Source organism: Girardinichthys multiradiatus, chromosome 5 (assembly GCF_021462225.1).
Source record: "Girardinichthys multiradiatus isolate DD_20200921_A chromosome 5, DD_fGirMul_XY1, whole genome shotgun sequence".
In the NCBI taxonomy this organism is placed as follows: domain Eukaryota; kingdom Metazoa; phylum Chordata; class Actinopteri; order Cyprinodontiformes; family Goodeidae; genus Girardinichthys; species Girardinichthys multiradiatus.
In genome coordinates, this window is record NC_061798.1 from 2817389 (window position 1) to 2884378 (window position 66990).

The 66990-nt window shown below is 40.0% G+C and overlaps 1 long non-coding RNA gene across 1 annotated transcript; it reads right to left on the reverse strand.

Moving 5' to 3' along the window:
- Positions 1 to 5527: 5527 nt before the first annotated feature.
- LOC124869149 lies at positions 5528 to 50004 on the reverse strand. The gene is made up of 5 exons (XR_007038503.1): positions 49921 to 50004; positions 41998 to 42119; positions 33925 to 34061; positions 33791 to 33836; positions 5528 to 6181 (listed from the first exon to the last, which is right to left on the reverse strand). It is a non-coding gene; the product is annotated as an uncharacterized LOC124869149 (long non-coding RNA).
- Between the last annotated feature and the right edge of the window lie 16986 nt (positions 50005 to 66990).

Sequence of the window (66990 nt, forward strand, 5' to 3'; positions counted from 1 at the left end):
TTTTCTCTTCTTTCTGTCTCCTTCTCTTTCATGAGTTCGTCAGCTTATTGTTGCAAATTTTTACTTTCCTAATTTCTTGAGCATCTTTTGTTTTGTTCATTCAGCATATGCATTATCATGTGCTGTTTCGCAGGAAGAACAATTTTTCTAGTTTTTATTAACATTCCTTGCATAGAATTTGTTGATATTTTCCAAACAAAATGATGTTCCTCAATAAATTGAAAAATGTCGGATAGCTTCCCATCACCAATACAGAAAGACTGCACATTTAATCCATATTCACTATCACCACAACCTTTCCCTGAACACACAGAACTTCTGAAGCCCATATTGCATACAGGTCCTTCTCAAAATATTAGCATATTGTGATAAAGTTCATTATTTTCCATAATGTCATGATGAAAATTTAACATTCATATATTTTAGATTCATTGCACACTAACTGAAATATTTCAGGTCTTTTATTGTTTTAATACGGATGATTTTGGCATACAGCTCATGAAAACCCAAAATTCCTATCTCACAAAATTAGCATATTTCATCTGACCAATAAAAGAAAAGTGTTTTTAATACAAAAAACGTCAACCTTCAAATAATCATGTACAGTAATGCACTCAATACGTGGTTGGGAATCCTTTGGCAGAAATGACTGCTTCAATGCGGCGTGGCATGGAGGCAATCAGCCTGTGGCACTGCTGAGGTCTTATGGAGGCCCAGGATGCTTCGATAGCGGCCTTTAGCTCATCCAGAGTGTTGGGTCTTGAGTCTCTCAACGTTCTCTTCACAATATCCCACAGATTCTCTATGGGGTTCAGGTCAGGAGAGTTGGCAGGCCAATTGAGCACAGTGATACCATGGTCAGTAAACCATTTACCAGTGGTTTTGGCACTGTGAGCAGGTGCCAGGTCGTGCTGAAAAATGAAATCTTCATCTCCATAAAGCTTTTCAGCAGATGGAAGCATGAAGTGCTCCAAAATCTCCTGATAGCTAGCTGCATTGACCCTGCCCTTGATAAAACACAGTGGACCAACACCAGCAGCTGACACGGCACCCCAGACCATCACTGACTGTGGGTACTTGACACTGGACTTCTGGCATTTTGGCATTTCCTTCTCCCCAGTCTTCCTCCAGAGTCTGGCACCTTGATTTCCGAATGACATGCAGAATTTGTTTTTATCCGAAAAAAGTACTTTGGACCACTGAGCAACAGTCCAGTGCTGCTTCTCTGTAGCCCAGGTCAGGCGCTTCTGCTGCTGTTTCTGGTTCAAAAGTGGCTTGACCTGGGGAATGCGGAACCTGCAGCCCATTTCCTGCACACGCCTGTGCACGGTGGCTCTGGATGTTTCTACTCCAGACTCAGTCCACTGCTTCCGCAAGTCCCCCAAGGTCTGGAATCGGCCCTTCTCCACAATCTTCCTCAGGGTCCGGTCACCTCTTCTCGTTGTGCAGCGTTTTCTGCCACACTTTTTCCTTTCCACAGACTTCCCACTGAGGTGCCTTGATACAGCACTCTGGGAACAGCCTATTCGTTCAGAAATTTCTTTCTATGTCTTACCCTCTTGCTTGAGGGTGTAAATAGTGGCCTTCTGGACAGCAGTTAGGTCGGCAGTCTTACCCATGATTGGGGTTTTGAGTGATGAACCAGGCTGGGAGTTTTAAAGGCCTCAGGAATCTTTTGCAGGTGTTTAGAGTTAACTCGTTGATTCAGATGATTAGGTTCATAGCTCGTTTAGAGACCCTTTTAATGATATGCTAATTTTGTGAGATAGGAATTTTGGGTTTTCATGAACTGTATGCCAAAATCATCCGTATTAAGACAATGAAAAACCTGAAATATTTCAGTTAGTGTGCAATGAATCTAAAATATATGAATGTTAAATTTTCATCATGACATTATGGAAAATAATGAACTTTATCACAATATGTTAATATTTTGTGAAGGACCTGTAGTGTTTATCAGTCATGCTGGACAGATGGTTCTCACTCAGTCATTCGCCCCATTTACAGTTTCCATGTGCAATGCTGTGTGTATTTTCATTTCATAGTGCATGGGCATTTGTTCTCTTATGCTGCTTCACATTACATTAACACTCTTGCTGGTCTTTGTAGGGAAATTATTCCAAGGTCTTTTTAGTACTTTGACCAAAAAAGACTAACCCACATTCAGTTAATTTCTTCCATTTATGGCATGAAAAGAAAAAAAAAACTGATTGGGATGCAAATTGTAAAGAATTAATGATGTGATTATACTAAGTCTTGGGAAGTATTTTCCAACACCATGGGCACATTAGGGGCTCCCTCCCTTGGTATGATGTTGTTTTTTGGTGTGGCTCAGGCCACTCTCATGTGGTTCCCAGGTGGCTGTCTATGTCTTTTTGGATGTGTCAGCCGGACTAGGGGGCATCTGAACTAAGTTGGACCAACTCACAGAATCAGAATCAGAATTCTTTATTTGTCATTGCTCCACATGGGTGCAATGAAATTTACAAGTTATAGGCTGACTTCAAAATCTGTTTTATCCCTAAAATCCAGGAAAAAGCTGGACTTAAACCATCATTTACACAAATGCAAAATTTGTATAAGTTGGTTTCAGTAAGGATTAAAAGCAAACAAAAATACTGACTTTACATTTGTTAAAGTTTTACAAAAATATTTATTTTTTATTGCATTTAAGAAAGATTGTGTCTCTGGGGATATTCTGTTAGATCTTACTTAGCAACCCATTACATAAACTTAAAATAATGCAAATTCTGTCTGGTACTAACTGAACTGTTTTAGCAGACAAGAATTAGAAAACAACTTTAAACACTAATTCCATAATTCAAACTACTTTTCCAAAACCTTTGCTTAAAGCTTTAAAAGGAAGCTATTGACTCAAAATTAGGGCTGCAAACTGTTGATTATCTATTTATTTATTTCTTTAATTTTGTTTTTAATTTTTCTTGATTTTTATTGTTTCAATAATCCATAATCGGACAAAACAAACATTTTTAATTTTCACCTCTGTCTTGAAAAATAGAATATTTGGACTCGCAGAGTAAATATGCACACAAAAACAGGTTATTATAAATAAAAATAATAAAAAATAAATGAATTAATGTTTGTTAGATAGCTACAGTAAACAAAAAGTGTGTGCATGATGTCTTTTCTACTATGAAACTTGTCATTCTTAATTGGATAAATCTGAGTATATCTAGGAAGTTACGTTAATCCCTGTCTGAATGCAATCCATCCTGCCTCACTGCTCCCTCCTATACAGTGCAGTGTCTTCACACAGACTCTATCAGCAAATTAAAACTTGAAGCTTAATCATTATAAAGCACATTTAGAGAATGATTAAGGTAATTGAACTGAAAGGAAAGTAACACACTTACTCTATTGCCGTCATTAACCAGCTAAAAAGCTAAACAGTGTCATCAGACGAGCTACCAGAGAGACTAATGCTACGTTTGCTCACTTCGAAAAGGAACAAACGCAGGGTATTGTAGTGGCTTACACTGCCATTGTGCTCCCTTCACCCTCAACAACAAGACAATGTGTTTTCATAAAAAATATATACATTCTGTATATAGTCTAGCTTATAAATACAGAACCTTTGCTTTTGACAACAGTTCTGTGCTTACAGCAACACTTACAGCATACTGCTTACAGCAGTCTTTTTTACTCCAAACATTTTTACAGTTTACAGTCATACAATGGGGGGATAACAATTATCTGTTTTTCTTCTCTGAATAGCCAGATGATGGTTGAAAAAGAGAACCTACTGATGTTGGGTTGCACCCTGAGTCCGGCTTCTCATAGTCAACCCATGGACAGTAACATGGTCGATCCAAGCTGCACAGATTTCGTCTGAAATGATTTCGGACCGGATTTTGCCCCCTTCCAGGACCACCTCTTACTCTTTGTATCTCTCTCTGATTTCCTCTATCTTTGCAAAACCTTGACCTTCCACACCTTCCTCAACTGGTTTATATTGGTTCCCTCATCATTAGCCAAAGGTGGAATCAATTTTGAGTCATTGTGTTTAGGTGCTGACACGTGTGCCTTAATTGTGATTAAAGTGTGCTGCATGTGTTTACCATTTTGCACAGCAAGTGCATCACAATGCAAATGTCTTTGCAAGCAGTGTCTAGTGATGTGAGATGTGCTTTGAGGTTTGATTACAAGGGGACTGATTTGATACCTTGGTTTACGCTACTAAAACATTGGCTTTGAGAATGGTATGTAGTGTTTTAGCAATTGCGAATTACTGTATTGATAGACTTAGAAATCAAATGTCAACAACAAATAGAGTCCTGTCCTGTTTGGCTTGTTATGCAGGCTACAGGAGGTATCCAATGCACATGTCTGTTGCCCCCATTGGTTTGGTCTTCTGACCTACCTCTCCATGGGCGGTTACTTCTCCCAATGGCTTGTGGTGGTACATCTTCTGAACAAGCTGCTATGAATCAGAAAAATGCGGACCCAAGATTCAGCCAGACACAATACTGAAAGTTTAAAAGGTTTATTCAGCCACAGGAAAACGTCACACAGGTAACACTCCTCACAGCTTCCAGGAATCACTGAGGCAGAATGAGGGATTAGTGACTTGTAGTCTCTCCAGATTTTGCAGGGATCAGAAAAGCCACTAACCTGCTTTACTCTTGAGTGGAACTTGAAACCCAGAAGGGAAACCTCAGTGGGCGGCAGGCGGTGATCTCCACAGCACAGGTAAGAAGTGACTCCAGGCTGAATAATCCGAGGGCTAAGCTGCCTCAATAATCCAAGGACAGAAACAGGGTCAACGATCGGAACAAGAGGCGTCAGGCAAGGGGCAGGCAGAGGCATAAACCAGATGCAGGAAACAAGGTCGACAACCAAAATCCAAATAGTCCGACAGGGAGCAGGCAGAGGCATAAATCCAAAAGGCAAGGCAAGGTCAAGAACAATGATCAGACAGGAAGGAACGCTGGATATCTACTCACACAATGGCTTTCAAAAATCTGGCACCTTCTGCTTGTCATAGTCAGTATATATCAGGGAAGACACAGGTGCTTGGCATTCCACAGATTGCACTACACCACAGCAGCCACCAGGTGCATATAATTTACTGATTGCAGCCAGGGAGACAGGGTAGAGCAGACGTGCCAGAATCATAACACAAGCATCTTTGACAATAATCCTCCTGTTGTGTTCACAAGCTTACTGGTATCTTTGATGTTCCCAGAATGTATAAATTGCAGTGTTGCATTTGGATCTTCTAGCACACTTTTAGGAGGTTTCCAAAGCTTCTGGAGGATTGCAGGTGGGGCTTGGTACCCTTTCTCAAATGTAGGGGATGGTTTATCCCCACCGGACAGTTACATGACTTCACCATGGATTGACATTTATGTTAATGTCTGTTGTTCTCTGGACTTTATAGTAATTCTGTTGTGATTTGTGGTGGTAAAGGACCAAAGTGGTAGCAGGACATCGGCATCCGCATTGTAGATAGATACATTTAATTAAACAAAGATTAGACATACTGGATAACCAGGAAATGGAAAACACAACAGAGGATTAACAGAACAACATGGAAAACAGGCCCTTAGGGGCGGATACCAGATGCCTGACTAGAGTCCAAAACGAAAAAAAACAAGGAAAACAAAACAACCTAAAATAGAGTTCAGGCAGACGGCCAGGAGGACGTCCTGAGCAAGCACAGAGTTTAGGCGGATGACCCTGAGATCATCCTGAGCAGGCGCAGAGTTCAGGCGGGCAACCCGGAGGTCATTCCAAAGAGGCACAAAGACCAGGCGGGCAGCCGTGATGTTGAGACCTCGGTGGCCAGCAACGACTGAGAAGGAGACAGCAGCAATGATGAAGGTGACAGGTGTCCATTTGACCCTCAGTGGATGCATGAGCTGAGGCGTCCGGCTCACCCTCAGCGAAAACAGGTGCTGAAGTATCCAGCCAACCCTCAGTGGAGGCAGAGGCTGAAGCTTCCAGCCGACTTGTTGCTTTTCCTCTTTAGCCTGATGCGAGTTCATCTCCGCCTGCCGACTAAGGTACTCAAACAGTCATCCTTTCCTCGCTCACTGCCTGGTCTTTCTCAACATTGGGTTCAACTGTCATGACTTGCGGTGGGGAAGGACCAAAGCAGTAGCAGGACATTGGCAGGCGGATTGTGGATGGATACATTTAATTACACAGAGTAAACGTACTGAACACGAAGGGAAATAGAGATAAACAGAAGCATCACCAGGAGGATAAAAAAATTACATGAAAACGAGGAAACAAAAAAACACAAACTTAAATACAACAGGGGATTAACAGAACAACATGGAAATCAACAGAAACACAACACAGGTGTGGATTATGACAAATGCCTTTCTGTAAATGATATAACAAATATAATGTAATCAGGAATTGCTTATTCTGTGGTTCATATTTAGGTTTTGGCATACCTGTACAACCCTGATCTAATTTTAAACGTACCAGTATTATTCAAAATACAAGCTCATTTTAGTAAGTTTTATTCAAAATTAACAGACAATACAAGTAGCACAGATTATATGCTTTCTTCTGTTCCAATAATATGTCTGCATTTACAAACTCCCATCATTGCTGTGGTGCATCTAGACAGATTTACACAGACACATAGACAGAGACCAGTGATACATGATCTGCCTATAATGTTCTTAATGTGAGTTTTGGAGACGTTGATGGAAAATGGCAGAAACACACACACACACACACACACACTCTCTCTCTCTCTCTCTCCCACCCTCTCTCTCACTCACTCTATCTCTCTCACACACACACACACAGACACCCCTCAAACCCCTTAAAGCAACATGTGTGTGTACGGTGTTTGTGCACGTAAGAAACACACAGAGAGAGAGCTCTTGACATTGATGGTTTACAAATGCAGACAAATGATGGGCGAATGACAATTCCCGTAATCGTTTGCCCTCATCCCACCCTCCCCACCCTCTGGCAATACATCAGTGAGAGTGTGTCCATGTGTGTGTATGCGCCTGCTATCCATCAAAGAAGAGTGGAAAGAGGGGGAGTCCCAAGTGTCACATCTGTCTGGGAGGGGGGGAGATAGGGAGAGAGTTTTAGCCAGCAGCAAAATAGAGAGGAAGATGTAGAGATTTAGCTTGCTCATTTTAGTCTGAATTTGTTTCCTCATTCAGAAAACGTCAGCTTTTTGTGGTTTCTGGATTTCTGTTGGCATAATAGCACGTGCTCCATTCCCATTTATTGTGTAGATGAACTGAACACAAAAACGAACCCGAAAACAAGGGGACAGATTTTATTGAAGTAAAAAACAAGATGTATTAAATTGGCTCCAATTAAAAATATCAGTTTTATTTTAAATTTTTTATCACTTGTTTACTTTTCTCCTCCTGGTATGTATATCTTTTTAACCTCTTTTTATCAGAACTTGTCAGAACTAAGTAGTGTTGTGTGGTACTAGTTAAGTATTCAAACCCAGTAGCAGTCTGGCAGAAAGAAATAGTTATGCAAAAAATATTAATAAAATAAAATAAATTATTTTAACTTTCATAAAAATTACATTTGGAGGTGCTCCCTGCCACCACAAAAATAACAATTTGCATTTAAATCTGTCCCTGTCACTTTTCCCTCTCATCAAGATAACTAATTTTTGTAAATTACTACGTACCATCATATGAATTTCTGATACTTTATTAGGATGACAGACATACATCTATTGTTAAAATATGCTGTTGAGTTGTTAAAGTTTTGTGTCAAACTAAATAAATTTCCACCAGTGATGCCCTCTTTGTTATCCCTCTTCATCTATGATTATTGTCTTAAGCTTGCTATTATGGCATCACACATTATGTGTAGTAATATACTGCACTAACACTAATTGTCATTAAATCGTCATTATTAGGACCTCGGTTTTTGAGGTACCAAAGTAGCTTAAGTCAGCTCAGGTATTTTTCTAAGTGAAAACTAAAATCATTTAATTTTTTCCTGCAGTATAAATGTAAATGTATAAATGTAACCTAACACTCACCCTCCAATATTTCCATTTAAAGGAAGAATCCTCTCTTTCACACACAGACTCGTTTGCTTGTCATTTACTTGAATTAATTATGCTGCTAAGCTCAAGCATTTAAAAGTTAATCAGAATGAACTATTCAATTAATTTGCCTTTCCTGATTTAAAAAAAATATATTTTTAAATGTTCCATCACTTTTGTCGATAGTTCGTTTTTCATCATCTCTCTCTGTCTCTCTCACACGCAAACACACACACACACACACACACACACACACATTTGCACCGATCCAAAGGAAGCAATAGCATTCAAATTCCTCCCCGTTGTCCCTGGCCCCTCCCCGTCTCTCTCTGTACCGTCCCCCCACCTCCCCCTTTAACCCATTTCTCCTCCTCTTATCTTTGTCCATCTAATTTTATGAGTGTCTGGGGAGTTTGTGTTTGTGTGTGGGTTGTTGTGCGTATCATGGGATGTGGTGTGTATGTCTCTGTGAGAGTCCAATGTCTGTGTGTGTTGGTGTGTGTAACTATAGTGGAAAATGGCTGCCTGTCACATTAGTGGTTGGATGGGCTAAAAAATCACTTGTGTAATCACATTTGGACGCCAGGCCTGGTCATGTTAACCGCTTTATTCAGAGGTATGGATGGATTTTAGGATGGCTACAGAAATGGAATGATAGAAGGAGGCGGAGAAGGAAAGACTAGCTTATGTTGTTATTAGTCGTGTGATTCTTTTTTTTTTTGTTCCAGCTGTTCTGAAATGTCAACATATGATTTCAAATTTGACTGTTCTCTCTTGCTGTGAAAATAGACAATGTAAAACATCTAAAACTATCAGTAGTTGCGTCATTTCTTTCATGAGATAGTGCAGCTGTTAGGGAAACATGCTTCCAAACCAAACATTTCACACAAACATCCAGCTGAAATAAAATGTTTATGCTTTTAAACAATTTGAAGAATTTCTAGAAGAAAGCAAGATATCCAGTTTAACTTGAGCTTTTACAGTTGTTAAAACTTTAGAGTAACATTGGTAAATGCCCTTATTATTTCAAAATTCTTCAGAATTTTAGTTTTTCAATCCAATGGTCTATTTGATCAACCTTTTAAGTTAAATCAATTTTTTTTAAATAAAATCCCACATAAAAATCTTATATTATTTTGGTATTTTCTAATGTTTCTTCTATTACATGTAGGCTGTAAACCAGCTATTACCCACACACTGAAAACAAGTATTTTGTTTTCTTAACATAACTGTTTATATTACCAATTTTAAGTCTTTAGTTGCCTCAATTTTAAAGCCTTTGAGAAGCAAACGCCTGATTAAGTCACCAGAGCTAACCAAACAGTTAAGTTAATTTTGTGTGCAAACTGAGCTTGATTTTATACTCTGCAAGAAACAACTAAATTTACGTGAGCAACTGATATTTTTACAAGATTTTTAAAGTCAAATAAGATCATAAATCCTTTTTAATATATCGATCCTTGATAACAGTGTACAAAGAGATGTGGGGTGGGGGGGGGGGACCAGCTGGTGTAGCTATTTTTGTCTGTTAATGTCTGTGGCAATATTTCTTTTGCAGATGTCCTGGAGGAATTCATAAAATCGGCAACATTCAGTAACGTCATGAAATTAGGCGAATAAATGCATTCTTAATTAAAAAAAACAAAAACAAAGCCTGACAAAAGAACAGATGAACATTGATGAGTCCATTCAAGCAGTGTAAAGCCAATACAATTTTGCCAATTTGCCACAGGGATGTAAACATAAGAACAAACACATTTAGATTAATAGACAATATTGAGGTTTAATTGATTTCAAATTCTTTTTTTTTTTTTTGGTCAGTTGAATGGAAACAACACAGACTTTTCTTATGAAAATACATATAAGAAAGAAGGTCAGGGGGAAAAAAAGGCTTTTGAAAAATATGGTTTTAAACTTCTTTTACTCATCGATCTAGTAACAAACATAGATGTTTCAGATTAAACGAAGTTTCAAATAGATGCAGTTTTATTCTTAGCTTCTGATTATTCTATATTCTTGCTCGTCTAGAGTCTGCATCTTAAGAATGGCATAATGTGGCATGCAAGGTTTTCATAGTTCCATAGAATGTTTTATTTTTGGTTTAAAATGGTCTGGATGAGCCATTAATAATCGGTGACCACATCATACTGACCTCATTGCAATTGCAGAACAGTACCAATGCAATGCAAACAAATTGATCCAAATGTATTTAGATTTGCTTACCACTGCTTTTCATGTCCAAGTTTTCATGAAGTTGAAAGAACTGCCTTTGATCACCTGTGTGCACCTTCTAAATACTTGTGGGCTACAGTAGAAACAAAACAGTTCCTCCTACATTCAGTAACAATGCAGAAGGTCAATTCAACTGCAATAACTTTACAAATATTAGTAATATTGTTATTGGTTCTATTTGTTTTATGTCACTAGATTATTTTCTAATATTAAATATAATTTAAATATAATTCCCATCACGGATTAAAAAGAGAAATCTTTTAAAATATATTCTTGTTTAACGTAACACTACTAACCATTTAGCTCCTATTTCTATTATATTATTAGAACAGTAGATTGATAAAAAAAATACAGATAAGATCAAAATACTCACATAGTGTTAAGTAAGATACTGAAGGGAGGCAAGTATATCATATGGCCTATACATTTAATAGAAATTTGATAATTTTTAAATATTGGCCACTGGCCACACCTGAGCATACTCAGCCAAGGTGTGTCTGTGACCCTCTGTGTTATTTGGCTGTGTAGCCAGTATGTGTGAAACCTGTCACACTGCAGCATGCTTTCAATCAAGCTGCACACAGATTCCAGAGAACAGTTGGCATGGCGTCAGTCTGAAAGCTTGTTTAATAGAAAGTAGTAATGATTACGTGACTTTTCTTTTTGAGTTCCCAATAATGATTATATTTCAATAATTGCAGTGTTAAGCTTTATGTTCTACCATTTGCTCTGGTAATTATTTTCTCGATAGATCATTTTTTAAGAATCTGCACACAAAAATACTTGTCATTTTTACGTAAATACATTTTTAATCACTGAAATACTCTAATAATGAGAATATATATATATATATATATATATATATATATATACTGTATATCAGTCGGCGATTGCTCTAAGACTTAGAGTGAAGCTCAGCTTCCCCTAAAGTTTAAAAAAATAAGTGATTAAATATATACTGTTGTGTGTACATGTCATTGACTAAATATGCACTACAACGCGCTCAACTTTTGTTCAGAATCAGCTTCTTATCACTGGTAACGACGCGGCTTTCCTCTCACTCATTCCCTCAGCTTCACAATGCTTTAAACAGTGAGTTCAATAGCGAAGCAAAAATGCTGGGCTTTGTCACGCCCATCGGACACTCAGCATCTCTGGGGGTCTATGGGGCAGTGGGCTGGCCTCGGCTGGCCCGGACGCTCAGCTTCTGCATGATGATTGAATGATCTGTCTGAGGCTGAATCGCTTTTTGATTGACACCGAAATGAGCGAATCAGTGATCTTGAAATTGAGCTTCCCCTCCTTGAAAGACCAGCATCTGCCACTGATATATATATAAATATATATATATATATATATATATATATATATATATATATATATATATATATATATATATATATATATATATATAAATATATGATTATTTATTTTAATTTGTGAACATCAATTATTCAGCAATGACAATGTGAAACCTGGGACATGAACAAGATAGCAACTAACATCAAACAAAATGATACCATGACATACATGACTATGTATGTAAAATTTAAAAAAGCTGCAGAGTGTAAAGTAGCCTCTCCATAATGTGCCACAGTTATTAGGTATATACGCGTCACCCTTGAACACAAAAGAAGCTTGTGATACTTTTCCATGTATTATCATAAACATTCAACAAATGTTCTTTAAATATTACCTACCATTCCTAGTGGTTTGAATAAATATCAGTTAATTCACTTGCAATAGTCACTTTATTCAGTCAAAAGGTCATTTGTTAGTGTAGACTATATATTTTACTATTAAAAATAGCAAAAGAGAACATTAAACAAAAAGACATTCTTCCTACAGTTTTTTTTTCAAAGTAAAGATAACAGTAAAAATATGAAATTAAGCAGAAAATAACTTCTACTTTTTGTTGGAAACTAGACGCTGGGGTGAATGAATCACATGCTCAAGTTAATCCGTTCATTTTAAGTCTACTGAAAAATATCAATGAACAGACTATTTTATTTGGTTCAGTTGAAAATAATTCCCCTCATCTTCAGGTAAATCAAAAAAACGGCCAGACTAAAACGTCAACAATAAAACCAGCCATCTTGTTTGTAAAAATGAAAAAAACAGATGATGAAAGATATGCATGCATTCTAGGAAAGTATGATATCAGTGATATTCTGGGTATGTTTACTTTGGATTTTAAATGGGAATTCTCGAAACCTTAAACTGCAAAATAAAATAATGCTGTTTTTGTGAAGGTGGTGCAGCCAGTAAGAGTAAGTACCAATCAAGTGAGCAAAAACTGTAAAATATTTAGTGGTCAAATCACAGTCTGCTGACCACATTGATGCCACTGTCTGTTGTCTTGGTAACTATGCAGTCTTCTTCTTGAGACCCCCATGTCAGTGTTTCTTTCAGGCCTAATAATAATAACATCATCCGTGTCCTTAAAGTAAGATGTCTACTAAAAGGAACTCTGTTGTTGGTTAGTCCGTTAGTTCAGAGAAGTTGAAACTGGTGCATTCTGGCAAAGTCTTTCATGGCAAAACCAATTTCCACAAAGTTGGTAGATTGGGCTGGTTTGTCTGTCATCCTCCTGCTTGAAGCCAAACCAGCTCTGCATGAAAGCTATTATTGTGGCTCCAGATGTAAATAAATTAGCTACATTTTTTGAAAGGATAAATCCTGTCACGTCACAAGGCCAAAATTATTTATACCACTGGCAGGTTTAAGTTGCCTGTTTCTTCTGACAGGAAGTAATATTAATATTTTGGAGTGACCCAGCAAGAGTCCCACATTGAATCTGGGGTGGGAGCTGAAGATTAGAGATGGGAAGGAGACTTTCCAAACATAGAGACTCGGAGCGCATAACCAACAAAAAAAAAAAAACACATGCCAAAATGTGGTTAGCAATTATAAGAAGGGTTTGATTGCTGTAATGCTAATAAAGATTTTATTTTCAACTGATCATTGAAAAGGGTATTAATACTTTTCAACATGTTATTTCAGAACAAAAGATTAAATAATAGATACATAATTTTTATTTTATTTTATAATCTTTTTAGATGTCTGTCTCATTTTATATCAGAAACTTGAATGACAATAATTTTAAATCTAAATCTGCCAGGATTTTACTTTATGGTGTAATGCTCACGATGCCTCTCCCCACAGTGTCTTAAAGAAAGTAACTGCACCCCTGACTTTACCACATTTTGTTACAGTACAACAACAAACATTCTTGATTTTTGTCAGGATTTTATGACAGACCAAGACAAAGGCTTTGTTTACACTGTAAACAATTCAGATTTTTTGCTCTTTTGGTCATTCAAACTACTAATTAAACGCCACCGCCATTTGCACCAGATGAGATCAAATCTGAACCTCTTGGGCTACACCTAAATCACTGTGTGGCAGAAAACTAACACCTTATGCCCGGTGGTGGTGGTGATGGAGGCGCTTTTTTTCAACAGGAACAATGAAGCTGGTCAGAAATGATGGAAAGCTTAATGTGTTTTCTTCACCAATGGTCTCCTTCTAATCTTACTGAGCTTGAGCTGTTTTGCAAAAGTCTCGAGATGTGTAAAGCTGACATACTCAAGCTGTGAAAGGTGGTTTTGATTTAGAGGAGCGGAATACAAACACACCACACTTCTGATTTTTATTTCTGAAAATAAATCATGGTCCATTTTCCTCCTTTCCACATAGTTACAGTAAATGCTACTTTGTCTTATATATTCATGTTTGGGGTTGTAAACTGACAAAATGTGAGAAGGTTCAAACAGGGGCAGATACTTTTGAAATGCATTGTATGTATTCTTGGTGTGTCTAAGTTACTGTTCTCATGCTGGTGGGTCCAAACAATTTGTAGCAGAGTGGTGTTAATGGAGATTACATTACTTGTTCTAGAGTATCAGATACAGTATGTAAAGAATGCAGAAAGATTATTTTAACACAGCAACTTATCTTCAGTCAGCTGATTTTGACTTACTGTCTCATAGATGTTTAATGCTCAAAAAAATGAGCAAATTTCTGATCCTAAGTAACACAAGGAGAAAACTGCCACTGTCACAGAGGCAAAAAGCAGTGTCATTATTAATTGTAATGACACAGGTGACACACATCCACACACACACACACACACACCTATAAAGCTATAAAGTTATCTAAACCTACACGTATGTCACATCCATGAGGACCGTGAGAGTGTAGAAATTATAGAAATCAGATGAAATACTCGAAGCTTCACTTCCAACAAAAGCCAGCAAACGTCCTTATCTATTCGAGGGATCAACATAATACATATCCTCTGCTCTCTATGTGTGCTATATAGTACAGCAAGCTTTCAGTGTAGCTGTGCTTTGAGCAGCAAAAAGATTTATGTATTCTTAGATATAGGCTGGGTGTTTCTGTAGAGCAAACAGTAAGCTGTCCCAGTCATAAATAATCAGAATCAGAATCAGAATCAGAAAAGCTTTATTGCCAAGTACGTTTTTGGACATACAAGGAATTTGTTTTGGCGTAGTCGGTGCAATACAATACAAATTAAACAGTATAAACATGTCTACAATATAATATAAATATATGTGCACAGTTTTAAGTGAGTGAGAGTAAATATAGAGCAGTATAAGATGCAAGAAAACAGTACAACAGTGCAGGTGATCATTGTGCAAGTAAAGCAGGAGTCCATGCTGAGCGTTAATGTAACGCATAGAGTTACAGGTTACAGGGGTCCAGTCAGCAAAAAAGGGGGGGGTGTGGAGGAAAGGGAGAATGTCAGGGTGGTTTCCGGGCTTTGTTAACCAGGCTGGTGGCAGATGGGAAAAAACTGTTCTTGTGGCGTGAGGTTTTGGTCCGGATGGACCGCAGCCTCCTGCCAGAGGGGAGAGTCTCAAAGAGTCTGTGACCGGGGTGGGAGGGATCAGCCAGAATCTTCCCTGCCCGCTTCAGGGTCCTGGAGGTGTACAGTTCCTGGAGCGACAGTAGACTACAGCCAATCACCTTCTCAGCAGACCGAATGACACGCTGCAGCCTGCCCTTATTCTTGGCTGTAGCAGCGGCGTACCAGATGGTGATGGAGGAGGTGAGGATGGACTCAATGATGGCTGTGTAGACGTGCACCATCATAGTCTTTGGCAGGTTGAATTTCTTCAGCTGCCACAGGCAGAACATCCTCTGCTGGGCTTTCTTGATGAGGGAGCTGATGTTTGGCTCCCACTTGAGATCCTGGGAGATGATGGTTCCCAGGAAGCGGAAAGATTCCAAAGTGTCAATTGTGGAGTCACAGAGGGTGATGGGGGCAGGTGGGGCTGGGTTCTGCCTGAAGTCCACAACCATCTCCACTGTCTTTAGAGCGTTGAGATCAAGGTTGTTCTGGCTGCACCAGTCCAACAGATGGTCCACCTCCCATCTGTACGCGGACTCGTCACCATCAGAGATGAGTCCGATCAAGGTGGTGTCGTCCGCAAACTTCAGAAGCTTGACAGACTGGTGACTGGAGGTGCAGCTGTTGGTGTACAGGGAGAAGAGCAGAGGAGAGAGAACACAGCCTTGGGGGGAACCGGTGCTGATGGTCAGGGAGTCAGAGACGTGCTTCCCCAGCCTCACGCGCTGCTTCCTGTCAGACAGGAAGTCAGTGATCCACCTGCAGGTGGAGTGGGGCACACTCAGCTGGGAGAGCTTCTCCTGTAGCAGAACTGGGACGATAGTGTTGAAGGCAGAGCTGAAATCCACAAACAGGATCCTGGCATAGGTTCCTGTGGAGTCCAGGTGCCGGAGGATGAAGTGAAGGGCTAGGTTGACTGCATCATCTACAAACCTGTTGGCTCTGTAGGCAAACTGCAGGGGGTCCAGGAGGGGGTCGGTGATGTCTTTTAGGTGTGAGAGCACAAGGCGCTCAAAGGACTTCATCACCACAGAGGTCAGGGCGAAGGGTCTGAAGTCATTAAGCCCTGTGGTCCTTGGCTTCTTGGGAACAGGGACGATGGTGGAGGACTTGAAGCAGACTGGTACATGACATGTCTCCAGTGAGGTGTTAAAAATGTCTGTGAAGACTGGAGACAGCTGATCAGCGCAGTGCTTCAGGCTGGCTGGTGAGACAGAATCCAGACCAGCATCTTTCCGGGGGTTCTGTCTCCTGAAGAGTTTGTTGACGTCCCTCTCCTGGATGGAAAGAGCCGTCCTTGGCGTGGGTAGGGGGCTGGTGTGGGGGAACTTCAGGGTGGGGGTTGGAGGTGCCACGGCCCCTCTTGAGGTTGGGGAGGTGGGGGTGGTGGATTGTGGCTGCAGCTGTTGGGGGGTGTCGTGGGGGATGGTTGCAGGACTGTCCCTTTGTCTTTCAAAGCGGCAGTAGAACTCGTTCAGGTCGTTGGCAAGGCGTCAGTCGTTGATGGAGTGGGGAGCTTTCGGCTTGTAGTTGGTGATTTGCTTGAGCCCTTTCCAGACAGATGCGGAGTCGTTAGCTGAGAACTGGTTTTGGAGCTTCTCAGAGTACAGTCGTTTGGCCTCTTTCACTGCCTTGCCAAACTTGTACTTTGCCTCTCTGTATATGTCTTTGTCCCCACTCCTGAAGGCCTCTTCCTTATCCAGTCTTAACCTTCTGAGTTTAGCTGTGAACCAGGGTTTGTCGTTGTTGTAACTCACCCTGGTGCATGATGGTACACAGCTGTCCTCACAGAAGCTGATGTAGGAAGTCACAGCCTCTGTGTACTCGTCCAGACAGTTGGTAGTAGTCCTGAACACATCCCAGTCTGTACAGCCTAAACACGCCTGGAGATTCTCCACAGCCTCACTGCTCCACTTCCTTGTCGTCCTCACAACAGGTTTGCAGAGCTTTAGTTTCTGCCTGTATGCAGGAATCAGGTGGACCATGATGTGGTCGGATTGGCCCAGTGCAGCACGTGGGACGGCGTGATAAGCGTCTCTGATGGTGGTGTAACAGTGACGTGGTCGGACATTTTATAAACTGTCTATATTTGGGGAGTTTGTGGGTGAGATTACCTTTGTTAAAGTCACCAACGACGATTACTAAGGAGTCCGGGTTGGTCCGCTCCACACTCAGTATCTGGTCGGCGAGCATGCGCTGTGCGAACTGCACGTTAGCTTGCTGCGGGATGTAAACACCGACCAGGATGAACGAAGCGAACTCACGAGGGGAATAGAAAGGCTTACAGTTTATGATGAAGGATTCCAGGTCTGGAGAACAGTGCTGCTGAATCACTGTCACGTCGTTGCACCAACCACTGTTGAGGTAAAAACAGATTCCTCCACCTTTTGCTTTGCCGGAGAGTTCCGTGTCTCTGTCCGCTCTGTAGAGCTGGAATCCTGCCAGCTGCAGCGCAGAGTCCGGTATTAATCCACACAGCCATGTCTCCGTGAAGCACAAAACTGCCGATGAATAAAAGTCCCTGTTTTTCCCCAACAGCAGTTGTAGTTCCTCAATTTTGTTGGGAAGTGAGCGCACGTTAGAGAGAAATATTCCAAGCAATGGTGTTCGTAGTCCACGCTGGCGAAGACGTACCAGCACCCCAGCCCGTTTCCCTCTCTTCCGGCGTTTCAGCGCGTGAACAAAGGTGAGCGCACCTTTGACCAGAATGTCCAAAAATTCCAGAGCAGTAGGCAGAAAAGTTGGAAATAACTCCTCTGGTGTAGTAGCCCTGATGTTCATGAGTTCTTCTCTGGTGAGAGAGCTCCAGGTACCATCACAGAAGACCGTTTTAAAGCAAAAAACAAAACAAAACAATGCGCACCAACACGCCGAGGCGACCATCTGCGGCGCCATCTTGGATTGCACTTGAGCTCATTAAGGCCGAAAATGACCTGCCTGCAAAATCTCAAATTTCACAGTCAGAAAACCTTTGGGTGTGTCTATTTTATTGAACAGTACTAAAATTAATCTTCTAGTGGAGAATGTTGTGTTGCAGAATTGCAGTTATAGCAAATATGACATGGTAGATGCAGGAGATGCTTGATTAGCATATATTTCTTGTGGGCTCAACAGTGTAGATTACCTCTCTTAATGGATTAAACAAGGTGCAAATATTAAAATCCCATGACCATATATCACCAATACATGTAATGTGTGCACATTATGCAATACTCCTTGGGCAAGGTCTTAAAACTGCCTGTGGCTTGAATCTAAGACAGGTATCCTTGAAATAGCAAACCTACAAAATGCCTGAATATTAAATCATAGCTATAGCAAGTAGACTCATACATCATTATTTTCAAGATGCAGATTGTCGCCTTCAGGCAAAAACCTTGTATGTCCATTAATACATTTTTGTTTACTTGTGAAAACAACGTTAATTGATCACATTTAATTTCTTTCTGAAGTGTCATTGTTACATTTCCTGTAAAAAACTATAAAAAATAGCATGTAGCTTTAATCAAACAATAAAAATCTACATTTAGAAGCAAAATGTTTGTTTTTTCATTTCCTGAAAAGTTACAGTTTTGGAGATACAAGTTTTTTGTCCAACACTAGTGATATGTACACACACTGTCACACCAGCCATGTTCAGACTTAGAATAAACAATTGATTTCAAAGGTGTAGCTTGCTGTGTAACTGTTCCAACTAGCAGATCCTCATTCAGCCTTCAGAGTCTGTCAGGACTGAATATTTAAGCAGACAAGTACGCACAATCACTGGGGACACTGCTGCTTCCCTGTCCCTGTCACTCTGTCACACACAAACTCCCACATGACTCTGTCTCACTCTCTGGTACACACAGACTTGCTGACAGTCTCTTACAGGTCAGGTCAGGGACACTTTCTGCTTGTCTACGGTATTCAGTCTGGCAGAGGTTGACCGGGTGCTTTCTTGTTTTTTAAATCATTGATTCTTTTACATCATAGTTTTTCAATATCCATTATCTGTATTTTTCATAGTGTCAAAAATTATATTAAAACTATTCTTGTTTAGGTCCACAAATTTTCTTTTTGCTAAATGCTTGAACATTGACAAAGATTTTTTTGACTCAAAATTCAAATGTTTACATAAACTAAGATTACTTTCCCTTTGGGAAGGCCCCGATGATAAGATAATAGTTTTAGTTGCATCTTATGGAGTAATTCACAACAACTGAGTTTACTTAACCTGTGGAAGTAATTAAGACAACACATTGCTTCTTTGTGTGACCTCTTGAGAAAATCTATTTAAATCAACCAATAGGAACAGAACAGTTGACCTCTACGACTCTTGATCATTCTCTAACGTGCGCTCACCTCCCAACAAAATTGAGGAACTACAACTGCTGTTGGGGAAAAACAGGGACTTTTATTCATCGGCAGTTTTGTGCTTCACGGAGACGTGGCTGTGTGGATTAATACCGGACTCTGCGCTGCAGCTGGCAGGATTCCAGCTCTACAGAGCGGACAGAGACACGGAACTCTCCGGCAAAGCGAAAGGTGGAGGAATCTGTTTTTACCTCAACAGTGGTTGGTGCAACGACGTGACAGTGATTCAGCAGCACTGTTCTCCAGACCTGGAAGCCTTCATCATAAACTGTAAGCCTTTCTATTCCCCCCGTGAGTTCGCTTCGTTCATCCTGGTCGGTGTTTACATCCCGCCACAAGCTAACGTGCAGGTCGCACAGCGCATGCTCGCCGACCAGATACTGAGTGTGGAGCGGACCAACCCGGACTCCTTAGTTATCGTCGTTGGCGACTTTAACAAAGGTAATCTCACCCACGAACTCCCCAAATATAGACAGTTTATTAAATGTCCGACCAGAGAGGACAACATTCTGGATCACTGTTACACCACCATCAGAGACGCTTATCACGCCGTCCCACGTGCTGCACTGGGCCAATCCGACCACATCATGGTCCACCTGATTCCTGCATACAGGCAGAAACTAAAGCTCTGCAAACCTGTTGTGAGGACGACAAGGAAGTGGAGCAGTGAGGCTGTGGAGAATCTCCAGGCGTGTTTAGGCTGTACAGACTGGGATGTGTTCAGGACTACTACCAACAGTATGGACAAGTACACAGAGGCTGTGACTTCCTACATCAGCTTCTGTGAGGACAGCTGTGTACCATCATGCACCAGGGTGAGTTACAACAACGACAAACCCTGGTTCACAGCTAAACTCAGAAGGTTAAGACTGGATAAGGAAGAGGCCTTCAGGAGTGGGGACAAAGACATATACAGAGAGGCAAAGTACAAGTTTGGCAAGGCAGTGAAAGAGGCCAAACGACTGTACTCTGAGAAGCTCCAAAACCAGTTCTCAGCCAACGACTCTGCGTCTGTCTGGAAAGGGCTCAAGCAAATCACCAACTACAAGCCGAAAGCCCCCCAATCCATCAACGACCGACGCCTCGCCAACAACCTGAACGAGTTCTACTGCCGCTTTGAAAGACAAAGGGACAGTCCTGCAACCATCCCCCACGACACCCCCCAACAGCTGCAGCCACAATCCACCACCCCCACCTCCCCAACCCCAAGAGGGGCCGTGGCACCTCCAACCCCCACCCTGAAGTTCCCCCACACCAGCCCCCTACCCACGCCAAGGACGGCTCTTTCCATCCAGGAGAGGGACGTCAACAAACTCTTCAGGAGACAGAACCCCCGGAAAGCTGCTGGTCCGGATTCTGTCTCACCAGCCAGCCTGAAGCACTGCGCTGATCAGCTGTCTCCAGTCTTCACAGACATTTTTAACACCTCACTGGAGACATGTCATGTGCCTGCCTGCTTCAAGTCCTCCACCATCGTCCCTGTTCCCAAGAAGCCAAGGACCACAGGGCTTAATGACTTCAGACCCTTCGCCCTGACCTCTGTGGTGATGAAGTCCTTTGAGCGCCTTGTGCTCTCACACCTAAAAGACATCACCGACCCCCTCCTGGACCCCCTGCAGTTTGCCTACAGAGCCAACAGGTCTGTTGACGATGCAGTCAACCTAGCCCTTCACTTCATCCTCCGGCACCTGGACTCCACAGGAACCTACGCCAGGATCCTGTTTGTGGATTTCAGCTCTGCCTTCAACACCATCGTCCCAGCTCTGCTCCACGAGAAACTCTCCCAGCTGAGTGTGCCCGACTCTACCTGTAGGTGGATAACTGACTTCCTGTCTGACATGAAGCAGCGCGTGAGGCTGGGGAAGCACGTCTCTGACTCCCTGACAATCAGCACCGGTTCCCCCCAAGGCTGTGTTCTCTCTCCTCTGCTCTTCTCCCTGTACACCAACAGCTGCACCTCCAGTCACCAGTCTGTCAAAGATTGCCAAAGACTATGATGGTGCACTTCTACACAGCCATCATTGAGTCCATCCTCACCTCCTACATCACCATCTGGTACGCCGCTGCTACAGCCAAGGATAAGGGCAGGCTGCAGCGTGTCATTCGGTCTGCTGAGAAGGTGATTGGCTGCAGTCTACTGTCGCTCCAGGAACTGTACACCTCCAGGACCCTGAAGCTGGCAGGGAAGATTCTGGCTGATCCCTCCCACCCCGGTCACAGACTCTTTGAGACTCTCCCCTCTGGCAGGAGGCTGCGGTCCATCCGGACCAAAACCTCACGCCACAAGAACAGTTTTTTCCCATCTGCCACCAGCCTGGTTAACAAAGCCCGGAAACCACACTGACACCCCCCCCCCCCCTCCCTTTTGCTGACAGGACACTTGTAAACTGTAACTCTATGCGTTACATTAACGCTTGGACTCCTGCTTTACTTGCACTGCCATACTTGCACACTGATCATCTGCACTGTTGTATTGCTCTTGCATCTTATACTGCTCTATATTTACTCTCACTCACTTAAAACTGTGCATATATATTTATATTATATTGTAGATATGTTTATACTGTTTAATTTGTATTGTATTGCACTGACTACGCCAAAACAAATTCCTTTTATGTCCAAAAACGTACTTGGCAATAAAGCTTTTCTGATTCTGATTCTGATTAAATACAACTAATTTAATCAAAGAATTATATGCAAGTATAAACACAATGGGAATGTCTAGATATCATACCTTTAAGAATGGAGGTTCCAGATATGAATTTGTGATGTGAAATGTATCAAACCCACATCAAAAGCAAAGGACATTGTGAAAATATTATCTTAAGCTGCTAAGACAGTGTCATTGCCCATAGTTAAACAAGTCTTGTGCAGCACTCAAATAAGAAGAAGCCATTAATGAAAAGCAACATAAAAAGGCAGATCAAAGTTTGTTAGGGGTTATTGATAAAATCCTAACCCTAACCCTTATTTGGTGCATTGAGATGTGGACATGGACATTCTAAATTGATTAACAAATGTCAAAACTCAAATATCTAATTGTTAATTGCCTGGGTGTGGCAGCCTAGATGATAGAGGATCCTACCTATATTGCACATACACTTAGGAACAATAACAATAACATTTGGAGACATGTCCCGAGGTCTGAGAAAGTGTTTGGCCATAATGATCCTTGTTATATTTTGAGAAAAAATGTAAAAGCTGGGAAGGGTGTGACGTACAGGGGTGGTAGCATCATGTTGTGTGGGTGTTTTGCTGCAGGAGAGATGCATGCACTTTACAAAATTGATGGCATCATGAGGAAAAAATGTCCTGATCTTAGTCCCATGAAAGGGCAGAAATGAAAGGTGTGTTTGAGCAAGGCAGCCGACAAACATGACATAGATCAGTTCTGTTGAGAGGAGTGAGCCAAGCCATACAGTTTAAAGGCAATGCTCCTAAATACTAAGGGAAAATCTGTCAACTACATGAAGGGTGTAGTCTTGTTTAAAGTTGGGGAAAAAAGGTTTTACACTTCATAGGCTATATGTAGAAATATGGTTTAAACAATAAACATCTTGTTGACCTACTTCCTTCTTAGCATACTGGGTTCACACAAATGAACCATAATCCAAAGTAAAATTGACCTAATTTCCCACGCTGCCATCTTAAGCCAGAAAAAAGAAAGACTAAAATAATTAACAGTCTTCTACTTAGTCTACTCATTCAACAAGAAACAAAATATTATTTATTAAAATACCATACAGTGTTGCTTTATTTGGTTTTATTTTGGCCATATTGATCTATTCTTGGAGCACATGGTGAGAAATTCTCCAGCTCCTGAGTAGCCATTCGATAACTGATGTTTATACAGACTCTAATGCAATTTTAACCTTTTTGCTCCTGTTTTTGGCCAAGGGCTGAAAGCAGTCCAAGACTCTTGCCGTAGCTTACACTAAGGTTTCAAATCATCTGAAAGGATTTGTCATTGATCTTAGCCTAGGGCCAAACAAGGTCTTCTCTGAGTATGAGATATACTGCTGAAAGTATCCTTTCAGGGATACACTCTTGAAAGGCAAACATTAAAGATTTGTCCAAGTAGCTGCAGCTTGCAAAGACATCTAAAATGTTCCCTAAGAAAACACTTGGTCTCCTTTTACCCTGTGGTTTAAAAAAAGAAACAAATAGGCAGTTGCCATCATGGGATTTCAGTCAAGCACAGTGGCAGGCTGCCTTGTTGCTAGGAGAGTTTTGATTAATGCTGCAATCTGTAATTTGTGCCTGATTTTTGCTTGTGTGCACCATCTCACAGCTGTCCTGAAATAAAAAGAATGTATGCACTGTTTTTGGCAAAAGTCAGCCTTGTTCGATCATCAAAAATGCAGATGCTAATGTAGGTCTCAATCTTTAGCACAGATAAAAGTTGTTTCCAAATTGCAAGTCTTGATATTTATTTCTTATTTCATATTTTACATTTTACAAGATTTAAGATATATTTGCCTTTAACCCTTACAAAGATAGGTAACACTAACTCTATTATTTAGCGTAGCCTTAAAAGAAAAACTGTTACGTTTTGTACTATAAGGCAGAGTTAGGGTGTTAAGATATTTATTGTGTTTAGAGAAAATGTTCAGTTCTTGTGTGTTATGAGTTGACTGTTAACTTAAAAAAGCAAATTAAGGTAGCATTACTTAGGACTTTTTTGATCAAAACATGTAATTATTGATGTTTCTTTCTTTTTCCACATTTAACAGCTTAACAACAGTAGCTGATGGCTCCAGGCTAGATTGCCTCTTCACCAAATATTACCTTGTTTTCCCACTAACCATTTCCTACCTCTAAACAGTCAGTTTGGTGCCCAAGTTATTAATCAATGCGTATCTGTTAATATTTCTCATTAGTTGAGTATTTTGATGGTAAACTGTGACAACAAAATGAAACAACTGTCAAATGTTACATTGGTAGACAAATGCTGGTAGACAAAATCAGTTGCTGACATATCCACCATATTCCTAAAACCCTTAATAGTTAGTGCGAATGAGTTTACTTAATCATAGCTGCACCTTCATCAAAGATTGAGGTGATGGCCTTGCGAAATGGAATCTGATTATGTGTACTGGCATAATTATCTGCTTCATCTAACTCCACCGCTTGAGATAAAGAATGGAAGAAAACATGTTTACTTCAATATTGATCTGTTTTTTTAAGCTTTTAACCTCTTCTATCTTTTCATCCTCCTGGCCAAACTGAGCCCCATCCTTCTGAAATTGAGTATTTCTTGACAACTACAATAGTGGCATATCAGCTTGGTCTCAAATATGACAGTACTACAAATCGGTGTTAAAGTGTCAGCATAAATTACATTGGAACACGGATGAAATGTTATTTTTTATTTCAGCCCGAAAAAAAAACAAAAACACATTGCCTAAAGTGAAAACCTCCTTTGAATCCTATGGTACTTGCCCAATTCACAGAGGAACCAGTAGAGTAATGTCATCTGAGTTACTGCAAACGTAGATGGTAAAAAGATGAACCTGAGCAGTTTTAAAGATGTTTTAACACAATGTCATCCCAGTGAAACATGTGGGGACATTTTGGCCCTGTATCTGCCATTTGACCTCTCTCACAAACCAGACTAGAGAATTAAATTATTGCCACTTAACAATGATTAAACACTTTCCCATTGAAATAAGGCCATGCGATGGAAATGAAATTTCCATGTGCCAGGGAGAGGCACAGAGTCTGCCAGGTTCAGTCCTAGTCCAGGAAGGAGTCCGCACAACAAACTGAGGTCTGGATCAGATCAGCCAGAGATCACACCACGGAGGGCAAACCACTCAGGCAATGAAGTGCTGGCAATCCATCCTCTATATGCTTCCCAGCTGATGAACCAATGAGCCACACTTGTAGTCTCCGGCAATTTCCTGCTGGCGGCACCTAGTGTTGGAACAGTGTTAATAGCAGGCAGCAGATGACTCCAGATCCTGACACCACCTCCCCCTCAACGGCCTCTACCTGGCTGCCCAGAAGAAGCAGTCTGGGAGGCCAAAAATCCCGGACCAGGGAGGGATCGACAATGAAGGACCCAGGAACCCAGGAGCGGTTCTCCGGGCTGTACCCCTCCCACTCGACGAGGCACTGACATCCACGTCCCCGCCACCGGGAGGCCACAATGCGGCGAACGGAGTAAACGGGGTGACCCCGGAAGTCCAGGGCGGGCGGAGGGTGCACGGCCGGAGGACAGAGTGTGCTGGTCTGGACAGGCTTCAACTGAGAAACCCTGTGAAAGACAGGGTGTACGCGGAGACTGGGAGGCAGACGAAGACGAACAGAGGCAAGGCCAACAAGTGAGTCAATTACGTACGGTCCAATGAACCTGGGAGAGAGCTTTCTGGACAGGGACTTAAGTGGGATGTCCCGTGCGGCGAGCCAAACCTTCTGACCAGGGCGGTAACTGGGAGCGGGCAGACGTTGACGGTCTGCATAGCGCTTGTTTTGGGCTGCTGTTCGGTGAAGTGCCCGGATGGTGGCGTCCCAAACCTGCTTACATCTCCGGATGTGGTGTCGCACTGTAGGAACAGCAATGTCTTTCTCCTCCGACGGGAACAACGGCGGCCGGTATCCCAGGGAGGCCTCAAAAGGTGTGTAGCCAGTGGCTGAGGAGACGTGGGAGTTGTGGGCATATTCGATCCACCCCAAGTGGGCACTCCATTCAGTGGGACTGGTTGATGTTACGCACCGCAGGGCCGCCTCCAGCTCTTGGTTGAAACCCTCCACTTGGCCATTCGACTGGGGTTGATGACCTGAAGTTAGCGCCACTTTTGCCCCCAAAGTGTCACAGAAATGTCTCCAGACCCGGGAAGTGAACTGAGGGCCCTTGTCGGACAACAGGCAACAGGGGATGCCATGCAGGCGGAAGACACGTTTAACCATTAACTTTGCTGTTTGGAGAGCCGATGGCAGCTTCCTGAGAGGGACCAGGTGGCAGGCCGTGGAGAACCGATCAACTATAGTCATTATTACAGTCATTCCACGAGAGCTCGGCAGGCTGGTGATGAAATCCAAAGCCACGTGAGACCAGGGTCGCTTGGGGACGCTGAGAGGCTGGAGCAGGCCCGCGGGGGGTCGATTGGAGGGTTTACTTCTGGCGCAGGTGGCGCTGGCGTTCACGCACTCCCTAATGTCTCTGTACATGGACAGCCACCAATAATGTCTGGAAACTGCAGCGATGGTCCTACTGACTCCTGGGTGGGTGGAGAACTTGGCTGTATGGAACCAGCAGATCAATCTGGACCGTACAGAGGCTGGAACATAGGTCCGTCCAGGGGGTCCAGTGCCCGGCCCTGGATCATCAGGGAGGGCTCGCCGCACCGGATTCTCTACCTCCCAGGTTAAGGAGCCCACAGAATAGCTTGGTGGCAGAATGGGCTCGGTCTGTCTTTCTGAGTCCCCAAGCCCGAACTGATGGGACAGAGTGTCAGGCTTGAGGTTCTTGGATCCTGGTCTAAAAGAAATAGACAGATTAAAGCGGGAAAAAAAAAAGTGACCAACATGATTGATGAGCATTAAGACGCTTAGCTGACTGGATGTAAGACAAGTTCTTGTGGTTTGTCCAAACCAGCAGGGCCTCCTCCTCCAGGGCCAGTTTGATAGCTAGCAGCTCCCTGTCTCCCACCTGGTAGTTCTGTTCGGCGGGGGTCAGTTGATGAGAGAAGAAGGCACAGGGGTGTACCCTCCCATCCTGGTCCGAAAGCTGAGACAGGACCGCTCCCACCCCAGTGTCCGAGGCGTCAACCTCCAACGTGAACTGCTTAGCTGAGTCTGGATGGATCAAGACAGGCGCTTGGGAGAACAGCCTCTTTAACCGGGTGAAGGCGGCCTCGGCCTCCATGCCCCAGCTGAAGGTTGTCTTGGTGGAGGTTAGCGCAGTCAAGGGGGCCGCCACTTGGCTATAATTCCGTATGAACCTCCGGTAGAAGTTGGCGAACCCCAGGAACTGCTGCAGCTTCTTCCAGGAGTCAGTTACTGGCCAGTCCACCACTGCTCGAACCTTCCCTGGGTCAGCGCGAACCTATCCCTCCTCCAAAGCAAACCCAGGAAACTGACGGTCGACTGATGAAAGTCGCACTTCTCAACTTTGACAAACAGTCTGTTTTCGAGAAGGCGCTGTAGGACCAGCCGAACGTGGTGGCGGTGTTCCTCGAGGCTTCTAGAAAAAATCTAAACGTCGTCCAGGTATACAAACACAAAAATGTTCAAAAAGTCTCTCAAAACGTCATTGACGAGTGCCTGGAACACTGCTGGGGCATTGCTTAAGCCAAAGGGCATGACCAAATACTCAAAATGCCCCAGGGGATTTTTGATCGCCGTCTCCCTGGCGGATTTGGACTAAGTGGTAGGCATTTCTGAAGTCCAGTTTAGTGAATATAGTGGCGCCTTGTACGGGTTCAAAAGCAGAAGCTAACAACGGGAGTGAGTATTTATTCTTTACTGTAATAGCATTCAAACCTCTGTAATCAATGCAGGGACGTAAACTACCATCCTTTTTGCCCACAAAAAAGAAGACAGAGCCCGAGATTTACAAAATACCTGTTTGAGGTCATGGTACTAGGGGAGAACACTAGTCAAATCTGGGGGCTCCTCCTCCTTACCCTCCTCCACAGGGGTACTAGGACAGATGGCAGACTGTAAACAGGAGCTGAGGCATCCCTCAGACCAAGCCTCTATGCGTGAATCCACCCAGTTTACATGGGGGTTATGGCGCTGAAGCCAGGGGAAACCGAGCACTAATGCACTCTGAGCAATGGGAAATACATTAAAAGACACCTGCTCACGGTGATTACCAGACAAAATAAGTTCTAGCAGCCGTGTTCGATGGGTGATCTCTTGTAAAGATAACCAATCCAATGCTGAAACCCGGCGGGGCTGGGACAACATTTCTGTAGCTATTTGTTTCCTGGTAACAAGATCTTGGTCAATCAAATTTAAATCACACCCAGAATCGACTAGGGCGGACAAAACTTCAGCGTGACGGTTCAAAAACAAAGTGGCCGGTAACGTGAATCAAGGGGTTTTATAATTGGAGGGTGGGTCCGTCGGTCGCCCCTTCACAGCCGGCGGACCCCCATTTTGGCCGGACGGGACACGCGGAAATACAATGGTCGGGGGCACCACAATAGAAACACTGGTTAGCCTCCCGCCACCGCCATTGCTCACCAGGCAAGAGCCTGGCTCTTCCCACCTTCATGGGCTCTGAGTGGCCGACCAGTGGGTTCTGCGAAACTGGCAACGGGGATGAGGAGAATGGCTGAGGGCCACCCACCGATCTCTCGGAGTGATCCCTCCTCCTCTCCCGTAGACGGGTATCAATGCGGACAGCCAAATCTATGTATTTATCCAGCCCATCAGGCTCATCTACAAGAACTAACTTGTCCTTAATGGCCTCGTCCAGAGACTGAAAAAACGCCCCCTTTAACGTGCTTGCGTTCCAGCCTGAGTATGCGGCCAATGTATGGAAGTTGATAGAAAAATCAGCCAGTGGGCGATTCCGCTGTTTTAGCGCCCACATTCTGCGGGGCAGTACAGGACAGATCAGAAGCTACATCAAAGGTAGAAGTTTGATGTAGCTTCAAACTTCTCGTAAGAGACACCAAAATTACTACAGTCGGAGAATCGTGCCTCCGCCCACCGGAGTGACCTCCTGGTCAACAAACCCAAGATGTATGAGATCTTACCCTCATCATGAGGAAACGATCGGGGAGACCAGTTGAACACTAGTGTGTACTGGAGTAAAAACCCACGACAACCTCCCACCTCTCCGGAGAACTTCTCGGGATGAGGGGAGGTGACGTCACGGGAATGTAGTTGTTGTTGGGGTGCCAGATGCTTGGCTGCGCCCCCTACGGGAGCGGCGGACTCAGGACTACAGGCACATTGAAAAAGAGATGCCAAATGCTCTAGCTGCTGGTTAGTCTGCCGCTGCTGATCTAGGAGGGTCTGGAGGGTGGAACCGTGCACCTGAATCTGCTAACTATGTTCGGCTAAGGTTCTCTGTAGGGTCTCTGCTGGGTTAGGCTGGCCTGAGTGCTCTGTCGTGGCTTTTACTGCTGACTTAACCCACATGCAGAGACACTCAGAAAACAAGATCAGTTTAGTTGAAGTTTATTGAAAACACGGTCAGGCACTAATGAAAAGCGGTGAGCCTAATCCCCGTCACTGTGTGAAACAATAGGGGAAACGGTTAGAGACTGAACCTCAGAATGTGGCCTAAAGGTTAATGTTTCTTACTGGTGGGGGGGGGGGGGGGAACGCGCCAGGGAGAGGCACAGAGTCAGGAGAGGAACACAGTCTGCCAGGTTCAGTCCTAGTCCAGGAAGGAGTCCGCACAACAAACTGAGGTCTGGATCAGATCAGCCAGAGATCACACCACGGAGGGCCAACCACTCAGGCAACGAAGTGCTGGCAATCCATCCTCTATATGCTTCCCAGCTGATGAACCAATGAGCCACACCTGTAGTCTCCGGCAATCTCCTGCTGGCAGCACCTAGTGTTGGAACAGTGTTAATAGCAGGCAGCAGATGACTCCAGATCCTGACAGTAGTGTGTTTTTCCACTTTAATTTTGTGTGTGACTCCGAATCCAGGCCTCCATTGGTTAATACATTGTATTTTCATTAATGATTTTTGTGTGATTTTGTTGTCAGCACATTCACCTTTGTACAGAACAAAGTATTCAATGAGAATATTTCATTCATTCAGATCTATGATGCGTTATTTGAGTGATTCCTTTAGCAGTGTATTTCTCTCAATTTAGTGTTAGTCTTTTCTTCTTGGTTAGAAGTCTTTTTGTATCTTAGTTCTGCTCCCTCTGTGTTAATCAGCCTCCCGCCCACAGTCTCATTGTTTTTCTTCTGCCTCAGCTGCTGCACATTATTCCCTGATTGACTCACCTTCATTCAATGCCATTTCCCACTCTTCCCTTAGTATTTAAACTTCCGGTTTCCTTTGTTTATTGTCGGATTCTCATGCCGGCCTGACTGCCTGATATCTTGTTTCTCTCCTGCTTATACTGCCTGTTATTCTGCTCATGCTCCATATCATGTTATTTTTGTAATACTGCTGTAGGTTTTTTCCATTTCTTTATAAAAAACCATCACTATGTTCATCCCACATTCCTGTATGCACAGGAAAAGGAAGATAGGTTTAGACAACAAAAAGGTGAATGTCAGACATGCTGTATGCTGTGTTAAAATTGGCAATCAAAGAGCAAAAGTCTGTTAACCACCACTAAACACTGTAGTCTTGTAAACTGCAACCACAAACTGGCACATATTCCCATAAACAGTCAACTAAAAGGTTTAATACAGCTTGCTATAGTTCAAAGGCATTCCTGTACTTTTTAACATCCAGCATGATGCATGTTCACAGAGGTAACAGTGAGAATGGACAAGAAATTTAAAACCATCTTTGTAGGCATTTGGAGAATCTAAGATTATTAGTAAATATAATTGCTGACCTTGAAGCAAAGATGCTATTTGAGCAGAAACATTATGTGGCTCATAAAAATATTGCTGCAGGAACGTTTTCCAGCTTACTTCATTACTCTACTCTTCATTTTGACTCAGACAGAGCAGCACCAGTAAAGTGCTTGTTAATTACATTGGTAGAAAAGACATCATGTTTGATTCTGAAATGATACCAGGGTCATTTGTTTACTGTGACTGATAAACTGTTACTTGTGACATTGTGTAAATATTTAATATCAAAATCATTTGTTTGGACATTATCCATAGCTCATGATCATATTTAAGAGATGGAACAAAGATTCTTTATTTTTCCAACAACCTTTCATCTCAGTTATTTTCATTATAACAGACTAGTACAGCATAAGCATCATTTCAGACACTGCCCAAATCTGCCTATTGATCTTCAGCTCCATTCTACCCCCACATGGAAATGCAACCTTAATATTCTTATTCTCCTCTGTTTGAGGCAGCATTCTCACCGATGTTATCTTCAATTTTTGCCCATCGTGCACATCCCCTGTTTTGTAGTGTGTAAGGCATGAAAGGAACTTGCCAAATAGGAAGAGAGTGAGGTACAGTCTGAAAGTACATTTGTTTGCAAAATCTTACAGGAACCTAAAAGAACTGCCTTAAAGTTACATATGTAAATTCTGTCTGTTAGATTTATTTTGGAATGTCCTTACTCTGAGTTCTTCTTCTGCTACCCCTTTCTGAATTTGTGAAGATTTTCTCTGTAACAATGTCCACTATTTAAAATGAGAATTGCTGTAAGTGCAGTGCTCCTGAATTGGCAACATAAAAGGCAGCATCATTTAGGTTTATGCCAGAACTGGTTGATGATGGGACAGATAAAGGGACATGACTGTCAGCTTAATTGGTCTATTTAAATTGTACTTAGGCATGAGTGGTTGGATGGATGGATGGATGGATGGATGGATGGAATACTTCTTGCAAAGTTAGAAAAATAATAAAATACAAATTTAGATACTAACTCGCAGTAAATCTGTTCACTTTCCTCACTTTCATATTTAGTTATTTACAGACGATTTAAACAATGGGAAGCTATGGTGTTTACATAGTGTCTAACATATCTTTAATGGATTTTACAAACATTCCTACCAGGCAAACATCCCTGCTGTAATTTCTGTTTCCACTGTAAACCCCCGTCATTAATTTCATTCACATATTCTGTAAAACTGTATGGGAAATCAAAGGATCTATTGATCTTTCTGGATAAGCAATTATTTAAGTTTTCATCCATCAAAAAAGACAGGAATTCTTTAAAATATTACTAAATGCATTTGTAATGGAGCTGACCAATTACACATGTAATATGCATGCATCATGCAAATATACAAATATACAGTAGTGTTTGCTTGATAGACATAGTTTAATGAGGTCAGTATTTTTTAGTAAGAAGTGCTTTTAAACAGTGTCATACTTACAATGACAAGCCATTGGGCAGCTGAGATCAAACTGTTTGAAAATTGAGAAGCTGGCTAACATTTAACATCTGTAAAATTGAAGACATGCTGTCAGAGCGAGACTGCATGCAGTAAAATATGAGTCCTAACAGATGCATGAGAAGCGGACTGTGTGTCTGAGCAATAAATACAGATGATAAAATCTGTTTAAAATTCTCACTGCTCATCATTTACTTTCAAAATGCTTCCATGAGAGAACTGATGATGACACCCCACTACTCTGATGAAATCTGAAATCCAGGCGAGCAAAGTTTGTTTGAACTGACGCTAAATCACTAAATCATTATAACCCCAGGATGGCTGCTCGGACCACTAACCCTTGTCCTTCTGGAGTTAAAGGCGAAGGAGAGCAGAGTAAAAAAACATGAACCCAGTATAGTGTCCAGTATGAATGAAACCTTTTATAAAGTTAAAGTTGCCGTTCATTATTATCAGTGCAACACCTATTTTCAATGACATTATTGCAATGAATAAGTAAAATTTATGTAAGTTACTCTAACAGTAGTTTGAATCTAAAATTAAAAAATGAGCAGTGCTCTTCTTATTTTTTTTAAATGACAAAGCATGCATATGCATATAATAAATATAAACAACTGCAACATTTATATTACCATGCAAAACTAAAACAGTCAAACATTGATACTTTCTTTTTTTTCCAATATTATAGAGATCTAGATATTGCTGTTCCTACAGGGCTGTACAAGTAGCAAACACACAAACAACAATAAATCAAAAAAGCTGTCTTTTATTTTTGAATAGCTGCATTGTAACATAGCACTAGTTAACCAGCAGTTAATAATTTTTCAAAAGCAATCTCACCTGATTAAAAAAAAAATAATAAAAGTTTGACATTGTCTGAGTTTTTTGATGTGTTGGCTTCAATTAAAAATGACTGGAACTGCGTTCACAGTGAAGCCGCTCCTCTGCAGGGCAGATGAGAAACAAACAAAATAAATGCAAACCATGTTGTTATAGTGACTCTCTTTAATGGAATCTACCTGCAGTTTCTTCAATATGTCACAACATTTAATCCCAGTTGTCTTGAAAAATAAAAAGTGAATGAGGGAAGCTGTAAGAGAATCTGACAGATACATAAGAACAAAAGTGCTGCTAAGGCAGTGAGGCAAGTCGGAAAAATGCACACTTGAATTTTCTTTTGTTTTTAAGAAAATATAAAACACCAGATTACTGATGTAAACAATGTACTCTGATTTTACAACTTCAGTTAATTTTGCTGATCTGATGAAATATTCAATATGTCACCTGTCTTACAAAGAGAAAGCTTCCTTCTAATCACAATAAATGTGCATGAATAAAATATTCACCTTATTCCTGGCGGTGTTAGTGTAGGACTGACTGTGGGTGAAATTTCTGGTAAGACAGCAAAAGTTACAGTAAACCAATTATTGGATATAATTGCATGTTAGCTTTTTGTCTGTTTTGATGGTGTTGTACTTACAGACATGTCCCATAAGTTCTTGCAGTAGTTGTCCTGTTCACAGCTGCACCAATAATCACACAGGGCTTCATTTGTGGCTTCAGAAAGTGTGTTATGAGCATGCACATTGCTCCCATGATCGCTGGTCCAATTTCCATCTGTTGTGAATTGTTGAAAAATCAAGACAAATTAGGCTGAAGGTTCTAAATTCGAGGAATGCCACCACCTGCATTTTGAAAGAAATTGATAAATTGCCTTCTTCTTGCCTGACATTATAATCAATTCATGGTTAAGAATGAACTGGGTGGCTTTCCAGATAGCTAACCAATCATAACTGTAATAAAACAAGGTATGAGATGAAACAGAAACTTTTTATTTTGTAGTTGGCCCCTATAAGCTTCAAAATTAATAAAGTAGATTTCTCACTGGAGCTTTGGTTAGAAACCCTGACTCAAAATTAAGTGGTTGGTGCTCATCAGCCCTAAAACAGATGTATCAGATAAACAAAGGGTAAAACAAATAGTGCATTTAACCCCGATCTATAATCTCTAATTGGCTGAGAAAAGTGTTAGCTAACTGGGGAGAACGCCTGTTCTGTTTTTAATGCCTGCTTTTTGGGAAAGCATTAGCATCAAGACTGACTAAAGTGTTCTAAGACGTCTTTCAGAACAACAGCTGAATGCCTTGGGACAACTGTGTCAAGATGCATCCAGGCAAGGTGAACGGAAATGAAGTTTGCATACTGTGCAGCCTTAACTATAAGCAACGTAATTGGGTGTTTATGGAACAGTCACGAATGAACCATGTCTAAATCTTCTGCTAGACAATAATGGCAAAGTGTGCAGAGATGAAGAACCACTATGCTGCTTAAACTTTCGTGGTTGAAACAATGCTTTTATTAGTATAATTTGTCTTTGCAGTTCGGTTAAAGGCATTGGTCATCTTCTGTCACTAGTCAAAGCTAAAGTCTGTTGTGAACATATAGGTTATAAAGTTATAAAATAATTGCATTTTGAGGTGGGATTGGGATTGAAGGAACACTGGACTCCATACTTTATACCCTGTCCAGTCTGATTTCTTATTCTGACATATGTACACACATTATATAGCAATTATAATTTTTTATTGTTAGTTTTTTTTATTAAAAGTCAGTATTAAAAATTAGTGCCCCACCAATTTTGGGGGATAAATACACTTACCGCTCTCAGCAGGTTTAAAAGCATAGAAAATGTCAAGGTAAAAAGGAAAGTGAACCAGTTTACCCGAAGACATTTCTTCAGGTCGTCCTCCCAAAAAAAACAATTTTAAAAATTATGAGTATATTATCCTATCTAAGATGCACAAGTATATATTCTTTCCTTAACTCTGTGAGAGTCTGTTTGTTTACATGTATGTTTCCAGGTCCAGAAGTCGTATGCATTATTCACACAAAACATAAATTATAGGAAACAGTTGAATTAAAAAAAAAACATAACTTTTTAAAATTGTTATGTTGGTTTGATCAGAAACATGGTTGTCAGTGGGCAGAGTCTCAGTGCACCTTGAAGAGGTTACCTATCCAACACAGGGCCAACAACGAGGCAGTTACAAACAGCACTTACACACACAACTAAAACCAGTTTAGAATCACCTACTTACCTAAAACATGTGGCTGTGACTGTTGGGAAAACCATATTTCCTAGAGGATAAAACGTATTTTTTGTGATAATTGTGATATTTTAAAATATGTTCATTTTGTCATAGAAATATCCGTAAGGCTAGCTGTTGAGGGACCATTGGAGATGCGTGAGGTGTGGGTCAGGTTGGGATGAAAAGCAGCATGTAGATTTTTTGGGTGCAGTTTACATAATCTGAGCCATGCACCTTGAGCGTTCTTGCATTATTACTTTCTGCATGTCAACAGTGATCCTATTTCAGAGAAGGAAGCACACTGCCCCCCTATTAGATTAGTTGTCTAAGGTCAGCTGTGTAGGTGACAAACTCAGCTCTTTCTGGGTCATATTTTGACATAATAGAGTGTAATGACCTCGTAGAAACAATAAGCTATAGGTTTCCCTAACGTTTTCTTCCCAATTACTTCAGAATGAACTGGAGCAATAGTATTTCACAGGCTGTTTCTTATGAGTATAATAATAATTTGTGTTTAGTTTAGAATTAAGGCTAAAGGAGAAATGAATGTTCACACATATGCCACAGGAACTGCTACTGACTGACTGTTACTTTGTTTTCACTAGTTCATTGTACAGCAAATAAAACAGTTATTTTATGCTTAGACATTAAGATCTCTGGCCATGTTTATAAGACACAAAACTTTTTTGCAAACATTTACAGTAAAGGAAAAAATATTAGCTTTCTACTGTTTTAATGTAATCTCTAATCATAACTTTATACATCAAACATGTTTTAATTTAAAACAAAGATAACCTCTAAAAATAAATATTTTGTTTTGAAATAGTGATTTTCTTTTTTAAAAGAAAAAAAAGCTATTCAAAAAGCGCTTCAAATCAACAATGCGCCATAACTCAAGTGAGTTAGAGCTTAGGGTCCCAAACTCATGTTCTACTAGAGAGCAGAACTGGTGTTTCCATCTTTTACTGCAATGGTCCTAAAGGAGCAAATCAGCCCCGGACCATCAGAATCACAAACATTTTATTATTCCCGCAGAGCAATTTTAAGTGTGGTGTAGCATTACAAAAACATCACAAAGACTTTTAAAAGAGTAACAATAAAAAGAAAGACGGGAGAGAGGATGGGGAGGAAAGCAGCAGTAATATAATGTACAAAGGTAAGACAATAGCAGAAACAGTGAACAGACCATCGAATTGCCTCCACCATGTTTGACTGTTTATCATGTTCTTTTAGAAATGCTGTGATACATATCCCCAGATGTGATGGGTTACTGTGCAAAAAATTCTACTCTTGTCTTGTGCAGTCTCTTTTTTTATTGCTTTAGATGTTGCTCTTTGTGACCTACTAGAAAATCTGCTGATACATTGGATGCATAAGTTTGATTTTTTTCATTTGTGGACAATGGCTTATACTGTACTCAGCTGGAGTCCCAAAGACTCCACAAATTCAAACATAATCCAACAGACTCAAAAACCGTTTTCATCCCTGAGCGTTCCAATCTCTCACCCCAATCACTTGAAGACACCTTATGCACATAATGTCCTGATTAATCTTTGTTATGTGTACTTACAGCCATTTTCAGATCTCTCCGGAGATGTTCAATCAGATTCAAGACTGGACTCTGGCTTGGCCACTCTTGGACATTGACAGAATGGTTCTGAAGCCACTCCATTGAGATCTTGGCTGTGTGTTTTGGGTCGTTGTCCTGCTGAAAATCTTACTGTCTCCCCAGTCTGAGGTCAAGAGCACTCTAGAGCAGGTTTTTTCCAGAATGTCTTTGTACATTGCTGCATTTATCCTTCCCTCTATCCTGACTAGTCTGCCAGTTCCTGCTACTAAAAAACATCCCCATAGCATGATGCTGCCACTACCATGCTTCATGGCACAGATGGTATTGGTCTGGTGATGAGTGGTGCCTGTTTCCTTCAGACACTCGGCATTCACACCGAAGAGTTTAATCTTTGTCTCATCAGACCAGAGAATTTTGTTTCTCCTGGTCTGATATTTCATCTGGCCACTCAACCATACAGGCTGAGTTAGTGGATTGCTGCAGAGATGACAGAGCTGATAGAATGACCATGGGGTACTTGGTCACCTCCCTCACTAAGGCCCTTCTCCCCGATTGCTCAGTTTGGATGGCCAGTCACCTCTAGGAAGAGTCCTGGTGGTTCCAAACATCTTCCATTTATGAATGATGGAGGCCGCTGTGCTTATTGGGACCTTCAAAGCAGCAGAAATTGTTTACAGTTCCCCAGGTTTGTGTCACAAGATTATCATGTCTTGGAGGTCTACAGACCTCTTGATTAGGCAGGTCTGGTTTCAGCCTTTTTTTTTTTATTGCTTTTTTACCCACAGCCAGAATTTCCTTTGTCAGAAACATGTCTTCTTTTCTCACCACATATGTTATATTCCACAGATACATCACTAGGTTAGTGTATGGAATTATATAGCCCAATATTTTGGTCAATGTTAATCCAACTTGTTCCAGTTATTTTTGTGAAGCTCCAAAAAATTTGTAAATGATTGGCATCTTAATTCTCCACATATTCTCCAACATTCTTGTAATGTAGACGTCTGTTTGCTTTTCATTTTAGGTGTTATGAAAAATCGTGTTAAATTCTTTCAGCAGAATTCCCGCCACGATTATGAATTTGTTGTGTTTTGCTGTATTTCACACAATTGGAACCATTCATTGTCTGTTATTTTAATGATCAGTTCTGTTTCCCACTTACTTTTTTGATACAATGTGCATCCCCCAGAGAGCTGTAAAAAGCTAAAATAGCTTTTACTATTTTTTGTAAATCAGAATCCATCATTACTCCAATAACACCATAATTGGTGTCAGGTAATTTTGTTCAAATTTGATTTGTGTAGTAATGTCTTATTTGTAAGTACCTAAATAAATCTCTGTCCTGTAAATTATCTACTAACAAGTCCTGTGCTCTTATATGCACTGTCAACTGTGGGACCTTATGTAGACAGGGGAGTGCGTTTCCTATTCATGCTCAATCAACTGAATTTACCACATGTGGACTCCATTGAAGCTGTGGAGGCATCTCAATGATGATCAGTGGAAACAGTATGCACCTCAGCTCAATATTGAGCTTCATGGCAAAAGCTGTGAATCCTTATGTAAATTCTTGGTTTTCTCAGTTTTCTATTTGAAATACATTTGCAGCAATGTAAAACAAACGTTTTTCACATTGTCATAATGGGTTTTGTGCGTAGAATTTTAATGACTTGAATTAGTTTGATACCATTTGGAATAATGCTGTAACATAACTAAATGTGGAAAAAGTGCAGCGCTGTAAGTACTTTCTGGATGTACTATATTATATAAAAATCTATGGGAATTTATGGGAAGTGCCTAAATTTCCAGTGGTCTTTTTCATTATATTTCAAAAATTAATTGACATACAGGATATAAACTTGAGGGTCAAATCTTGACTGCTCGTGACCTATATTTTTTTTCTTAGTTGTGTTTATTGTTAAAGCCAACAATTCAAAACTTCAGTGTTCTGATTCTTGATCCACTTTACTTTTTTCACATAACAAGGTGCAACATCATGCAGGAAAATTTACAGATCATGATCAAGTTGGGGTTGGACTGTTGGAAGAAGTTGTTCTTTTCAAAGGTTTTGAACTATTAACAAAGTAATTCACTTGGGTGAGAAGTAACCATACACGTGAAAATAATGATGCTTCAGTGTTGGGATGACACAAGACTTATTGTGGCGATTAATTTTTTTTTCTCCTTAGAAATAATTGTAAAAATATTCTTAAAATACCAGTCTATTCTTGTCCTTCCTCCTTCAGTCCTTTCTATTGGACAGAAGTGGTTTTATTTTGTTTCACCTATTGTCACCATTATCCCCGAGTTTCCCCTGTGTATTATTATTTTTTTCTTTTTTTGATATTTTTTCTTTATTGCATTTTTGAAAGCATTACACAGTTCTCTCAAAAGAGGAGACAGGTAAACATTAATAAAAACTAAAAAAAAGGGAAAGGGAAACATGTTGGATTGCAGTATCTCTGGAATTTGCTTCTAAATTATCAGTTCAGTCATTCGTAGCCTGTCATATATAAGTAGATAGTCCACTTTTCCCACTTTCCTCAGCACTCATCTTTTTGAGTCTTTAACTTATGAGTCAACTATTTCATCATATATATTTTGTTCACAATTTTCAGCCAGTCATCTTGTGTTGGAGGATCTATTCCAGTTTCTCATGATTGCTTTCTTACAAGCTGCCAACAAAGATTTTCAGTAAATACTTGTCTTCTTCTAACACATTTCCTTCTATCATATATCCAAAATACAGAAACATACATACATTAGATATACCATAGCTGACAATATTTCAGTTTCACATATGAAGTTGTAATCCCTCTTCTTTCCATTAGGCAAGCATAAATTGTAAATATTGCTCTCTATTGTAAAATGTTTTGCATACCAGTGTTCTACCAAACAAGCTCTGTTTTGGGGGCAAAACAATTTTATAGAAATTCCCTCATTAGTAGACATTCTTGTAGGGCACTGGTCAAACACTGTTATTTGCTATCACAGAACCTCCTGCCTACAGTCAATCTGAAATTGTGATTGATGTAATGATTGTAGTCCTACCTGTGTTTATGATACATTGATGCTAGTCCATTAAGTTATTAGTCCTAGAAAAATGTTAACAAAACATTGCTCTGATCAAAAACAAACTGATCAAGAATCAGGTCAGTACTTAAATATATGCGGTTAAAAACAATGCTATGTATGTCATGAAATTCAGATTAGCCAAAATCTGTGCATATGCATGACACAGATGCAATTACGGCATGGGGTCAGTGTAAAAGAACTTCAAGACATCACTTAGACAACATAAAGAGAGATGTTTGTACATTAAGATGAGTTAACAGCACAATGAAGAACAGCACAAGCAGTACATTTTAAAAGGAGTTTATACAATCTGCTTTGGATAATCCAGGGTTGGAATGAACACCTTTGTCAAAATGTATTTATAAGAATTCTTTAAGAATCTTACAAGAATTAGAAGAACAATTAAAGAGGTGCTGACAAATAGCAGAGTTTTAAATTGCTTTCATTAATCTCTAAAAAAACGTTTGCTTGAGCATTGCAAATAGAAATAACTTAAACTTCAAGTCTTGTATATCATGCTTATGAAGCCTAACATCACTTAACATAGCAAAGGTGTTAGCTATATAATGTGGCATTGTTTTGCAACTGGCACTGACAATTTGGCACCTGTCCCTCTGAAGACATTGATATGGTGACAACACAAGCCAGTTACTGCAACCGGCTCAGTACCTGAGGCACCCAATGAACCTTAATCCTTGACATTTCTGCTAGTCTGCTTCACATGTAAGGTTTGACTTGTTAAGATTTTGTTTTAGCATATGCCAAACATGTCTGTCTGTCTATTCATTTCTAAATTGTACTGTAACACTCCTGCTTTTCTCTGAGTATTTTTGTATTGCAAATAAGTTTCAAATGGTGTAAAATATTTTGCAAAAGCCATAGAAACATAGAACCTTATATTTTATCTGAGGCTGCTAGAACTCTTTTGACCTTGGTTCATTAACAGCAGCAGCAAATAAAACACCAGACACTGGATATTTAATGTAAGAGAACTCACACTTGTCATTTAGTAGGGAAAACCTTGAGCTGCCATTGCATAAAACCTTTTTCAAGTTTTATGGCAGTTGGTTGACTTATTCCAATTGACAGGTTTGCATATTTCATTTGATAAACTACATCAGCTCATAGAAACGTTTTAAAATGAAAAAAAGCAGTAATAATATTTTTTTTTCTTCTTATATTTTCAGGTTGACATTATTATCTGAAGATATTGCAGAAACTGAACATACATAATATCCCCAAAAGCAGTGGATCATCCCCCACATGATTGAATTTAGGTATTCCAACCACTTCAAGGCTCACAGGTGTAAAAACTACAGAATGTAACCATGCAGATCACTCCTACAGATATTTGTAAATTAAAAAATTGCTCTCCAGAGTTCATGAAATTCCAGAATGGTACTGTGATTTGAGTTGACCTGTGAAATAAGTCTGTTCATTAATTCTTTTCACTACTAAACATTCCAAGTTTGTTATATCCACCCAGTGTCTCTGTTTTGAGTTTGTGTTTCTGTTTATTTCTCCTGGTCTGGTCCTTAGTTTACCCTTAGTTCTGTGTTTGTGACTTGTTAATTGGTTTCACTTCCTCTGTGTTCCAGCAGTCTGACCCACACCTGTTCCTAGTTCCCTTGATTATCTGGTCCCTCTGGTTCACCCTGCTTTCCCTGTTTTAAGCTCTTTAGTTTCCATTGTTCGCCGCTGTTGTGTTACGTTCTGTGGGTCATGTCTTCTGTGATTTGCTGTCGTGTCTGGTCTGGTGTCCTGGTCATGTAACCCAGCTGTCTGGATTCAGTTGGGCAAGAATTAAAACACAATCTTACCTTCATTCACCGTGTCCTGGAGTTCTCCTCTGCACTTCGGTCCTACCTCAAACCCGCAATCAGGACAAAGGTCAAGTGTTGGTGTTGTCATTCAAGGTCAAAACAAATAGGAATAACAGCATCTATTCAAAGGAATAATCACAAAGTGGGGAACATCACATGCTGAAGTGCACTATGTGCAGAACTCTCCGACTTTCTACTGGCTACAGAGCTTCAAACGTCATGTTTTCAGATTAGCTCATGAACAATGTGTAGAAAGTGTCATGGGATGGATTTCCATGACCGAGGAGCAATGTTCAAGCCTTACATTATCAAGGCTAATGCAGTGCATCAGATGCAGTGGTGCAAAGCTCACAGCCAGTGGACTCTACAATAGTGGAGACATGTTTGACTCAGTGACAAATTATGCTTTCTTGTCTGCTAATAGATTGGACAGGTCTGGGTTTGGGATTTGCCAGGAGAGCAGAACTTTTCTGAATGTATTTTGCCAAATGTAAGGAAGATTTAAGGTGTTTGGTTGTTTTTTACGGGTTGGGCTTGATATCTTTTTTCCAGTAAAATGAACATGTGATGCTAAAGCAAACAAAGGCATTTTGAAGAGAGTTATGTTTGTGACTCTTTGGCAAATGTTTGGGGATAACCCCCTTCCTGTTCAAATATGACTGCTCTCCAGTGCACAAAACAGAGTTCATAAGGATACAAATGCACAACTTTGGTGTTAGGGAACTCAACTGGTCTGCACTGATCCCTCAGCACAACTTGATAACAACGCATTTTAGATGAACTGGAGCAGAGACTGTAAACCAAGTCCTCTCAATTTACATCAAATATTCTTCTGGAAGTATGGTTAAATATTCCTGAACAAAGAATTCTAAAACTCGTGTTGAAGCATGTCTTGTACTTGCACTGGGGTGGCTGGTGCTTTATTCTCAGCCTGGAGTGGTTGACCTGCCCGGCCCGGTTTTCCGGCTGGCACATATTTCTAATTTTTTTGGTGACCTGGGCCCCTTGGCTTGGTCGGGCCTCTGCTTGGGGAGTGATGTGTCCCGGGGTCTTGGGTCTCTGGATCCATGGCTGAATATGCTCCGGCATAGACGGCTGCCGGCGGGGCCTGTGGGCTCATTGCAGCAGCTTCCTGGGGTTTCTGCACTGTGGTTGCTGGGTGGTTCCCTTTGGGACTCTCCCCTGCTCTTCTCTGGGGGGGTTGCGGTAGTCCCAGTGGTGGTTCTCCTGAGGTTCCCTTGCTCTGGGGTGCCTTTGGATGTCTGTGGTTCGGATCTCCTCCGTGTCTGTCTTGAGTCCAGGGTCTGTGGCTCCTCACACCTTGTACACACAAGCACGCTCACACTTGAACCGACAGGTGTTTAGATTCAGTTGTTAACAGACATACAGATATTCTATATTCAGCCGCAGTTACCACTAAATGCATCTTGCATTCATAAGTACCGTGCAGTTTTTGGTAACAATGCTGTTATTATATATGTTTCAGCATGTGTAGAAGCAGTCTTCTATGGTGTTATAATCTCTTAATCCTTCTTTCTCTCCTCTTTTCTTTTCTCCTTTTCTCCCTTTTTCCTTTTTGTCCCACCTTTCTCTCTTTCTTGCTTCTTATTTTTTTTCCTTTTCGTTTCTATCTCCTTGTCCATAACAATTTAAATAATCCGAAAGCAGTTTCTAATAAAGTATTTTGTTTTTATAAATATCAAGCAGAGCATTATAGCGTTAGCCGTAATGCCCCACTTGTGAAAATAAATCTGTTGGGCTTCTTGGCACTCAGACAACAATTCTGAGTGCTACTCTGCAGGACAGGACATGGTAAAAAAGAAAAAAAAATGAAGAAAGAAAATGAGATTTTAACAGAATTTTCTCAGAATTAGAATCAGCTTTACTGGTCAAGACTGTGGGCAGAATCAAGGAATTTGACTTCAGTTTCACACATTCACAACGTGCAGGAATTAAGTCCAAATACATAAACTTTAGAGAAAATTAAATAAAAGATAAGAATAACAATATGTAGCACTTTGAACTGTCTTGCTACTGAATTGTGCTATATAAATAAACTTGCCTTGCCTTGTCTTGCCATGTACATATTGTCATGATTTGTAGTATTATAGGTTGTGTTCTAAAGTTTTAGGTTGTTTGCCATGTCAGTTCATTTTTCTGTGCTAATATTTTGTTAGGTGTTTTTTATGCATTTCAATAAGTAAGCACATGTTAATTTTGTGGTTGAAGTGAAATGAAATCACTTTCTATTCCAGAGATTAAAAAGTAGACATCAAATCTTAAAAAAGAACTGAATTTTTAACGGGGTTTTGCTATTTTCATACTACTGTATGGCACCTCTGGCAGTAATTTTTGGTATGCACCACCTTGGTAATTCACAAACTAGCATGTTGTAATGTGCCAAAATATTGTGCAATGATGTGTCTGAGGCTGGTACAAAAAGACAAATTTAGACAGAAAATCAAGCTGGTCTTACATTCCCTGTGGACTTTATTAAGGACTTAAGACTCCTTTAGTCTTGGGTATTTTTTGGTTTTAGGATTTAAAATACAGATTATTGAAGTGCTAAATATCACTCCATCCTGCAGCTTTAGGCGGCAGCACCAGCTTGAACTGCATTTAAAGGAGACGAAAATAAAAATTGAAGTTTCAGTTCTAATATTTGTTTATATTTCTCATTTATCTGGGTTTAGGATGTTTTTATTTGTTTTCTGTTTCTTGGAGGGTAACCACTTCATAGATTACCATGTAATTATTCAGATTCTATGCTTTTAAATCACACATTTAGGAAGCTCCTCTCCATGTTTTAACATATCCTATATGACACAGACAGGAAACTAATTGAAAGGGGACCGTGCATGTTTGTTAGCATTGTTGCAGGACATATACAGCACTATCTGATGCCCTATTCCTCACCACCAAAATGTTCCAAACCTACAGGTCCTTCTCAAAATATTAGCATATTGTGATAAAGTTTGTTATTTTCCATAATGTCATGATGAAAATTTAACATTCATATATTTTAGATTCATTGCACACTAACTGAAATATTTCAGGTCTTTTATTGTCTTAATACGGATGATTGTGGCATACAGCTCATGAAAACCCAAAATTCCTATCTCACAAAATTAGAATATTTCATCCGACCAATAAAAGAAAAGTGTTTTTCATACAAAAAACGTCAACCTTCAAATAATCATGTACAGTTATGCACTCAATACTTGGTCGGGAATCCTTTTGCAGAAATGACTGCTTCAAAGCGGCATGGCATGGAGGCAATCAGCCTGTGGCACTGCTGAGGTCTTATGGAGGCCCAGGATGCTTCGATAGCGGCCTTTAGCTCATCCAGAGTGTTGGGTCTTGAGTCTCTCAACGTTCTCTTCACAATATCCCACAGATTCTCTATGGGGTTCAGGTCAGGAGAGTTGGTGGGTTAATTGAGCACAGTGATACCATGGTCAGTAAACCATTTACCAGTGGTTTTGGCACTGTGAGCAGGTGCCAGGTCGTGCTAAAAAATGAAATCTTCATCTCCATAAAACTTTTCAGCAGATGGAAGCATGAAGTGCTCCAAAATCTCCTGATAGCTAGCTGCATTGACCCTGCCCTTGATAAAACACAGTGGACCAACACCAGCAGCTGACACGGCACCCCAGACCATCACTGACTGTGGGTACTTGACACTGGACTTCTGGCATTTTGGCATTTCCTTCTCCCCAGTCTTCCTCTAGACTCTGGCACCTTGATTTCCGAATGACATGCAGAATTTGCTTTCATCCGAAAAAAGTACTTTGGACCACTGAGCAACAGTCCAGTGCTGCTTCTCTGTAGCCCAGGTCAGGTGCTTCTGCCGCTGTTTCTGGTTCAAAAGCGGCTTGACCTGGGGAATGCCGCACCTGTAGCCCATTTCCTGCACACGCCTGTGCATGGTGGCTCTGGATGTTTCTACTCCAGACTCAGTCCACTGCTTCCGCAGGTCCCCCAAGGTCTGGAATCGGCCCTTCTCCACAATCTTCCTCAGGGTCCGGTCACCTCTTCTCGTTGTGCAGCGTTTTCTGCCACACGTTTTCCTTCCCACAGACTTCCCACTGAGGTGCCTTGATACAGCACTCTGGGAACAGCCTATTCGTTCAGAAATGTCTTTCTGTGTCTTACCCTCTTGCTTGAGGGTGTCAATAGTGGCCTTCTGGACAGCAGTCAGGTCGGCAGTCTTACCCATGATTGGGGTTTTGAGTGATGAACCAGGCTGGGAGTTTTAAAGGCCTCAGGAATCTTTTGCAGGTGTTTAGAGTTAACTCATTGATTCAGATGATTAGGTTCATAGCTCGTTTAGAGACTCTTTTAATAATATGCTAATTTTGTCAGATAGGAATTTTGGGTTTTCATAAGCTGTATGCCAAAATCATTCGTATTAAGACAATAAAAGACCTGAAATATTTCAGTTAGTGTGCAATGAATGTAAAATATACGAATGTTAAATTTTCATCATGACATTATGGAAAATAATGAACTTTATCACAATATGCTAATATTTTGAGAAGGACCTGTATATGTTGAGGAGCTTCAGCTGCTGTCCTGACCTTTAAATGCAGTACACATATTGATGCCAGAAACAACATGAAGTCTTCAGAAGCCTTACCGAGTCCAGGGCTTGGCTTATACTTTTGTTTTTGCCATATTGAAGACCAAATGCATCACACATACCACTTAAACTTTAACCATAAACTTATGTTAACACAAATGGCCGGTACAGTATAGTAATGAAATAAATTACCTCAAGTTCACTGAGTTTTTTGCCTTATCTACACCACTAATTTAAAGCTTTAGGAAAAACTGTAAACGTGGTTAATCTTAAGGAAGAAAGGATCTTTACACATCCCAAATATTTTAGCTTTGTAACTTCAGTGCCCCATTTCAGAAAGCAGCATTAGTGAGAACTCATTCCTGTTTCAGAAAGCCAGGTAGCCGTTACGCTGAGTCAAGTTACCCCTGCAATTAACTCTGTAAACAAACCCTGCTCTGTATCAGGGTTTATTGAACTAACCCTGGGTTTGGTCTACTCTTTAGCTGAGATCGGGCATAAGGAAAGTGTCAGCAATGGTGTGATCTTTTCTGGAGTAGCCTGGAGACGTTGGAGCGCAAATTCTCTGCAGAAATCTCCGTCGGGAGAGTGTGATCAGACCACGATTAGATGTCTTATCATTTTCTGGATGAGTATATTTTTGAGCGTCACTGTTTTTCACCACAGTCAATAATTTATTGCAATAATATTCTTAGTTATCGTTTTGTTTGTGTATCATAGGTGACACAGAAAATCCTTCAAAGGCATCAGTACGTTGTAATGTCAGGACTGTTATCGTTGCACTTACACTGTCACTCAGGTGCCCATAATATCAATCACTAACGTTCAGTGGAATCAGATTGTCTTTAGCAGAGTGGTGGAGAATATGTTGTTTTGTTTTTTTTTGTTTTATGTTTTATATCTTATTGTAATTTTTACTTTGATGCTATCACCAAAGCACATTTAATTTAATTTAATTTAATTTAATCTGAGTATGCCTTGTGGATAACCACACAGTGTGTTCAAAAATAAATGTCATTTATCCTGGGTTTTATTCTCCTTTACTATACAGCCTGATAGTTTTACCTGACTGGTTCTTATAGCCGGGTTGCTTTCATTGCCTTTTGCTTTGTTGCTGACACACCTGAATTTGCTTACTGTGAGACAATAAAGGATTTTCTATTCTATTCTGTTCTGTATTAAATGCACTTAATCAATACAAATCTAGTTGACATAGCAGCTAATTGTGGTTCTGCACTGTGAAGATCAGATGTGATGCAGCCCCAAATTCAGCAATGTGGAAGCCAACTGGCCAGGTTCTGTGCATGACACCTATTCTATGTAAGTCTGCACTGAGTGTTAGGCTCAGTATGAACTATGTATATATATATATATATATATATATATATATATATATAACGACAAGTACGAGTACGATATATATACATATATACAGTATGTCTTCTATAAAATAAAATAAAAAACTAAAAAGAACATGCATCGGTTTTTATTGCTGCCCAAGCAAATGTGTACCTACATAATTAAATTAACATTCAGGTCTTGATTTAGTGTATTTTGTTTTTGCCCTGAATTGCTTAATGGAATAAGTCATTCCTTCAATTAGAAAGTTGTCAGTTTGATTTCAGCTTCGTCCTGTTACATGTTGATATGCCCCTGGAAAAAACACTTAACCCCAAGTTGCCCACTGATCTGTGCATCAGTTTATGACATTGCACGAGTTGTTGAGTGCAATTTGGTGAATGTGGCTCCACTGAAAGCAGTCTGAGTGGTCAGTAAGACTAGGAAGGAAGTCAAAAGCAAGCCTGAAGAAGCTGCAAGGATTTCCAAAAGTATGCAGCGAACACATGTATGAACTAAAAATCACAGCTGAACATAGGATATTCATAGAAATGTGTGTGTGTGTGTGTGTGTGTGTGTGTGTGTATGTGTGTGTATTTTAAAGTAGAAATAAAAGAAGAATGAAAATATATTTATACAAATGCCCAAACTGGCTCAACTGGCTCTTTTCAAATCAGAGCACAAGCAGCCCTATTCTGAGCTCCTCCCTAAGAGCTCACCTCCTCATCCAGTCATTAAGCAGGAGTTCAGAAATTAGCTCCTCAGTCGAGGCATTTTCAAGTGCTTGCATTCGCAATTTCATTGTTCTGGTCATAACCCTCAGCTCATGGCTGGAGGGGGGAAGGATGGAGCACCGGTCAACTGTTAAAATGGAAATCTATCCTCTTATTTCAGCTCTAACTTGACCTCTACAGACTGGTACATCATCCATGTCACTGCATAAAAAATGGTTTGGTTAAAAGACAATATATAATCTAGATATGGAATCTATTCAAATACACTTGATTGCAAATAAATAAACAAAAACAACATACATATGTATCTGACATGTAACTATCTGAATAGCTGAATATTGATATTTCTAGATGTAAAGTTCAATTATCTTCATATGGGTTTAGGGTTAAGGACTGAGATCAGCGTTTTGTGATGAACACTCCAAACTATTGACCCTATAAGACCTTATTAAGACACTTTGTAACTAATCAGATATTGCTTCAAGTTTTTTTACAAAATGTCTTTTTGTTGTAATGCTATTTTGTTAGGTGCACCAGTCCCTCCTAAAGCAAAGCACCAACAAAGCATGACATAGCTGGCCCCTTACATCACAGCTGGTGTGGTATTCAGAGGCTTCCAAGCTCTACCCTTTTCCTGTGATGATAGAGCTGATGAATATGGCACATTGAGGAGTCTGGAATCTCTATTCAAGAATGAAGCAGTCTTGTGGAGGTTCACAATTCCCTTCCTGATGTTTGGCAGATTTCAGGCATGGACCTGAGCACATTTACTTTTACACCCTGATCCATGTGAAATTGATGGCATGAGGGAATTCCAGACTACTCCTTTCAAACATTCCAACTCCACAACATGCAGAAATATGTATATATGCAGATATGAGTCTCCTCTCTGCAAACAAATATGTATACACATCTTAAGAAGTTATAGATGAAGCTTCATAGACATGTAGATTTGCCAAAAATAGACAAGTAAAACAGAAGAACAGATGAGCAATGACCAAATGCAAACCCATGGCAATTGAATCCCAATACTTTTTACCCAAGGCCGTTTATTAAAATGAATGAATAGTCCACCAGGCCACCTTGCCAAACTGTTGGATAGTTGAACTTGTGCATCAAAAATAATTTTCACTTTGAATGAAAATGCTTCCAGTTAACACAAACAAATTCATCATTTGAAGGTGATTTTATAGCAATATGTGTGCAAGTTTTAGCTCCATTTACATCTTGGCCTGTTCCTCTGCATTGCGTGGCAATTTTATATACCTGGCTGACATATGGATGATTCCGTCCCGCAGAGTTGGCATGGCTCAGCTCAGGGTCGACTGACATAGTCAGTCTGCCAGCTTCCTGTGAAATGCACTTTGACTAGGAACCCTGGTGTGGTCAGCAGCTGCATGGGTACAAGCATCACCTGGCTCCTTACTATGTTGCTCTTTGAGACTGATGGCAACTTTGAAAACAGTTCTAACAGAATAACGCTTTTAAACCAAAAGTGACGAATGATCAAGTTGTCTTCTGAGCCAGAAAATCCTCACTGTCTCTAAAAACATGGTGTCTTCACACTGTCTCATTTGCAATATACTATGATAATAATAATAATAATAATAATAATAATAGTATTCTTTCAAGTTTTTTACTTGGTAATCAATATTAAGTACACTTACAGAGGCGGTTCTAACAGAACATCTTCTGTTCTTTTTCAGGTCTTCTTCCTTCCAGAATTCCAGCTATCCCAGGCTAATGGTAAGTGCTGCTATTTAAAAAAAAGAAAAGTTGTCTTTATTACTATTCACCCATCAGTCATACACAACATTCACTGCAATATATATTTGTCAGATGCTGACCAATTGGTATCTTTGTTCAAACAAAGTTGGCAGTTGATCAAAACATAGGTTAGTATTGTAAACATTTGCTTTTTGAGGCAAACCACTGTAGGGCATGATCAAAACCCGAAAGCATTTTGTTGCCTACAGTAGATTTCTGCAATTAAAACCAAAAACTTCAAAAATAATCAAAAGAAAAATAACAAAATAAACCAATGAACTAAAATAGAATTGTCACTATTTTTATCCATATTACACAGTGGTGCACAGTGCAATCTGAAAGTTTTTAAATTATGTAACTACCACTTGTCTAATTGCATCACCGGGAAGGGCTTTCTTTTCCTATTGTTTACAACTATTCTGTTTATGTTAAATTTGTTACACAACTTTTCAGTTAGTTTTTGTTTAGATTTCCATTTCAGCACCATTTAGTTAAACAACAAAGCTGTGTCATCATTCTCTATATACCCAGTGAAGACTTCCTTAAACGGTCTAAGCTTCTTTTCCACAATGTAAAAGTAATAATGCCTTTTATGAGTCTTAGTCCCAGTGAAAGTACAGATTCTTTCAGTTGACTTCCCAGAGGTGACTAAAGTAAAATAACCCCATAAAGTAGAAAAGTTTGAGTAGAAAAACAGAAGAGACTAGTGTTGCCTCAGATTTGGTCTGCTGCCTGTCTTTATACCCTTGTCTTCACACACAGAAAACACTGCTGCTTTCAAGTCTGTGTGGATATTTCATGTGTCCTCTGTGCATTGTGGACTGAGAGGAGTTGGTCTTTAGGGGCAGCTCTGTACCCAAGGCTTATTTTAATGTATGTAAAGGCTATGGCTCACTGGAGAACCTGTACAATGGACTGATCATCCAGAGGGATGTGTCAGAGAACAGTGTGTGTGTGTGTGTGTGTGTGTGTGTGTGTGTGTGTGTGTGTGTGTGTGTGTGTGTGTGTGTGGAGATGTGTGTGTCGGAAATAAGAGCGACTGTGGTCGAGGTGTGGACATGCACCGATGGTCTACTTGCACATTCCAGTTTCAGCCTTTGACACTTTCAGCATGCACAGCACCACATGCGCACACAAACACACACAGGAATTTGGATCCCAAGGTCTGATACATTTGCATATTGCTGTCTACTAAAGTCAGACCCTGTAGGCTTATTCAATCCTGAAAACCTCCACACCAGTCCAACCTGGTGGGTGAAAATTCATAGAACTTTTCCCAACTTTAGTAAACTTGAGTAATTGCAGTAAGATCTCGAGTTTCTTGATGCAGACATACCAGGTTCAAAGATGTACAGTCAATACCAGCGCCTTCTAATTGATCAGCAGTTGTTGGGGATTTTTTTGAGCTGTTTAGGGCATACGTTTAGAGAGTTTTATTTTTCTTCAATTCCTCAGTGTTTTTTTTTGTAAACTCAATGACAGGATAAACACAAAATAAAAATAGAAAAGTGATTGTAAACATTTAACAAATGTACTCAGCACTTGCTATCCATAGTTAGTTACCTGTACTAAGAAAAGGTCATGTGAGAATTTAAAGTTAAGCTCTTCAAAAATATATTAACAGTCAAGGGATGTATTATTAACATAGATTAGAATAAACTGGTAAATAGTTTCATATAAAAGATTAATTGCTAATAATAATAATGAAAAATGTTACCAGATTACCAGAATACCATACAGTTGAGATATACCATCTATATGGTATTACCTTTAAAAATAACAATGAATGGGCATAAGAGATGTGTTTGTCCAAGCTACCGCACCCTGTTGGCGGTTAGATGCCTTGGAGTTCCCACGGCTCTTGCTCCCCAGAAGCGTCAACACTATCTACAACACTTTCTCTTAAAGGAATGACTCTCAAACTGTACTATACTTTTAACACTTTTTATCTAAATAAGGCAGAGGAAGGGTTACAGAGATCAGCGCTGAGGCTCCTGTCCTGGATCCGCTCGGTGATCAAAGTGACGAAGCAGCCTTGAAATAAGGTCACGTGTAGTTTCATATCTGGTACTCCCATGCAAGTAATGTACATTTCCTCAGTGTTTATCAGTAGACTATGTGTCACCATTGAGGTGTCTATCTGATAGTGTGTGTAATAGCAGCATTCTAATCAACCCGGTTACAGACTGTTCCCCAATCGAACCCAATGTACTGAACTTTATGTCAACCTTTAGGTCATTTGTCCTTATAATGTGCGTCAGTGAGGATTCTTATCCATATCCCAACAAAAGTGAAAACATTAGCATTTATCTCTTATCACTATGGTGTGTGTGTGAAAGCTCATCTATAAGTAATAATAAGAAAGGTTAATCCTAACAGGTTTCAGCATTAAAGTATGATTCATTTGGTTTGTTTTGTGCAATTTCAAATCTATCTATCTATCTATCTATCTATCTATCTATCTATCTATCTATCTATCTATCTATCTATCTATCTATCTATCTATCTATCTATCTATCTATCTATCTATCTATCTCTCTCTCTCTCTCTCTCTCTCTCTCTCTCTCTCTCTCTCTCTCTCTCTCTCTCTCTCTATATATATATATATATATATATATATATATATATATATATATATATATATATATATATATAAATATATATGTGATGATGGGCTGCACTACGCCCACCCAACACACCCTCCCCACGCCCCACACACTCACCCTTCCACACGCACGTGTATATACTGCTCATTGTCCCTATTTTTATCCCTCTAAAATGTTTTTACATTTTGTGGTTGTGGAAACCTACATCAAATTCCATGTTTGTGACTCTGACAGTTGACAGTGATTCTGAATCAAACTCAAAATAAACAAGCCTTGAATCAGTCTCACATCAACAGCCATGCAGCTCTATGGATTTACCACACAACATATGTCCTAGATAAAAGAAATTACAAAAATGAATAATTACTTAAAATAAGTAAAACATTGTTGAAATAACAGACATGTAATGTAAATCTGCTTAAAATAACCACCATAACTTACTCTTGAACAAGCTCCCCCTCATTCAAAGCTAATCTTCATTATGCTCTTCCTCATCCTAATTGACACAGCCAAACTTCCAAACTAGTAATTTTCCTCTTCTGTGCCATTATAAACAATCCATTATCTAGAAATAACACATCACTGGAAACTAACTGAGCAGAGTGCAAGCTTGCTACAGTGGCCTGTGAATTTGCGCAGGCATGGCCTGTAACATTTCCAAGGTCTTTGTAACAGATGTTGCTCTATCTGACCACTTTTCTGTGAACTTTAAAAGCATAATTTACATTGACATAATTAGCTAGAGATATTATAAGAAAACACTTTTTTTAAGGACAGGGCAACTTAAACAAATTTACTCTTCCACATCTACTTTGTCCTGTAACTCAGTAAATGAGCTGATAGGTAACTTCTATTCTTCAATTACTCCCATTAGGGTGAAGGTTGTTTCTGGTAAGAAGAAATCTCTGTGGAGAAATGTTCTACCAGTAAGAATGATTTTCAAAAAGTCGAACGAAAGTGGTAAAAGACCGGACTCCAGGTACACTTTGACATCTAGAGAGGCGTAACAGATTAAACTTTAACTGAAAATGCAAGGGAATCTTTCTTTTCTGAAATCATCAACAAAAATACTAATCATGCTAGCACTAACAATATTACTGAGAACTTTTAGAAAATTTGGAGTGTAGTCTGTACACTAATGCTGTGTCCAAACAAAAGAAATTTTGGCAAAATGACACAATTCTACAAAATCAGCTACAAAAGATTATTTGATTTGGATGTGTTAAATAAAGGAACGTTCTAATAGACGTTAGACAGCAGCTCTTGATGACTGACTTTGGACACACGGCAGTAGCCCTTGCTTTTCTTAACTCCTTTTATATACTCAGGTATTGTCTCTCTAATGCCACCAGGTTTCCTGTCTGCCATTCCCCATCATAATGCATGCCAGAACAATAGTTCTCGTACTCGTCGTCTTCCGCTTATCCGGGACTGGGTTGCGGGGGCAGCAGACTCAACAGAGACGCCCAGACGTCCCTCTCTCCAGACACCTCCTTCAGCTCCTCCAGGGGGAGCCCAAGGCGTTCCCAGGCCAGCCGAGAGACATAGTCCCTCCAGCGTGTCCTGGGTCGTCCCCTGGGCCTCCTCCCGGTGGGACGTGCCTGGAACACCTCCCGAGGAAGGCGTCCAGGAGGCATCCGGTATAGATGCCCGAGCCACCTCAACTGGCTCCTCTCGATGTGGAGGAGCAGAGGCTCTACCCCGAGCTCCTCCCAGATGGCCGAGCTCCTCACCCTATCTCTAAGGGAGTGCCCGGCCACCCTACGGAGGAAACTCATTTCAGTCGCTTGTATCCGGGATCTCGTTCTTTCGGTCATGACCCAAAGTTCATGGCCATAGGTGAGGGTAGGAACGTAGACCGACCAGTAAATTGAGAGCTTTGCTTTTCGGCTCAGCTCTCTCTTCACCACAACGGACCGGCACAGCGCCCCCATTACTGTGGCAGCCGCACCGATCCGTCTGTCGATCTCCCGCTCCATTCTTCCCTCACTCGTGAACAAGACCCCGAGATACTTAAACTCCTCCATTGTTGTTTTCTCATCATTAATCATTTAACCTTTCATTATTCACTTCAATGAAAAGTGAATCAACTGAAAAAGTCAGTTTCAAAGTAAAATTTTTTCTAAGAATACTATTTTTTTAAATTAATTTTAATCATTGATTTCTTGTTAAATTTCAGCAGTTTTAGCATCTTTTTATAGTATATTACTTTATACAAAGCAGAAATTAATATTTTCTTCTAGTTTTATATTACAATAAAGATTGCTTTTTCTGTATTTGTATTCAAAAGCATCTCATTTTCTCTGTCAAATATTTAAGCAATCATAGAATGACTAAAGGTAATATGAGGAATGGACATTTCAGTAGGTGGCGTGGCTATGGACCAACTATTTTCACTCTTAGCCTCAGCAATAAGTACAAAACATTTAGTAAAAAATTAAGTACAAGGAAAAGAGGGGAAATGAATGAAAGACAAAGTACGGTTTATTTTCCTTAAACACTGTGACAGAGGATGTAATTAAGCTGTTAAAGACTTTCTCATCCTTAGCTATTACTCAATCATGTGGGTAACACATAAACAGCTGTAGGGGTGTAAAATTATGACCTGTCAGTGAGATCAGCCTCCAGGCCTTACTGGAGATACTTGATAGATAATGTAAAGCAGGGAGGAAAAAGAGGGAAAATAATGCTCACAAAGATGTATCTCGGTATCTGGACACCATACCAAATATAAACTGAAGATGTGATGCACTTTTGAATTTGCTCCAAAAAACTAAATATTTTTACATTAACAATGAAAACCTGAGCAGCTGTCATACAGTGTAATCATACTTTCCAACTGTAGTGGCGGTATATTACACAGTTTCTCTCCAACTCCCTGGGAACTTTCTAAGAAGCCCATGTTTTGCTGCACTTGGGTCACCCAGAGGTTAAAACACTCATGAATATTTTACCTGCCCATCCAGCGGAAGCACTGTACTTGTCTGGAGTACTGTGTTCACAAGAAGCAGTGAGGGAGAAAGAGAGAGGTGCGACACATAGCGTGTTTGCATCTTTAGAATATACACATGTGTTGGTAGAAAGATTAAAAGGCTATTTTTGCTTCATAACATTACTTTACTGAGAGGACAGAGAGTCTGAAACTGAAAAAAATCATAGCGACAAATTGGAGCAATATGTAATTAGCGGTTGTTCATTTTTGTTAAATAAACTCAATTATGTGTAAAGAGAGTGAATGGAAATTGTTACTAGTTCACTAGAAGGATGTTTTTTCAGGTTTTAGTTTAATTTCCCCATAGACATCAGAGCTCACTCCCACAGAGGAAATCATCAGTTTTGAAGTCCAGTTTACGTCTAACATCAGAGTTAACGGTATATCAGCATTAGGTTTAGGCATTATGTGGTTATGGCTATAGCTGGTGTTAAGGTTACGTTAAGGAGACAGTGTTATGCCTTAATAAGAATGGCTACAGAATCCAGCATGTGTCTGTGTTCCATACTATGTGTGTGTGCGTGCACACGTGTTAAACACTTGCCCTCACAAGTGCTGGGGCAGCTCCAGTGAGTCACAGTGCCATGTATACTTCTCTCATCCAACATTTACAAGCCTTCTGCTCTCCCCCTCGCTCTTGCTTTGCTGCCAACACATTACCCACGCTCCACTGCCCCCCCTCTCCATCTCCTGTCTGTCTCTGCTCATCATCACGTCTCCGCTGTCTGCATGTTGTTTCTTTTGTTTTGGTTTTTTCCATCGTTTTTTTTTTATTTTCATCTTAATTGGCCTTCATTGTAGTTTCTTCACTCTCACTCATTTTCTTACTCTGACCTTCCTTTTCTTTTTCCTTCACTCTTTCACTTCTTCTACTTATTAACCCACTTCATTTCACTCTGTTTTGCATTCATCCATCATCTTGTTTGCCTTTTCTCAAGCTCTCTTTTATATTCTCTTCTTGCTTTTTTTGCCCATCTAACTTCCTATGATTCTAGTCCCCTCTTTAACTTGTGCTATCATTCACAGATTTAATTTTAATTTGAACTGAACATGTCTTGCACATGTAACTGAGCACCTTGTTGCAGAAGTAATGTTAATTATATTCTGTAGTTCTAACTGCACAGGTGTTTCTGTTTATGTGTTGCTAATTTCCAATCTTTTTTTTTTGTTTGTTGTTGAGAAAAGCCTACTCTGATTTAAATTAAAAATAGTGTTCTTTTTTTATTTGGTAGTTGTGCCATACAGGCCTGCTGTTGTTTGTGTTTGAGAAACAATATCACATGGAAAAAAATAAAGTGTTGCTTGACTGCTACTTACACTTGTTTAAAGGAGCAGTCATCAAATAGAAGAAGCAAAGACAGCTAAATCACAAGCGCTGATGTCCCGTTTGCCCATTGTCACATGCCTAGTGTTACAACTATATAGCCTCATATAATTTTAATTCTTAGTTTGATTCATTTAACACCCTTTGCTATGTCTTGTTTTATAATTCTAACCACTTGTGTAGCACACAGTCACACCGTTAAAAATTTGATATAATCTGCTATATTTTAGAAAAAAGCTGTTTGTTGTTTTGTTGTTTTATTAGCTTTTCTTCTCACTTGAGAAGTCAATGTATTTATTTTCCAACCAGTTAATATCTTTTTAAGATAACAGTTGTGAAATTCAATGTTACATTTGACTTGCATCACAACTTCTTCATGTTTTCTATCAAATTTGTGTTCAAGAAACCAGTTTGAGATGAGCTTTGTGACAAGGTGCGTTACCTATGGGAAACAGCCATCAGAAGATGGTTACACTGTTGTCATAAAGGGATGGACAAAGCCAGCTATAATACTCAGGCTCTTGTATTTATGTGATGTCCAATTGGTAATAAGAGGCCCATAGTGTTTCAAGAAACTATCCCTCAAACCATTAAGCACCCCACCAGTCTGATCCGTTTATACAAGGCAGGATGGATCAATGCCTCCATGTTGTTTACAGCAAATTCTGACCCTACGACTTAAATGCTGCAGCTTAGACAGTGTCTCATTGGGCCAGTTTAACAATTTTTTCATTCTATTATTGTTCACACAGTTGCCACTTACTGGACATCTTCTTTTCTTTAGGACATTCTCTTTAAACCCAAGAGATGCTTGTGTGTGAAATTTCCAGTAGATCAGCAGCAAAATCCAGAGCTACCTGTTGAGCAACAACCATGCTATATTCAATGACATTTAAAAGAGAAACTATTTTTTTTAAAGCTATTAAAAGCTATTGAATTTTAAGGTGTTTGGAAGGGTTACCTTGCAGCTTAGAGGGGGCATTATTATTGTGTGAGTTTTAGCAATTAATTCACCTGTTGCACACAACTTTAACATGATTAAGTACAGAGGTAGCAGAAAGCCGTAGATACTGTAAATAGTTTATTTATTTATATTTGCTGAGTAGGCGGCATTAAGTAAAATTGTAGGTTCAAAAGTGAGCGCAAATCACCCAATGTGAAGACCTAGCAGCCTCATCGGTAGTTATCTCCAGCCATTGGAAGGCTTCTTTCCATGCTGGATCGATGCCAGACTTCCGTTTCTTCTGCTTTTTAAGCTTTCCAACAGCAGAAATGACGTCCTTGTCTATGAGCGATGCAGTGCTGGTACTGGCTGCAGGCCCGTCATTTTGCTCCTCGCTATTAGTGGAATGACCGCCATCCGATTTGTGCTTGGCAGCTACCGAAGAACGCCCTGGTACGACGCTGTTTATACCCACCCTCCGAAGCATCGTTAGCCGTCACACTGGGTCATAGGGTGAAAGGTAGCAGGAACAGACTTAGCGCATGCGCAATACCCGACATGAAAAACACACGGAGGGAGCCCAGATGTCAGGGCCGATACTTTAATAAAAAATGAGCGAATCGGCCTAATTTCATGCGCTGGCGAGAACCGTAATTAAAATCACTTTTCTTCCCCATTCTGATGCTCAGCTTCATCTTCAGCGAGCTGTCTTCATCACAGCTAGATGCCTGAATGCATTGAGCTGCGGTCATTTGCTTAGCTGATTCGCTATTAGTGTTAACAACCAATTCAACAGATGGACCTTATAAAGTAGCCAGTGAGATTGCGATTCAGAAACTTTGAATATTTTTTTTCCTTCCAAAAAAAGAGGCAGTACTAATGTTCAGGCTTAATATTGTTTCTAGATAAAAATAAAAATAAAAGTCTGGAGAACTGGATTTGCTTCGGCAGTAATGGATTTGGGGAAAATAAGGATTGTGGAAAAAGGCATAAATTAAGTAAACCGGATTTATAACGTGTTACATTCAGCATTGTATTGCCACAGCTAAAATAATTATATAACCCACAGTTTAAATCTTTGTTACCAGAGCTTAAATTCACATTAATTTAATGATATAATAGTATTTATAATTATTTCAGGTCTTTAACTTAAATGATTTCAGTGCAACAAACATCTCAGACAAGTTGACATCATTTATTCCTCTGCAAAATATTGAATCAGTATCAATTCCAGAGAGAAAGCTCAACCAAGACAGTGTCTAAATAAACACAGGCACTGTTAGGTTTGGTAGAATTGTCAAAGGGTACATGGTCTGCTACAGTAAAAGACTAAACATGGATAATTACAAGCTTCGGTTGTTACTTTGCATGCATTTATCCAAAGTCCCATTCAGTGACCAGTTGTTAAACACTTAGTGCTGTAATGGCAGGAGTGGCTTATAAAAATTGAGAAAATCTGGGAATATAATCAAGGCTGTGAAAGACAAACACTTGGTAAAGCATGTGTTTCAAAAAGACTCCAACACACAAGCGTTTAGAATGTCAGTCAATCAGTCAGTTATTTTCTACCACTTCTTCCATAGTGGATCGCGGGGAAGCTGGTGCCTATCTCCAGCAATCTATGGGCAAGAGGCGAGGTACACCCTGGACAGGTCACCAGTCGATCGCAGGCGTTTAGAATGTCTAAAGCAAAATTCTGATTAATTTAAACAGAAATATCTTTCAATTTTCGCCGACATAGTTGACATAGATTTTTACATGTTCTAGTCAGAGAATGCATGATAGACATTGTGTGGTCGTGCAAATAATGACAGAATCTAAATCAGTAATAAGTGGCTGAATTCTGTAATTTCCCAAGAGTCATCAAGAGGAAAATAAGGTTTACAATTTCCACTCTTCTCTCTATCAAATGTAGTATTGTAGTATCAAATGTAGACAGAAAATCTGTGGTTATTATTTTATATACTTCATGTGAAGTCTGAGGTCTCTAGCGAGAGTGGTATTAAGGCTATTAAACTCCGTGGTACTTTTATGGTGAGATACATGGTTTATTAGAAATAAGAATACAAAAGCTAAAAACTCTCTGTCTCTGTACATAACCATGTAAAATACTAAATTCCCTTACAAATAGTTGAAAGATGACATATCAGCGTGAGCTAATTGGAATCTGTGGAAACTGTGTGTAGTGTGCCTGGCTCAAGTATTTTAGATTTTGATGTAGAGATCATTTTAAAATGTCCCTGACTTCTTAAAAAATATAAATATAGCCTTTTAGTGTGAAGATGAAGCTACAAAGCAGATGCTACCTTTAACATTGTTGTTAAGGTAGCATCTGTTTCTACAACAGTTGGATGTTAACTAGTCGTGGTATTCTTAAAGTGAGAACAAATCATTTGTGTCCTGTTTGTCACTCTGTCACCATGTCTTCTTTCTATTGATTGGTAACAATAATCAGTAAGTGCAGTAGGGCTTTTGTATTTCAAAGTAAGAGTCTCAGATATAGATTCAGGATGTTCAATTTGAAGCACAGACTCTCGTATCCAGGGCTCATTTTAAAAACTTACACTTACTTCACAAGACTAATCACATTCTGACAGAAACAAGGTGGAATTTCAGTTTGATGAGAAATACTGTGCTTTTTCTACATTGAATTTAATGCTGTCATGGTTAAGAATAATATCTATAAACACACTTGGAGTGCATGAACAAAGAAAGTGATTGTGCATACTGCTCTAACTTAATGATCTCCATTCTTCTACAGATAAACCCTGACAAAACCAATATAGTGCATGGTGGGTAAATTAGGGCTAAACAATGTTAATCATATTACTGTGTATTTTCCCAATGCTTTCACAGTAAAGTGTTTTATTGATCTGGTTTAGTATATTAATATATACTGCTGATAAAATCTTTTTCATGTTTTGTCCAATTTCCTTCACAATTATATTCTGCAGCTGAGCTGAGTCAGCAGACAGGGGTTCCTAGGTGATGTTGTTAATATGTTTCATATTGAAAGAAAAGCTAATCTTAAATCCTTTGTCTAACCATGTGAAATGGAAGCTGAAGATGAGAACAAGTACAAAACATAAAACATGTTTTTGAACTTGATATGAAAATATCTATGTGACGTTAGAAACAGCATAATGCCACAGCAGCTTATGAGAGACAGATAGTTAGGGGTTTAAACAATATACAGCAGGAGACTGGAATCCACTGGCAAGTTAGATGATAGATAGATTTTAAATCCTAAATGTGTCAACAAAGCAGATTTTAGCTGCTGTGTTTACTACTGGGTTTCACTGTTTATTATTTTCTCCACTTTAAAATATATATTATCTACCTTTGTCTTATCAGCTTTATCAACTTTTATAATATTATTTCTGTTTCCCTATTCTGAACCTAATTTAAAATAATTAATTATTTCTAAACTTAATTCACCACAATAGAAATCCACCTCTAACATTGTGCTGGCGATTCTAGAAGGTAACAAACATCACTTAACCTAACAGTTTATCATACATACAGTGCCTCGCAATAGATGTGCAGAGTGTGTCTTACTAAGATTTTATTTGACAGACCAAAACAAGCACTGCATGATTGTAAAGTGAGGAAAATAATACATGCTTTTCAAATTATTTAACAAAAAATCTGAAAAGTAAGGCAAGCATTCTGTGGCAACTACAGCTGCAAAGCTTTTGGGCCAAGTATGTCTCTATCAGCTTGTTACAAGCTGTTTCGGTTTACAAAGAAACTCAAGCTCACTTTAATTAAATAGACAGCTGTTGCAGCCTCTGCTCCGATGAGTTGGGAGAGGTAAGTGGTAACTTTTGAGCTAAAATGAAGGACAGAGATGCAGTCTTTACTCCATTACGTTTTATTCAAAAGACCTCCCACACTTCTTTGCGCAGGCGCACAACTAGTTCTAGCAAAAACAAGCGATCTGAGAATCATCAAACTTTTACTGAACTGCAATTAGTACACAGAATAACTCTTGTACCATATTAGCAATGGTTTCTAATTCTTAATGAATTGTAAATAATGTACTTAGTATATAAAACTTCTGTTGTGCATTAGCAACATTTCAACTGGAACTATAACTAAGATAACTATAAGATGGGAGTCTATAAATCATATGAACCTTTTTCTAACCTGTACCATTTAACCTATCACACAGCATCTGGGTTCTCGAAAAACACTGTACATGTTTCCAAGTGGCACAGTGGGGTTTGTTGTTTTCAGGGTGCTCTGTAACATTAATTTTGTACCACATGCAGTGTTTTGCATGTTGACCAAGTTTTGATCTCATCTGACAAAAGCACCTTCTTACACGTTTGCTGTGTCTGGATTGTGCCAAACTGCAAATATAACTTGTAATAACTTTCTTTTTGCTGTGGTTTTCTTATTGTCACTATGGAGTGCACAACTAACTGTCCTGCCATCAGATTGTCCTGCCTGAGCTATGGACAGCAACTCCAGAGTTACCATAGTCCTCCTCTTTGCTTCTCAAATTAATGCACTCCTTGCCGGATCTGTCAGTTCAAGTGGACAGCCTAAGTCTTGCCAGGTTTCAGTAGTGTCACACTTTTATTGGATGATGGACTGAACTGAGCTCTGTGTCATGTCCAAAGCTCAGGATATTGTTTTCTAACCTAACTCTGCTTTAAACTTCTAACCTGCTCTTTTGCTCTTCTATGTCCCTCACCAATTAGTGACCAACTAGTGGCTGGGCAGTTTTGATTTTCTGCTGGTCCCTATTTGCTGATGTAAAACTGTAAAAGATATTACAATGTACTTAATATCACCAGAATATTTCAGCAGGTTTTATGTGTGACTCAAAATTAGTTGATTGAATTGAGTAAAGAAATGTGTGAGATGTGTAAGAGATGACAAGATAGACAGGTAAAAAGAAGAATCATATTTTCTGGGATGAATGAAGACATAGTAGGGGCAATTAAGGAAGTGTGGCAGAATCAGACCTGTAAACATTGATGGAAGATAGTCAAGCCAAAACTGAAAATATGGAGAGTAAATTCCTAAAAGTAAAAAATAACCTAATTTTAATTATGAGATTTAGGATGAGCATAATAACCATAAAGAAAACATAAAAGCAAGACCATGATAATGTTGCATAATACAATCCAGAAATATAACTTTAAACAATCATATATACATAAAGACATGTGTCATCTTTGCACAGAAATAACATTAAGACCTCTTCAAAGAACTTAGATGGAAAGAAGGCCCAACTTGTGCTGGTCTATTTGTAAGAAAAAGTGTTGTTACTCACCACCTCATGTAGCAACATGAGGTGGTGAGTTCCTTAGTGTCAATATCATCGCTAAGATTTTTCTATCCTTTGTGTCTCTGTGTTGACTTGTCATATATTCGCGTCCTGCCCATAGTGTGCGTTTCCTCTTACCTATCAACTGCTGGGACAATCGTCAGTCCTCTGTGACCCTTCACAGATTACATGGTCATGGAAATTGATGAATTGATTATTTTGATACTATTTGGAAAAATTGTAATGTGGTTCAGTTTTTGCATTTTGTCATGTTAAAGCATTATTCTAAAATGTAAAAAAAATAAATCATTCCTGATCTTTTTACATATAATGTTACAATATGACATCTGAAAAAAGCTGATATGAAATATTTGCAAATATTTTGAAAATAAAAAAATCAGAAAGAAAAAATAAAAAACAAATTTATACATAGGTTTTTCCATGACAATCAAAATGGAGCTCAGGTGCATTATCTTTCCACTGACCATCCATCCAACCATCCATCCATCCATCCATCCATCCATCCAGGGTAAAGCCTGGAAAGGTTGTAGTCTATTGCAGGTCATCACATAAAGACAATAACCATGCAGGCTCACAGTCATACCTACTGGAAATGTTTAAGAGATCAATTTAACTAACAGTCATGTTTAGGACTGTGGCAGGATGTTGGCTGGAGACAAACCATGCATGCAAATGGAGCACATGCAGAAAGACTCCAGGCTGGGATTGGACCCCGGTGCTAACCGGTGGAAAATTCAGTTGAATGAATATGATTTTGAATGGAACACACTAGTCTATATCAGGTCTTACACTTAACAGTGCATTTCAGAGCAGAAACCAAGCAATAATTTCAAAGAAATTGGAATTCATCCTCAATAGATCTGTCTGCCCAGCCAAACTCAGCAAGAAGAGCTATAGTGACTGAGAACCCGATACTCTCTTAGGCAGAGTTTCAGAGTAATTTTAAAGATACAGAACCATTTGGAGGTCAACCACCGCTAAAACACTCCACCAATTGGACTTTTATGGTAGTTTTCAAATAAGGAGAAATTAATTATCAGTTCTGATTAAACTTAATATAACTTTTTGGCCTTATATTTGAAAAAAAAAAACGTTCTCTGTACACCACCAACTACTCTTCATTCAACAGGGGTGTCCAAACATTTTGACATGTGGGCCAAAGTGGGTCAGTCAAAAGTACTTGCAGGCCAAAAAATATGATAAATAAAAAACAATATTGCAAAAAAATAAATAAATTGGAATTTGTTTTAACATAAACCAAGCATAAAAAAACATAAAGTAGACAGATTTTTTTGTAGGACAGTGGTGTGTAAATCATTGTGGGGTGACTGGCATTTGAATTGGCTGAGCGGTGATGGTGGAGCTGAGCTGGTTAATGTTTCTCCCTGGGCTGTCATTGCAGTGGTGGTAATGTGGTGTGTTTGTGTGGTTGTGGGGTGGAAGGTGGGGGCCGCCGGGTGCTTGCCCCGGGTGTTTGCCACTGTCCAGGGGCTTTTTGCTGGGTGAGTTTGTCCCGTCTTGGTGTGGGTTCAATTATGAGCATCGTCCTCGGTGGTGTCTACTCTGTTGCGCCTGAGGGCGGAGGCTGGGGTGGTATTGCGCTGGGCCCTCGCCTTGCCATCAGGGTGCGCTGTGTGGTGGGGGGCAGGATGAGGTTGAGGTGCTTGTAGCGGGGCCGTGTGTGGAGCTTGTGCTCTGAGTGTATCTTTGTTGGCTTTTTGGGGATGGAGTGGAAATGTGCCTCTGTGGGTCAGGGGATTCATGGTATTTGGGTTCGGAGGCATGAGTTCGATATCTATGTCTTGGTTGGGGGTGCCACTGTGGGGAGATTCATGTTGGGATTCATTGAGCATGGGGGGCTCATGGGATTGAGATCAGAATTAATTGGGGGATTGGGACTGTTTAATCCTGTGGCAGCTCTAGTTGGCGGGCTCATTTGGACTAGGTGGACCCCTCTTTTGTACATGGCCCCCTCTCCGGATGGGGATGGGGGTCGTTGGGGGCTGGCGACGGGGCATGGTGTTAGGGTCTGGGCCGAGGTCGCTCAAGTTTGGTTTCCAATAACGTATCTTTTAAAAATATCAAGTAGAACATTAAAGCATTAGCCGTAATGCTCTACTTGTGAAATTAAATCTTTTGGGCTTCTTCTTGGCACTCAGCCTGAGTGCTAGTCTGCACCTGTAATTAAAGAAAAGCATGCAGTTTGCAAATTTGGCTATAACCAAAACTGAAAAAATCTGAATGAAGGTTTAGTCTTTTTATTAGCAATAAGAACAGGATTTGAGTCACTCCTTTGAGTCACAGTTGTTGTATTTAGCGAAGTTTAGTCACTGGATAGATGTGGTCCTACTTACTATGACATAAATTGCAAAAAGTGGCGGTACTAAAAGAGAAACACTAGTTGTTGTACCTAACATGTTCCCTTGGAAGATTTTAATTGGTCAGTAATAATATTGTCCTAATTCAAAATAAAATGTCGCCTTCTGCATCAACAACCTTTACAAACAGGCCAAATTTGCATAATTCTTGAAGTGGGGCCACACATAATCTGTCCAGGTTTCGCAAATAGCCCTCAGGCCACACTTTGACACTCCTGGCAGAGAGGGTAAATTGACAACAGCGAAATATAGACAGATTCTTCATGAAAACCTGCTTCAGTATGTTCTGGAACTCAGATTACAGGACATGTTATTTCAAAGACCTAAGGCATTGAAGCTAAGATAACAAAGCAGTGGCTTCAGGAGCAGTCTGTGAATGATCTTGGGAGGCCCATCCAGGACTTAAATCCAATTACATGCTTTTTGGAAAGCCCTAAACATGGCTGTCTACCTACACTACTCATACAACCTGACTGAGCTTTAGATGATCTACAGAGAAGAATAGAAGAAAATGCCTAAATAATGTGTACCAAGGTTTTAGCAAGATATACAATAAAACCTGAGGCTTTTATTTTTGCCAAGTATGTGTAATTTCATCTTGATTGCATTTTAATGCATTTGCAAAACTTTTAAAAGCAAAGATTTTTCTCTTTGTCACTATGATGTTTTATGTGTCAAATTTCAATGGAATAAATATTTTTAATCCACTTTGGAAAACAAAATTCCCAAAAAATTCCTAAAACTGGCAAACATGATTCTTTATTGCATGGGTAGTTTAAAGAAATCTCAAAAATAACTCAAACAAAAAAGTTCAGAACATTTCTGTGCTTCTGTTATTTTCTATTATTATTTTTAGTTCTCATAAATAAATCTGTCAAATTTGTCCTGACTAGCTCTAAGCAGGCAAAAAGTCTTCCTAACTTTCTCCAGCTGGTTAAGACCTGATCTAAAGGTGTACGTGTTACACATAAATGGGAAGTGGAGATCCTATAATCTATAAAGATGGGATCAAAAGAGCTCTGCA